At 46.0% G+C, this 72089-nt stretch overlaps 4 protein-coding genes across 5 annotated transcripts; 2 read left to right on the plus strand and 2 right to left on the minus strand.

Moving 5' to 3' along the window:
• Positions 1-9012: 9012 nt before the first annotated feature.
• LOC123404736 lies at positions 9013-37488 on the plus strand. Its single transcript, XM_045098682.1, has 7 exons — positions 9013-9273; positions 10566-10722; positions 16134-16140; positions 28950-29025; positions 29203-29311; positions 29408-29494; positions 37361-37488. Exons 1-7 carry the CDS (start codon positions 9079-9081, stop codon positions 37486-37488), a joined length of 759 nt encoding a protein of 252 aa, XP_044954617.1. The 5' UTR covers positions 9013-9078.
• On the plus strand, positions 35715-36855 carry LOC123404735. The gene is made up of 2 exons (XM_045098681.1): positions 35715-36007; positions 36094-36855. Exons 1-2 carry the CDS (start codon positions 35870-35872, stop codon positions 36676-36678), a joined length of 723 nt encoding a protein of 240 aa, XP_044954616.1. The 5' UTR covers positions 35715-35869; the 3' UTR covers positions 36679-36855.
• Positions 37489-43891: 6403 nt separating the features above from the next.
• Positions 43892-46193, minus strand: LOC123402985 (pectinesterase-like). The gene is made up of 2 exons (XM_045096958.1): positions 45184-46193; positions 43892-44709 (listed from the first exon to the last, which is right to left on the minus strand). The coding sequence occupies exons 1-2, from the start codon at positions 46157-46159 to the stop codon at positions 44036-44038; spliced, it is 1650 nt and encodes a 549-aa protein (XP_044952893.1). The 5' UTR covers positions 46160-46193; the 3' UTR covers positions 43892-44035.
• A 590-nt stretch (positions 46194-46783) lies between these two features.
• On the minus strand, positions 46784-54596 carry LOC123402712 (transcription termination factor MTERF4, chloroplastic). Of its 2 annotated transcripts, none has more exons than XM_045096665.1 (3): positions 52960-54596; positions 52804-52865; positions 46784-47270 (listed from the first exon to the last, which is right to left on the minus strand). In XM_045096665.1, coding segments are annotated over exons 1-2 (1584 nt in total). In that variant the 5' UTR covers positions 54543-54596; the 3' UTR covers positions 46784-47270; positions 52804-52864. The 2 variants fall into 2 exon arrangements, with proteins under 2 accessions (XP_044952600.1, XP_044952601.1); XM_045096666.1 differs by having other exon boundaries at positions 52804-52887; positions 52960-54484.
• Between the last annotated feature and the right edge of the window lie 17493 nt (positions 54597-72089).

Below are 72089 nucleotides of genomic sequence, written 5' to 3' on the forward strand. Positions count from 1 at the left end.
TCATGGCATTCCTCAAGGTTGATTTCCAGGGCGCTGACACTCCACTTGGGTCGCGTCCTCATGCTGCAGCTTCCACTAATAGGGCCTCCGCCAAGGACAGACTGCAACTACTCTATGTGAAGAAGGGTGTGCTCCCCAGGCATCTGGACATCATGCATCGGATCTTCCGCAACACCCTCTTTCCTTGCATTGGCAACTTCGACGAGGTACATGGCTCTCTGGCTGAGATGCTACTGCTCTGTGAGGAGGCTATGACTAAGGAGTCTGCCCCTCTTGATATTTCTGATGTGATGTTCACTGAGCTCTGGAACTGCATCATGATGCGCAAGGTTCCCATCTACGGGTCCTATCTGTTTGCTTATATCCGTCAGAAGTGGCAAGACACCTATCCGCAGGAGGAGTTATACATTCAGGCTGACTACATTGTGCACGATCCTGTCAAGCTTCGCGTCAAGGATAAATGGGCCAACCCATCAAGTTCCTCTCAGCACATGGACACTGACACAGAGACTGCTGCTGACAGAGGAACCGTCTCTCAGTCCCGCTCTTCTGCCATGCCATCTTGGGCCATCAAACTACAGGATAAGATGAAGACTCTCTTCTGTATGCAGGCTAAGGGCCAGTGCCAGACGCACGTGGCTCAGAAGGAGAACCGTCAGAGGCACAAGCGTGTCCTAAGGACTCTTGATGTTGACATATCCAGCGGATCAGAGGACGACATAACTCCAGAGGCTACTTGGATGCGGGCTCAAGGTTACCAGTGGTCTGGCGTTGAGGAGGAAGAGGAGGAGCAGGACGATCCGGAGGGTACGAACGAGTCTGACGATGCTAAGGATGAGGAGTAACCACCTGTGGCGTTAGGTGTGCCCCTTTTTGGTGTCTTGTGCCAAAAGGAGAGAGAGAGTCTAGGATTTGCTTTGAGAGTCGAGCTTTGCTTTGATTTGCTTATCTTTCGTGTTTTACTTCGAACTTGGTTTGCTTCTGATTTGCTATCTGTTGTGAGACATGAACTTGTGAGAGATTTATTTCCATCATATGCTGTGAGTCATATGCTCCTTTTTATCATATATCTCTATCTTTTAGTTCTCATATTATTCTCTGTGCAAATCCGGTATTGTCATCAATCCATCAAAAAGGGGAGATTGTTGGGGCATAGTTTATGCCTAAGTAATTCTGGTGATTGATGACAGTACCGCAAAGGACTAACCGTGTGTGATTAAGATTTCAGATAACACACGTCAACGGCACAAGACGACTCGCCCCCTCGTTCGTGGAAGAGAAGGCCGGCGCTCTCTACGATTCTCTTTATTTGAGTCATAGGAAAGCCGTACTATTAAGAGGGGAACCGTAGTGGAAAGGTTTGGGTGGAATCAATATTTGCACGCGCACACTTCACATACTTTCCCCTTGCCGGCATCTTTGGAGTGGCTCCCGCCTTTGTGTTTCCCTCTTCTGTGCAAATGGTCCCCCAGCGGTAGTACCGCTAGCCCTAGCGGTAGTACCGCTGCAGCCAGCGGTAGTACCGCTGGAGTGCTAGCGGTAGTACCGCTGCAGCCAGCGGTAGTACCGCCCCTGGTCAGCGGTATTACCGCTCCAGGAGCTCAGTACCGCCTGCCTAGCGGTTGTACGTGGACGGACCTTTTTGCGAAGACTTTCTTGGCGGTGGTAGTGTGTATGCACTACTAGGGGCCCCAGCGGTAGTACCGCTGCAGCCAGCGGTAGTACCGCTGGAGAGCCAGCGGTAGTACCGCTAGACTCGGGCTGAGAGTGGGAAAACGGTTGGATTTTTCCTCCACTATATAAAGGGTTCTTCTAGCTGTGGAACCTCATCTCTTGCCCTCCCAAGCTCCATTTTTGCTCCCTAAGCTCAAAATGCCCGATCTCTCTCCCTAGCCAATCAAACTTGTTGATTCTTTAGGGATTGGTTGAGAAGGCCTAGATCCACACTTCCACCAAGAGAAAAGTTGATTCCCCCACCAATCCCTTGCGGATCTTGTTACTCTTGGGTGTTTGAGCATCCTAGACGGTTGAGTTCACCTCGAAGCCACATTCCATTGTGGTGAAGCTTCGTGGTCTTGTTGGGAGCCTCCAAGCTTTGCGTGGAGTTTGCCCCAACCTTGTTTGTAAAGGTTCGGTCGCCGCCTTCAAGGGCACCTATAGTGAAATTACGGTACCTTGCATCGTGCAAGGGCGTGAGGAGAATACGGTGGCCTTAGTGGCTTATTGGGGAGCATTGTGCCTCCACACCGCTCCAACGGAGACGTACTTCCTGTCAAAGGGAAGGAACTTCGGTAACACATCCTCGTCTCCATCGGTTCCACTTGTGGTTATCTCTAACCTTTACTTTGTGTATGCTTATGTTGTCGTCTATCTCTTACTTGTCTTAGTAGCTCTCGTTATTAGCTTCATCAGGGTTCACCCCATTGTTGTAATATTTGTGAACCCATATGTTGTTTACCTTAACTTGCTAAGATTAATTAAAAAGTGGTCGTTGCCTATTCACCCCTCCCCTCTAGTCAATCATATCGATCCTTTCAACCGCCATCTGCTTCTCCAGGCAGGTCTGCTTCCCCGGTCACTCTCCGGCAGCCCAGCTCCGCCCTCTGGCATTCACCACCGCGCGCGGTGCACCATCTTGACCTTTCGTTGATTCATGGTAGTTTATACTTGTACTGTCGTTCTGCAATTTAATATGCTAACCTGTGTGTATGAAGTATGAACTGCATTGAACAAAATTTAATTGAAAAAAATGGTGTGTGTCTATGTATTCTGTACTTAGTCACGAAGGAAGAAGGAAAGCTGATTGCAAATTCAGAATTGTATTGTGTATTATTGAACTCAAATGGATGCATTTGCAATTTCATTTATGTTGTCGAAATAGAAGATGAATATATTTTTTTCACCGGTGCCCACAACAGGGATGTCTACGTCTACCATTTCGAAGCGAGGGAACCAAGCGATGGGGGGATTGTATGCACCAACGAAGTAATAAATTGATTTGGTAATTTATCGTATGTTTAATCTATTTTCTTGGATCATTGAGCATCAAGTTTAAAATTTAGATTTATTGAGAATTAAAATTTACTTTATATGCTTCGGCATCCGGTATTTTTAGAAATGGTTGAAGGTAGTTTTAAGTCTCAAAGGGTTTCATGTTTTGAAAAAAAATAGTTTGCTTCATTTCTGGCTCCGCCACTGAGATCATCTGTGTGTATGAAGTAGGCGTGTGGACGAACTGATAAACTCTCATATACCAACTATTCTTCGTGCGTGAACAAACGTGTGAACGATCGAATAAAATGACCACACACGAATCCAATCCTACGCGACATAAAAAAAACTGACAAAACTTGTCAAAATTCATGCAACAAGAAATGAACGGCAATCGACGGTTTGCAAACACATATATTTATAAATGTTATCTTTTTGGTTTTATACCGGCACGCTACTTTGGTGTTGCTGGACAGGGCGTCCATGTAGGAACTCTGGACGTAGACAGCGGAGGCGGTCATGGCTGCGCAAGAAGAGCACTCGTACTCCTCGTCGTGGTCGTCGTCGTCGATACAGTCGTTGCATGTGACGTGCCATACATCAAATACGGACAACGTTACGAATCAATTAGTCAATCTTGTGGGGTGTATTGAGTGCAGATTTTGTTTTGTCTGTTTGTCGGGTTTACCTGATAAACGGCTTGAGGGCACTCGTCGCAGTGTAGCACTCTCTTCGGCACGTCAGACTCCAGCACCGTCATCACATCTCCCTCCACCATTTTGAGGCAGTTGCACACACCAGCGTCACGTCGACCGGAGTAACTCTCTCTGCAATCTGCTTCGTGTAGTCTTGTCAAACTTGATTAGACCCACGACTGAAGATGCTCCATCGAGTGCTCCTCTGACAATGCAAACAAAACTCTTCACCGTCACCAGCTACCTATCCCATGCAAACTAAAAACTCGGTAGAAAATGTTCAGAGTAATTCTAACCGAACAGGCAGTTTCGACGTTTGGGTTTTATTCGTTTCGGTTGGTTTGGCTGTCCTTTTTTTAAATGAAATCGGTCGTCAGTTCAATGAACGGATCCAAATTTCTCCATAACGGCTGGCCGGCATCAATTTTTAATTCTTATTTTTACTGGTATTTGCAGGTTAACATAACTGGAAGAAAGATAGAGTCCCTGCCAGCGCCACTTTCATTTTGATTGCCGCCAACTTTGCTCATTGTCCCGAGGACGCAGATGACGAGGTGATCCAGAGGTATGCTCGCGTCTACATGTGGTACGTCATCTCTAGGACTATCTTTGCTGACGGCACAGGCAAGAATGCTCCATGGATGTGGCTGAAGGCGTTGACTGTTTTCGACAACAAGTTCAGCTGGGGCTCGGCCGCACTGGCTTACTTGTATCGGCAGGTAATAAATTGTTAGTATTAAGTACTCTCTGTTATCTTTTTCTGCTAAACTGATGCATGTTTGTTGTTACTTATAGTTGGACGATGCTTGTCGCAGGACGACAAAGGACGGTGGAGTTGGTGGTTGTATGCTCCTACTTTCAGTATGGAGCTAGGAACGCCTACCTATTGGACGCCCTAAAAGCTCACAGTGGAATACCTGGGATGACCACGGCAACTCTGTACGGCAACCTACATGGGCTTACAAGTGGGACTTGGTATCGGAGGTGGCAAGCGAAGTTAACCTATTGTACAAGCAATACACCAACGAGATGGATTCGCTTACCCCCGAGCAGGTAAGATTGTTTCAGAGTTGACTTCCAGCTTCTATGTTGTGAGTAAAATGAATTGTGCTTTTCATCTTGTGTTGTAGGTTGAATGGGAGCCATATGGTGTCGGGCAAAACTTTGGTGATGCACACATGTTCGACCTGAATTCACTATGCCTGCAGGAAAGACATCTTTGGCTAATGCGTTGTCCCCTAATATGTAATTGGGCGGTTGAGTTTCATCTCCCGCATCGTGTGATGCGTCAATTTGGATACTTTCAGCCACACCCGTCGGAGTGGGTGGACACGGACATACAGCTTCACAGGTAACAAAAAGTAATTACTGATTAGTTTTATTCTTAGTGTTGAGCGAGCTACTGATGTCTTTTGTTAAAAGCAGGTTGGATAGGAGGAGGCAGCGAAAAATCAAGGATTGGCAGAAGCATCATAAGAGCTATGTCGTTATGTTCGAGCAAAGTGTGCAGGCAGCTTCGAGCATACGACGAACCCAGTACCGCCATCATTGTCCTCTTGCGTTCAGCAACTACTTAAGATGGTTTCAGGAGAGTACTCGTGTCGAGATTTGTCCGCCGGCTTACGAGGAGGACATATTGGAAGAACCCAGTGAGTACGATGCACTTGCCCAAGACCGTTACAACAAGTTGATTCGCGAAGGGTACCAAACTTCCTTCGCCCCTGTCCTGAACTTTGTGGTAAGTGTGCTCCCCTATGTAAATTATGAATTCTAGTGGACCTATTCACTTGCACTTATTTTTTGTCATTGTCTTGTGATCATAGCGCAAAGAGGTGAAGAAACAAGCTGATGAGTCCGAAGATATTCTAGATAACACTGCTGGAGGAAAAAAGGGAGAATCTGCACTTCGTCTATTCATAAAGGTGATGTGTCATTATTATTATTTTGCCCACGAATGCAACATTATAGGTTACCTAATATATGTCATTCATATTTGAATCTAACAGGAACAGGGCCAGAAGTTACGGCGCCTATCCAACATTTTAGGTTGTCGTGACCCTGAATATGTTTCACCTTCGAGATCCGGTTCATCCGAAAGAAATACTCTTGACGATTCAACTTCTTCGGGCGCTCGTATGGATGATGGTGACATTACCTCGGCGGCTAATACCCAAAGAAATACTGTAGAGGATGATGTTGACACTCCTGAGGTATGACATAGCCATACAATTTGCACTTTCAACCTTCAGCTTTGAACCTTCAAATTTGAACTTTCAACCTTCATATGTATTAGGCTGCGGACGACATGACGTTGAAGGCTTTTCAATGCTCCGCTTACATGTTGAAGCCCATGAAGGAATTTAAGCGGTACTCACCGGATGATTATGCGAAAGGAAAGAATCCGGTGGTCGGGGGCTCTCGTTTGTCAAGGATGAGAAGGATGGACGATGAGGTTGAGGATGACGATGACGATGAGTCGGATGACCCGGAGCAATTTGTGGTTGCGAGAAGGAAGAAGCTAGTATCCAAGAGGGGACGAGGCCCCAAGTGATTTGGAGTTGGTGTTGCACTTGTGTTGTGAACTATTTACTTTTGTTGTGAACTATTTCGAGTTGTGAACCATTTAGTTGTTGTTGCACTTGTTGTGAACCATTTAGTTGTTGGCTATGATGATGATGTCAATAATTTTTGCACTTGATGATTCCTTGATATATGATGATTTCACTTGTTGCACTTGATGCTGTCAGAAATGTAGTGTACATATATGATGATGCTGTTGCACTTGATGCTGTCAAAATTGTTGTATTGCTGTCTAAATTCAGATTCCAGCAGGTTTTCACATGTGTGGCGCCTAAGCCTTAGGCGCCACACATGTGCAACGCCCGAGGCTTAGGCGGCACACATGTGGAAAGCTGCTGGAATCTCAAAGCCCACTATTTCCCGCCACATTTCCCTCCTCCTTTCCCGCCAAAATTTCTACGTCTTCTTTCCGGCCACCTTTGGCTCCTCCGTTCCCGCCAAAATTTCCACGTTTCCTTTCCCGCCACCTTTCCCTCCTCCGTTCCCGCCTAAATTTCTTAATCCTTGTTTTCTCCCCATACGGCTCGACCACATGAACCATGCCCGGGTTAGTGTGGGCAATAGCTCCCAACAATGCTTCCTCCCAATCACCATACAACATCTTAAATGCGGTTTGCTTTGCTTTCCATGCCTTACCATATTTCACCTCGTAGTGGAAGAGGGCTTTCACAAGGTCTTGTACGCTTTCTATGCTCATTGTAGGAAGAGAGGAGATGGAGTTGGAAAGCCTATAAGCGATGAACTCGGAGGTTAGTTGTCTATAGCTTTGCGACGATAGGGCACCATCAAACCTCTTGCCTCGACACATGTGAGGCATACAACTGACAATGTTCCATCCTGGCCCTCCTTTCCATGGTCTTGCACGGACAATCCAAGGACAGCCTCTATCCTCACATGCAACCGTGTAACGCAGCTTCATGTTTGAATGAACAACTTTGTGTGGCCTATAATGCGTAACAGAATATTCATCCAACCACATCTTCAGTTCAAAGAATGTTTCGAACTTTGACCCCGGCAAAATAATATTCTTCCCATGTGTGTCCCGATGAGAAGGTGGCCTAACTCCAAACAATATGCCTTCGCCTCCGTCAACCACGGCTTCATCGGCAAGGTTAAGATCATCGAACAATGGTGTCCGGTGATCACGCTTTAATACATTCGTGAAAGCTTCAGCCTCCTTTGCCGTGAACCCTTCTTCATCAACTTCTTCATCGGGACCCTTATCGTCAGACTCAGAGGCATAGCCACGTGAGTATGGAATGGAATGGTCCATTGTCTCTTACAAATTATATTTGTCCAAATCACCAAGATTTTTGTCATGAAGAACATTACCATCATCATCGTGCTCATAATTAGCCTCTACCAATGGTTCATGTTCAATGTTGACCTCTTCGTTAGCCTCATAGACACAAGAAAGAGGTTCAATGTTGGCCTCTTTGTTGATGGTTGCAGGAATAGCTTCAACAATCGAAGAGGCAACCCGGTTCAAATCCAACAAGTTAGGAACATTCGTTTTGATGGCAAATAACTCTAGAGCCTTGTCTAGTGATTCGGCCACCGTATCCTTGTATGCAAGCCAATGTTGCTCGGAGTTGACACGCATGGTCTTCCAACGAATGTGCATTCCGAATCCCACATTATGCCTACCATCAAACTCAACTACCTCACTAGGGTCCATCCAATTCAAATCCTTTCGGACTTGTTCCAACAATTCACCATAGCTAGGACACAAATCGAACACCATGTCAAGCTCATCCGGATCCGGATCAATATTGCCTTTTAAAAAGGCATCCTTGTCCACGTGATGAACATAAACACATGTTCTTTCCATACCTAAACAACAAAACATAGAACCTTTTTTATAAGCAATCATACAATTACAATAACCCTAGCCTAACTTCCAAATAACCCTAACCCCATCATAACCCTAACACAACCAAACATCCCTAACCCTAGCCTAACCATAGCCTAAACCTAGCCTAACCCTAAAACAACCATAATGCACACATCCAAACAACCCTAATCCTAACCCCATCATACCCCTTATCCTAACATACAAACAAATAAAACAATATCATATACATCCCACATTTCATGAAAAACTAGGATTTTCTCAAATTTGTAAAAAAAAGAACACAAAAGATTTTCCTTTGGATGAGAATGAGGGGAGAGGTGGGGATTACCTTAGGGGAGTGATTGGACAACAAATGCCCGGTCCAAACCTTCAGATGTGCTGATGTAGAGAAGGATTTGAGGGAGGGGGCAGTGGCTCGGAGAGGGGCTGAGGGAGGGGAATGAGGGAGGGGGTGGGGAGGGTGGCTGGCCCGTGGCTCTATAAGTCAATGTGTGGCGCCTAAGCGTTAGGCGCCACACATTACAATGTGTGACGTCTGAGGCTTAGGCGTCACATTGCCTAGGGGTGGGCCCCTCCCTACCACGTGGTCGGGGGTGTGGCGCCGAACCTCTAGGCGTCACACAGTACAGTGTGGCGCCTAGGTGTCGGACGCAACACAAAAAAATCAGGCCAATGAATTATTTCTCCCGAGGGGTCAATCCGTGAGTTCTTTCGTCCGAGGGGTCATTTTTATCAATTTTACCGTCGAATTCAGTCATCAAACCCACGGCCCGTCCCCGTCCGGTCGTCCAACACTACTACCAGTACTCTACTAGTAGTACTTAGCTGCCTCGAACCGTTCTCCTCATCACTGTCTCCTTCCCTCGGCCCCCTTGATTAGCTCATCCCTCTCCTCTCCTCGCCACCAAAGCCACAGCTCGAGCGGTGCACAGGCACGGCTCGACGCAGCCGCTTTCCATGAAGAAGACGCGCTCGAGGCCCAACGCGCTCGCGCCTCCGCCCTCTCGGTCTTGCTCTCCGGCCGCCGTGCAGCCGCCGTCAGCGAGCGGAGATGACGTCTCCACCGTCGAGCCTGTCGGGATGCGAACACGCTCCAAATCGAGCCAGCGCCTACCTCCTCCACCGACGCCGCACAAGGAGGTTTGCTGGGCGGTACGTATGTTGGAGACAACTTCATCCAATCTGTTGTTGTTGTAAGGCGCATCAAGAAAGCTTCATACTCCCTCCAATCTTTCCGTAATTCATGTCGCGAGCGCACTACATTTGTAGTCCTTCTACTTGCAAAGCTCCAGAAATAAAGCCTTCCTTCCTTCCTTCCTCCTCCTGCCGCCCGCGTTGCCACGGCCACGGCCAGCCTCCGCAACCAACCGTCTCCAAGAGAAGGTCCTGTGCCGTGGACGAGTCCACCCACGAACAGGGCCTCCGCCGCCCCGCTGGTCCGCTTCGCCCCCGATTCCGCTGCTCACGGCCGTCGGGCTGGTCACTGTGCTAGTCTACTTCAGCCGCCGGCTGGTTGTGGTGGGCGACGCCTCTGCTGCCGACGCTGCTGCTCGTGGGCGACGCCGACACCCTCCAATCGGCTCCCCCGATCCTCCGCCTCTGCCTCTGGCACTCTGCCTCTGGTACCTACAACTGATACAGAGGGAAATTAATCCGTAGCTCCCTTGCTGTGATCGTTTTGATCATCAGCGGAGCTCCAGTAGCAGCTCCCCTGTCGCGGTGGAGCACTGCCCATGCACGTGACAGTGTTGCTGCTCCTAAGAATAGAGTAAAATTCATTTAAAAATTCAGGTTTCAGTTAATCTGTACTCCAAACTGTTAAAATTTACTGTTTTCAGCAATGCAGCATTGAGCCCGAACCTTTTTGGCAGTACAAGCAATGCAGTTTTGGCAGTAAAAATGGGGTGGAATAGAACATGACTAAACTTAATGACATCTTTTAACTGAAATTCACTCAACTGTTACTGAACTAAAACATGAACCTCAACATATGAATTTCATTCAGTTTTGTGTGTGCATGATTTAGTCAAGTTTAACACAAGACAAGTTTGCCTTGACAAACTTCAATTTTAACACCACACAAGTTTGCTATAAACTCAGTGTAAAATGTTACACATAAGACTGGCATATGGAAGAATCGAGCTCTGTTATGACATGCCAATACAGTACAATTCTGAACATTTAGTAATTCTAGAGAGGAGCAAAGAAAATAAAGACGCACAATTTAGAGAGCAAAAAACTGAGCATTTCATGAGAAAAAATGAAGATTTCTGAATAAACATTTGTAATGACAAGATTTACTAGTGTACTCTGAACAAAGAAAATAAGGAGGTTTGCTGGGCGGTATGTATGTTGGAGACAACTTCGTCCAACCTGTTGTTGTAAGGCGCATCGAGAAAGTTTCATATTACTCTGAACAAAGTGTTGTCTATTTCGACTTTCAGATACAGTTAGCTGATACGGGCGAACAAGACAATAAGGAAAGACAAGTTGTGGCTGCCAAGATGAGGACGAGGACAGAAAATAAGGAAAGACAAGTTGTGGCCGCCAAGATGAGGACGAGGACGCAGCCATCCAGGAAAGGAAAGAGAGCTGCATCAGGTCTTATTCTAACTAGCCCCGAAAAGTTTAAATCTTTCCTTTTTTTGACAGCAAATAGACTTTATTCCTCACATAATAGATAGGAAGTGTCTAGTTTTCATTCATCTGTTTTTCAATTTGGTTTAGGTCGTTTTTTTTGTCCACACAGTTCTTGGCATGTGTCTTTGTACTAACTTGAGTGCAGACTGTATAGCCGAAAAAGGGATTGTTTTCATTTCAGTTTCAGGTCGGATTCTCCCTCCCCCTCTTCGACCTTCAAACACATGTCCCCTAACGGGTCACTTGCAAACCCGTTACTAATTCATACCTTGACATTTTGTGTGGACATGGACTGAATGGGAGTGACACTAGCTTTAATAAAAAGTAACAAAATAGGAGCCAAGTAAACATGATGCTGGCTGCAAACCAGACTCTCGCTTAGCTATATGTCCCTTTTAACTTTCCTCTCTTGTTCAAAATTAGCCACAACAATAATATAATGGAGACCAAAAAACTGATGACTGAATGCTCACCCTGGAAATGAACAAAAAAAGATGCACAAATGGTGCACTATGTATCCGTTGGTCAATATAGTAGAGTTTCATACAGCTTTGAACTCAATCTTGCCTTCGTCTTGATATATTTCGGGAGCACAGCAGCCTCAAGCGCTGGTCCATCCTGTACAAAACGGACCAAAACTCCCTCACTGAGATTGTTCAACCTGATGAAGTCCTCCCACCCAACACCACGGCTGCGGGTCCTCCAGTGTTCTTTCCTAATCTCGACGAGGAAATTCCGCCCCTCACATTCCTCAAAAAGCATGCAGTCGTCAGTGGCGCAATTGAATTCGACCCTTGTATGACATGGGATAAACTGCAGAAAAGAGCAAAAATAAATGGAAAAGGAAGAGCAAAATATAGGTTATCCTCATGCTTGCTGGGGCATGAGACATTTGCAGATTTATTTATTTTTTGATAAGGAGGAAGCGAGCCCCCGGCCTCTGCATCAATCGATGCATGCAGCCATATTATTAAAGATAGATAAAATAGTATCTTAGATCCAAATAGCTGAAAAAGCTGAAAATGTAAAAGAAAGCACGAAAAAAGACACATCCGGCGTATGTAAACTTAGACTACGATGCCTATACATCTAGTCTATTATTAGCACGTCATCCAAATCGGTTGAAGATAACCCGTGCGGCCATCTCCCATCGGTTGCACCCAATATCCATAAGATCCCTGTACTCCGCATGACTGAGTAACGACCACGTACGGATCCAAGACGTTGCTCTGCATATAACCTGTAAAAAATTGTTGAAGTTCTTGCCATTAAAGATCATGTCATTCCTGGTATTCCATATTGCCCAAAACAAAGCACATATCCCAACACCGATAAGTTTCGATATTTTAGCGTCAACTCCATTGAGCCACGTTGTAAATATTGAACCAACACATATAGGTGGGCTGATATTAAAAGCTATTTGAATAGTTCTCCATAACAGTTTTGCAAGAGGACATTCTATAAAAAGGTGTTTAATTGTTTCATTTTGCTCACAATAGCAACAGTTAGGCCTTCCTCTCCAACTACGCTTAAGTAAGTTATCTTTGGTTAGTATGACCCCTTTGTGTATAAACCACATAAATATTTTAATTCTCAGGGGCACCTTGATCCTCCAAATAGGTACAGATGTTGGTAAAATTCATGTATTTATCAGATGTGAATACATGGACTTGACCGAGAATACTCCATTCTTAGTTAATATCCACCTAATACTATCTGATTGTTCAGCTAAATGCACCTGCATGATTCTTTCAACCAAATGCAACCATGCATCCCAGCGAGCTCCTACTAAAGCCCTTCTGAACTGTATATTAAGCGGTGTAGATTGTAGTATCGTGGATACATAATCCTCTTTACGTTGTACTATATTATATAACATTGGGTATTGAAGTGCAAGTGGTGTGTCCCCAAGCCAAGTATCTTCCCAAAACCTTGTTGAGGCACCATTACCCACTATAAATTTTACCCTCTGGTAAAACTTCAACTTTATCTTCATTAGCCCTTTCCAAAATGGGGAATCATTTGGTCTAGCTGTAACCTGAGCTAAAGTTTTAGAATTTAGGTATTTGTTTTGAAGTATCTGAATCCACGTTCCTTGCTGGGGCATGAGACATTTGCAGATGAGACTGACAAATAGCTAAACTCAAAAAACGGTTAGACTAAAAAAGAAAATGAATGCAACAAGTAATGACTAAATTAGAAAATGAAATCTAAGTAAAGGCTGAAGTTAATATAATTCTATCAACTAAAAGGTATAAGTTATGTCGGACACAGGGAAAAGCTGAAATCATACACAAACAAAAGAAGAAATGAAATGTTCAATTGAAGAGGACAACTATCATGCTATCATAAAACATTAAGGGGGTTGTTGGTAATACCCACATCATAGCCTCGTAAAAATGAGTGATGAATGAAAAATTGACCAAGAGAACTAAACTGTAGTGATAAATGAATAACTGACCATGACAATGAACTAGACCATAGTGATAAAAAAATCGAAACGGAAGTATAGTGATAGTGCTAGCGATGAATTAAATATATTGAAAACTAAGTTACCACTGAGCTTTCAAAGTCCTCCGGCAACCAAACCCAAAAATTTAAGCCCGATGAGCGACGGCCAGCGCGGTCAGACTTGCAAATTGGGCACGCCATCCCCATTACATATATGGCAAAGAAAAAACTATTTGTTAGCAAAAAGATGACTGAAAAACTAAGAACAGAGACCCATCAGATAACTAATTTAAACTGCAGGAATTATAAACACATATCAAGTCTAAATTTTTTTAAATGAATGCTGAAAATACAAGAATAATAAAAATAACCAAAAATAATAAGCATAATAGAAATCTAACTAATTAGAATAATAAATGACTTAACTTAAAACTGATAGAAAAGAACAAACACTTACCAAATAACTGAAGAGAACTAAAATGAGAAACTTAAGATATTGAACAAACACCGACGAAAAAACTAAACATAACATATAGCTGAAGAGAACTAAAACTGATACTTAGGAATACTGATAACTAAAACCTGAAAATAATCTAGCAAAAAAATGAAAATTAAATCTTAGGACTTACATAAACATAAGGTTGACAACAGAAATAATCATCTACTAAAAGACAAGACTTATAAGAGATATGACTGAAGAAATAATTAGTTTTGATTCTGCTGCTGTCACCTATACGTAGTTAAGCAGCAAACTTGCAGTAAACAAATGCATTCAATATAATGAGGCGGATGAAAATAGAGTAAGACTAATTTATATGTTGTCTCTATAATAAACCCTCAATCAGTAGAAACACAGGGGGAATGTGTTTTGCTTCAAAATGGCCAGGTTTCCAAGTGATGACAGTAAATACTTATACATTGTTGGCATATCTTGTTAATTATCCCTTTTATATCATGAATGTTTATCACTCATTCATAAGTCTAGAATAAAAGAAACTTCCCTTCCCGTAGCATCTTCATGTTCATCTACATCACTGTAAATTAATTATGATTTAACACTATATCTTTTACATTTAGCTCGAAATTAAGCATTCCCAGCCTACCATAATGAACAATATTAGCTTTTTTAACATTTCTTGGTTGTGAGTTCTAAGCTAGATGGCAGTTTTTAGAAAAGGAGGCATCGCCCCGGCCTCTGCATCAAGTGATGCATGAAATCTTTTAATTGAATAAGGTAAAAAGAGTTTGAACCGAGTACATCAATCTGAGACAAACAAATGAAAGATACAAAGCGCCATACGCGCCACAACCGGCTATGGTAATAGAACTAGATGAAGCTAGATGGCAGTGCATGCTGTCAGTAGAAAATATATAAAAAAGGAAGTGACAAACCAGGAATGCTAAAATAGAAACGTGGGTGCCCTCCATCATGCTCAAAGCATAAGGTTTTGAAACTTCAGCATTTTGGTTCTTACCACAACTTCTGAATTTGCATATGATAAAAACAGCTCGAGCAGTGCTCTACATGTGGAAGCTCACCCTGTACTGTAATATATAAAAAAGGAAGTGACAAACCATAATTTGCAATTAATAACATTCGCCATGACGGCTTTCACTGGAATAACATTTATGGTTGTTGCTGCAATGTATTATGTGCTGCTTCCTTCATGTACAATACACTCACTCACCTACACAACATGGTGGGATCAATCTTTCCTTTTTCTCAGTTTAGCACTTTTTCAATTATTTTTTGTTTCAATCTATTTCAGATAATATAAGAAATACAATTTCCTTAATGAATGGTTGAAAATCAAAAAAAGAAAAAATCGTTGAAACTCTACTCTCTTCCACAATCCCATCTAACTCGATCTTGTCGACACATATGGTACATCTTCTCTATGTACTGTTGATTGTAGAAGTTAATCATGTTGCTCATGTAGGATTAGGAAAGAAAGACAAACCGAGTCGTAGTAATATTATGATTCCTAGTCCTAGTCTATTTTCATAGTTCTTTGTGGATGTGTATAAAAGACACCCTAGGGGTGTTGCTTGTAACACCAGAAAAACGAAAAGCAATACAAAGTTTGACAGGCTCGACACGAGCCTGTGGCCATACATCGATTCGTGCCTTCGTGTTCGTTCCGCCGAAATCGTGTCGTGTCGATCGTAGCCGGTTGAAGAAACGTTCTCGTCTTTTGATCTACGGATTAAAAGCCAACAATTGGTATCTAGAGCCTCGACGATCTACGATGACGGACAGCGATGCTGAGTCGGTCAAGTCCGGCAAGGGCGGTGTCAAGGCGAACAACAACGGCGACAAGGTGAAGAAGGGCGGCAAGTTAGCGACCAGTGGTGGGGGAACGGGCTGCGCCAACGTCCAGGCGCATCGCAACATCCCCATCCAGTACCCGATGCTCACCGACGCCAACTATGGCGTGTGGGCGGTGAAGATCAAGATTATTCTCCGAACCCTCCGAGTGTGGCAGGCAATCACGGACGACGACGTCGATGACGAGTCCGACGAAGGTGCCATGGCCGCCATAGCCCAGTCTGTGCCGGATTCCGTGCTGATGACATTGGCGGAGTTCGAGACGGCAAGAGAGGCGTGGAACGCACTCAAGGAGATGAGGATCGGAGAAGATCGCGTCACCAAGGCTCGGGCACAAGTGCTGAAGCGCCAATTTCACAAGTTGCAGATGGAGGAAACTGAATCGGTGAACGACTACGCCATGCGTCTTACTACTTTGATGGGAGAGATCCGCTCGCTTGGTGCAAAGCTCGATGAGACCGAGATTGTGGAGAAATTTTTCAGTTCGGTGACTGATAAATTTACGTACATCATCGGCACGCTCGAGCAGCTTTACGACATCGACGACATGACCATAACGGAGGCGATCGGACGCTTGCGGACATGGGAAGAGAATGCTCGTGCCTGTCGGAAAGGCAAAGGAGGAGGCAGCGACCAACTCATGTACTCGCGCGTAGATTGGGAGGCCCCAAGTAGCAAAGGAAGGCGTGACGGTGGCGAAGGCTCAAGCAACACGAAGGGCGATGGACAAACCGGAAAAGGCAAAGGAAAAGGCAAACCACAAGGTCGTGGTAAGGCGGGCCAATCTAAAGAGCAGAAGCCACGGAACTTGGACTTGTCCGAGGTCAAGTGCTATAACTGCAATAAGATGGGTCACTTTGCGAAGGATTGTCCGAAACCTAACAAGCGGGAGATCAAAGCAAATTTGGCAAAGCAGGAAGATGAAGCTCCAGGTCTTCTGATGCCGAAGTTTGTGATCTCGCTGAAACGGTGGTTGTGAAACCAAGCCGGAAGGTGCTACTTCATGAGAGAAAAGTGACACCAAAGTTATCCGGTGATCAGAATGTGTCGTGGTATCTCGACACGGGTGCCAGTAACCACATGACGGGGTGCAAGGAAAATTCCTCGAGCTGGAATACGATGTTGAAGGCTCGGTCAAGTTCGGTGATGGTTCAGCTGTGGAGATTTGCGGGCAAGGATCTGTTCTATTCGAGGGTCTCACAGGCGAACATCGCATACTCACCGGAGTGTACTACATCCCACGGCTTCACAACAACATCATCTTTATTGGGAAGCTTGACGAGAATGGATGCAAGGTGAATATCGAGAAAGGAGTGATAACGATCTTCGACAACCTCCGAAACGTGCTAGCTCGTGTTAATCGCACACGGAACAGGCTCTATATCCTCAACCTTGATCAATCTCAACCAGAGTGTTGGCTCGCCAAGAGTGATGATGATTCGTGGTTATGGCATGCTAGATTTGGACACGTTAACTTCTACGCCTTGAAGAAGATGTCAAAGATGGAGATGTTATCTCGGATGCCATTTATCGACCGTGTTGATCGAGTATGTGACGGGTGCTTGGTTGGAAAGCAGCACCGCAGGCCGTTCCCTACTCAGTCTACCTATCGTGTAAGTGATGCACTCGAGCTGCTCCATGATGATCTATGTGGCCCTATCACCCCGGCAACTCACGCGGAAAGAAGTATTTCTTCCTTGTGGTAGACGACTACTCGAGATATATGTGGGTCATTCTCCTACGATCTAAAGATAAGGCGTTTGAAGCGTTCAAGAAGCTGAAGGCTGCAACGGAGATGGAACACAATTTGAAGGTTTGCGCTCTACGGACAGATCATAGTGGAGAGTTTATGTCGAACGAGTTCAAAAACTACTGCGAGAAGATTGGCATAAAAAGGTTCCTCACGGCACCTTACACGCCACAGCAGAACGGGGTCGTTGAAAGGCGCAATCGAACCGTTGTTGACATGGAAAGGAGTTTACTCAAGAGCAAGAACTTTCCGGGGATTTTTTGGGGAGAAGTTGTCTCGACGGTGGTCTATCTTCTCAACCGGGCTCCAACGAAGGCGGTGATCGGCAAGACTCCGTATGAAGCAATTTACGGACGTAAGTCGAATGTGTCTCATCTACGGACGTTCGGGTGCGTGGCACATGTGAGGACGGCTGAGCCACATCTCTCAAAGCTTGCCGATCGTAGCACCAAGATGGTGCTCATCGGATACGAGAGGAGTTCTGGCACCAAGGCAAGACTCGTTGCAAAGGGCTACGTACAACGTCAAGGAGTTGACTATGATGAGGTGTTTGCACCGGTTGCTCGAATCGAGACGGTGAGAGTGCTCCTAGCTTTGGCAGCACAAGAGGATTGGAAGGTTCATCATATGGGTGTTAAATCCGCTTTCCTCAACGGCGATCTCACAGAAGAAGTGTACGTGAAACAACCCCTCGGCTACGAGAAGAAAGGTGAAGAAGGGAAAGTTTACAAGCTCAAGAAGGCACTTTACGGGTTGAAGCAAGCGCCAAGAGCTTGGAACTCAAAGTTAGACCGGAGTTTGGTCTCGCTCGGGTTCAAGAGATGTCCCCTCGAGCACGCAGTCTATACAAAGAACTCCAAAGGCTCAAACCTGCTAGTTGGAGTTTATGTCGACGATCTGATTATCACCGGAGATGGCGTACAAGAAATTGAACGTTTCAAGGCGCAAATGAAGAACAAGTTTAGCATGAGCGATCTGGGATTACTCAGCTATTACTTGGGCATCGAAGTGAAGCAAAGCTCCGGAGAGATTTCCCTATGTCAATCGGCTTATGCGGTCAAGTTATTGGAAAAGTGTGGCATGTCAGATTGCTACGAGACACAAGTGTTGGGGAACGTCGCATGGGAAACAAAAATTTTCCTACACGCACGAAGACCTATCATGGTGATGTCCATCTACGAGAGGGGATGAGTGATCTACGTACCCTTGTAGATCGTACAGCAGAAGCGATTAGAGATCGCGGTTGATGTAGTGGAACGTCCTCACGTCCCTCGATCCGCCCCGCGAACAATCCCGCGATCAGTCCCACGATCTAGTACCGAACGGACGGCACCTCCGCGTTCAGCACACGTATAGCTCGACGATGATCTCGGCCTTCTTGATCCAGCAAGAGAGACAGAGAGGTAGAAGAGTTCTCCGGCAGCGTGACGGCGCTCCGGAGGTTGGTGATGATCTTGTCTCAGCAGGGCTCCGCCCGAGCTCCGCAGAAACACGATCTAGAGGAAAAACTATGGAGGTATGTGGTCGGGCAGCCGTGAGAAAGTCGTCTCAAATCTGCCCTAAAAGCCCCATATATATAGGAGGAGGGAGGGGGACCTTGCCTTGGGGTCCAAGGGAACCCCAAGGGGTCGGCCGAGCCAGGGGGGAGGACTCTCCCCCCCCCCCCCCAAACCGAGTCCTACTTGGTTTGGTGGGAGGGAGTCCTTCCCCCTTCCCACTTCCCCTCCTTTTTTTTCTTTCTTTGATTTTTCTTCCTTGGCGCATAGGATTTGGTGGGCTGTCCCACCAGCCCACTAAGGGCTGGTGTGACCCCCCCAAATACCTATGGGCTTCCCCGGAGTGGGTTGCCCCCCTCCGGTGAACCCCCGGAACCCATTCGTCATTCCCGGTACATTCCCGGTAACTCCGAAAACCTTCCGGTAATCAAATGAGGTCATCCTATATATCAATCTTCGTTTCCGGACCATTCCGGAAACCCTCGTGATGTCCGTGATCTCATCCGGGACTCCGAACAACATTCGGTAACCAACCATATAACTCAAATACGCATAAAACAACGTCGAACCTTAAGTGTGCAGACCCTGCGGGTTCGAGAACTATGTAGACATGACCTGAGAGACTCCTCGGTCAATATCCAATAGCGGGACCTGGATGCCCATATTGGATCCTACATATTCTACGAAGATCTTATCGTTTGAACCTCAGTGCCAAGGATTCGTATAATCCCGTATGTCATTCCCTTTGTCCTTCGGTATGTTACTTGCCCGAGATTCGATCGTCAGTATCCGCATACCTATTTCAATCTCGTTTACCAGCAAGTCTCTTTACTCGTTCCGTAATACAAGATCCCGCAACTTACACTAAGTTACATTGCTTGCAAGGCTTGTGTGTGATGTTGTATTACCGAGTGGGCCCCGAGATACCTCTCCGTCACACGGAGTGACAAATTCCAGTCTTGGTCCATACTAACTCAACTAACACCTTCGGAGATACCTGTAGAGCATCTTTATAGTCACCCAGTTACGTTGTGACGTTTGATACACACAAAGCATTCCTCCGGTGTCAGTGAGTTATATGATCTCATGGTCATAGGAATAAATACTTGACACGCAGAAAACAGTAGCAACAAAATGACACGATCAACATGCTACGTCTATTAGTTTGGGTCTAGTCCATCACGTGATTCTCCCAATGACGTGATCCAGTTATCAAGCAACAACACCTTGTTCATAATCAGAAGACACTGACTATCATTGATCAACTGGCTAGCCAACTAGAGGCATGCTAGGGACGGTGTTTTGTCTATGTATCCACACATGTAAATGAGTCTTCATTCAATACAATTATAGCATGGATAATAAACTATTATCTTGATACAGGAATTATAATAATAACTATACATTTATTATTGCCTCTAGGGCATAATTCCAACAGTCTCCCACTTGCACTAGAGTCAATAATCCAGCCCTCACATCACCATGTGAATTACATTGTAACAAATCTAACACCCATACAGTTCTGGTGTCGATCATGTTTTGGCCGTGGAAGAGGCTTAGTCAGCGGGTCTGCTACATTCAGATCCGTGTGCACTTTGCATATATTTACGTCCTCCTTCTCGACGTAGTCGCGGATGAGGTTGAAGCGTCGTTTGATGTGTTTGGTCTTCTTGTGAAACCTTGGTTCCTTTGCTAAGGCAATGGCACCAGTGTTGTCACAGAACAAGGTTATTGGATCCAGTGCACTTGGCACCACTCCAAGATCCGTCATGAACTGCTTCATCCAGACACCCTCCTTAGCCGCCTCCGAGGCAGCCATGTACTCCGCTTCACATGTAGAATCTGCTACGACGCTTTGCTTGGAACTGCACCAGTTTACTGCACCCCCATTAAGAATAAATACGTATCCGGTTTGCGACTTAGAGTCGTCCGGATCTGTGTCAAAGCTTGCATCGACGTAACCTTTTACGGCGAGCTCTTCGTCACCTCCATACACGAGAAACATCTCCTTAGTCCTTTTCAGGTACTTCAGGATATTCTTGACCGCCGTCCAATGATCCACTCCTGGATTACTCTGGAACCTACCTGCCATACTTATGGCCAGGCTAACATCCGGTCTAGTGCACAGCATTGCATACATGATAGAGCCTATGGCTGAAGCATAAGGACGGAGCGCATATGCTTTCTATCTTCATCAGTTGCTGGGCACTGAGTCTTACTCAATCTCGTACCTTGTAACACTGGCAAGAACCCTTTCTTGGACTGTTCCATTTTGAACCTCTTCAAAACTTTATCAAGGTATGTGCTTTGTGAAAGCCCTATCAGGCGTTTTGATCTATCCCTATAGATCTTAATGCCTAGAATGTAAGCAGCTTCTTCTAGGTCCTTCATAGAGAAACTTTTATTCAAGTAACTTTTTATGCTCTCCAAAAGCTCTACGTTGTTTCCAATCCGTAATATGTCATCCACATACAATATTAGAAACGCCACAGAGCTCCCACTCACTTTCTTGTAAATACAAGATTCTCCAACCACTTGTATAAACCCAAATGCTTTGATCACCTCATCAAAGCGTTTGTTACAACTCCGAGATGCTTGCACCAGTCCATAAATGGATCGCTGGAGCTTGCACACCTTGTCAGCATTTTTAGGATCGACAAAACCTTCGGGTTGCATCATATACAACTCTTCCTTAAGGAAACCGTTAAGGAACGCCGTTTTGACATCCATCTGTCAAATTTCATAATCGAAAAATGCAGCTATTGCTAACATGATTCTGACGGACTTAAGCATCGCTACGGGAGAGAAATTCTCATCGTAGTCAATTCCTGGAACTTGTGAAAAACCCTTTGCCACAAGTCGAGCTTTATAAACGGTCACATTACCGTCAGCGTCCGTCTTCTTCTTAAAAATCCATTTGTTCCGAATAGCCTTGCGGCCCTCAGGTAGTATCTCCAAAGTCCACACTTTGTTCTCATACATGGATCCTATCTCGGATTTCATGACTTCTAGCCATTTGTTGGAATCTGGCCCCACCATTGCTTCTTCATAATTTGCAGGTTCATTGTTGTCTAACAACATGATTGATAAGACGGGATTACCGTACCACTCTGGAGCAGCGCGTGATCTCGTCGACCTACGTGGTTCAACAGAAACTTGAACTGGAGTTTCATGATCATCATCATTAACTTCCTCCTCAACCGACGTCGCAATGACAGAGGTTTCCCCCTGCCCTGCGCCACCATCCAGAGGGATGAGAGGTTCGACAACCTCATCAAGTTCTATCTTCCTCCCACTCAATTCTCTCGAGAGAAACTCCTTCTCGAGAAAAGTTCCGTTCTTAGCAACAAACACTTTGCCTTCGGATTTGAGATAGAAGGTGTATCCAACTGTCTCTTTTGGGTAACCTATGAAGACGCATTTTTCCGCTTTGGGTTCCAGCTTTTCAGGCTGAAGCTTTTTTGACATAAGCATCACATCCCCAAACTTTAAGAAACGACAACTTTGGTCTTTTGCCATACCACAGTTCGTATGGTGTCGTCTCAACGGATTTTGATGGTGCCCTATTTAAAGTGAATGCAGCTGTTTCTAATGCATAACCCCAAAAAGATAATGGCAAATCAGTAAGAGACGTCATAGATCGCACCATCTCTAACAAAGTACGATTACGACGTTCGGACACACCATTACGCTGTGGTGTCCCAGGCGGTGTTAACTGCGAAACAATTCCACATTGTCTTAAGTGAGTACCAAACTCGAAACTCAGATACTCACCCCCACGATCAGACCGTAGGAACTTGATCTTCTTGTTACGATGATTTTCCACTTCACTCTGAAATTGCTTGAACTTTTCAAATGTTTCAGACTTGTGCTTTATCAAGTAGACATAACCATATCTACTTAGATCGTCAGTGAAGGTGAGAAAATAACGATATCCGCCGCGTGCCTCCACGTTCATTGGACCACACACATCGGTATGTACGATTTCCAACAAGTCACTTGCACGCTCCATTGTTCCGGAGAACGGAGTCTTAGTCATCTTGCCCATGAGGCATGGTTCGCACGTGTCAAGTGAATCGAAGTCAAGTGACTCCAAAAGTCCATCAGCATGGAGTTTCTTCATGCGCTTTACACCAATATGACCCAAGCGGCAGTGCCACAAAAATATGGTGCTATCATTGTTTACTCTAACTCTTTTGGTCTCAATGTTATGTATATGCGTATCTCTATCAAGATTCAATATGAACAATCCTCTCACATTCGGTGCATGACCATAAAAGATGTTACTCATAGAAATAGAACAACCATTATTATCAGACTTAAAAGAGTAACCGTCTCGCAATAAACAAGATCCAGATATAATGTTCATGCTCAACGCAGGCACTAAATAACAATGATTTAAGTTCATCACTAATCCCGATGGTAGTTGAAGTGACACGGTGCCGACGGCGATTGCATCAACCTTGGAACCGTTTCCTACGCGCATCGTCACTTCGTCTTTCGCCAGCCTCCGTCTATTCCGCAGTTCCTGTTTCGAGTTGCAAATGTGAGCAACAGAACCGGTATCGAATACCCAGGCACTACTACGAGAGCCGGTTAAGTACACATCAATAACATGTATATCAAATATACCTGATTTTTCTTTGCCCGCCTTCTTATCTGCCAGATACTTGGGGCAATTGCGCTTCCAGTGACCCATACCCTTGCAATAGAAGCACTCTGTTTCAGGCTTAGGTCCAGCCTTGGGTTTCTTCGGCGGATTGGCAAAAGGCTTGCCGCTCTTCTTCGAATTGCCCTTCTTGCCTTTGCCGTTTCTCTTGAAACTAGTGGTCTTGCTCACCATCAACACTTGATGCTCTTTACGGAGTTCAGACTCTGCGACTTTCAGCATCGCAAACAAATCGCCGGGAGACTTGTTCATCCCTTGCATGTTGTAGTTCAACACAAAGCCTTTATAGCTTGGCGGCAGTGATTGGAGGATTCTGTCAGTGATAGCTTCTTGTGGGAGTTCAATCCCTAGTTCAGCTAGACGGTTTGAGTACCCAGACATCTTGAGCACATGTTCACTGACAGACGAGCTTTCCTCCATCTTGCAAGCATAGAATTTATCGGAGGTCTCATACCTCTCGATCCGGGCGTTCTTCTGAAAGATAAACTTCAACTCCTGGAACATCTCAAATGCTCCATGACGCTCAAAGCGACGTTGAAGTCCCGGCTCTAAGCCATACAAGACTGCACATTGAACTATTGAGTAGTCCTCCTTACGCGCTAACCAAGCGTTCTTAACATCCTGATCAACCGTAGCGGGTGGTTCATCTCCTAGCGCAGCATTAAGGACATAATCCTTCTTTCCAGCTTGTAAGATTAGCTTAAGATTACGAGCCCAGTCTACAAAGTTGCTTCCATCATCTTTCAACTTAGCTTTCTCTAGGAACATATTAAAATTGAGGATGACACTTGCGTGAGCCATGATCTACAACACAAATATATTCAAAGTGGACTTAGACTATGTTCAAGATAATTAGAGTTCAACTTAATCAAATTATATGCTAAACTCCCACTCAAAAAGTACATCTCTCTAGTCATTTGAGTGGTTCATGATCCACTTACACTATCCCAAGTCCGATCATCACGTGAGTCGAGAGTAGTTTCAGTGGTAAGCATCCCTATGCTAATCATATCAACTATATGATTCATGATCGACCTTTCGGTCTCATGTGTTCCGAGGCCATGTCTGCACATGCTAGGCTCGTCAAGCTTAACCCGAGTGTTCCGCGTGCGCAACTGTTTTGCACCCGTTGTATGTGAACGTTGAGTCTATCACACCCGATCATCACGTGGTGTCTCGAAACGACGAACTGTAGCAACGGTGCACAGTCGGGGAGAACACAATTTCGTCTTGAAATTTTAGTGAGAGATCACCTCATAATGCTACCGCCGTTCTAAGCAAAATAAGGTGCATAAAAGGATTAACATCACATGCAATTCATAAGTGACATGATATGGCCATTATCACGTGCTTCTTGATCTCCATCACCAAAGCACCGGCACGGTCTTCTTGTCACCGGCGCCACACCATGATCTCCATCATCATGATCTCCATCAATGTGTCGCCATCGGGGTTGTCGTGCTACTTATGCTATCACTACTAAAGCTACATCCTAGCAAAATAGTAAACGCATCTGCAAGCACATATGTTAGTATAAAGACAACCCTATGGCTCCTGCCGGTTGCCGTACCATCGACGTGCAAGTCGATATTTCTATTACAACATGATCATCTCATACATCCAATATATCACATCACATCATTGGCCATATCACATCACAATCATACCCTGCAAAAACAAGTTAGACGTCCTCTAATTTTGTTGTTGCATGTTTTACGTGGTGACCAAGGGTATCTAGTAGGATCGCATCTTACTTACGCAAACACCACAACGGAGATATATGAGTTGCTATTTAACCTCATCCAAGGACCTCCTCGGTCAAATCCGATTCAACTTAAGTTGGAGAAACCGTCACTTGCCAGTCATCTTTGAGCAAAGGGGGTTACTCGTAACGATGAAACCAGTCTCTCGTAAGCGTACGAGTAATGTCGGTCCAAGCCGCTTCAATCCAATAATACCGCGGAATCAAGAAAAGACTAAGGAGGGCAGCAAAACGCACATCACCGCCCACAAAAACTTTTGTGTTCTACTCGAGAAGACATCTACGCATGAACCTAGCTCATGATGCCACTGTTGGGGAACGTCGCATGGGAAACAAAAATTTTCCTACGCGCACGAAGACCTATCATGGTGATGTCCATCTACGAGAGGGGATGAGTGATCTACGTACCCTTGTAGATCGTACAGCAGAAGCGATTAGAGATCGCGGTTGATGTAGTGGAACGTCCTCACGTCCCTCGATCCGCCCCGCGAACAATCCCGCGATCAGTCCCACGATCTAGTACCGAACGGACGGCACCTCCGCGTTCAGCACACGTACAGCTCGACGATGATCTCGGCCTTCTTGATCCAGCAAGAGAGACGGAGAGGTAGAAGAGTTCTCCGGCAGCGTGACGGCGCTCCGGAGGTTGGTGATGATCTTGTCTCAGCAGGGCTCCGCCCGAGCTCCGCAGAAACACGATCTAGAGGAAAAACTATGGAGGTATGTGGTCGGGCAGCCGTGAGAAAGTCGTCTCAAATCTGCCCTAAAAGCCCCATATATATAGGAGGAGGGAGGGGGACCTTGCCTTGGGGTCCAAGGGAACCCCAAGGGGTCGGCCGAGCCAGGGGGGAGGACTCTCCCCCCCCCCCCAAACCGAGTCCTACTTGGTTTGGTGGGAGGGAGTCCTTCCCCCTTCCCACTTCCCCTCCTTTTTTTTTCTTTCTTTGATTTTTCTTCCTTGGCGCATAGGATTTGGTGGGCTGTCCCACCAGCCCACTAAGGGCTGGTGTGACCCCCCCAAATACCTATGGGCTTCCCCGGAGTGGGTTGCCCCCCTCCGGTGAACCCCCGGAACCCATTCGTCATTCCCGGTACATTCCCGGTAACTCCGAAAACCTTCCGGTAATCAAATGAGGTCATCCTATATATCAATCTTCGTTTCCGGACCATTCCGGAAACCCTCGTGATGTCCGTGATCTCATCCGGGACTCCGAACAACATTCGGTAACCAACCATATAACTCAAATACGCATAAAACAACGTCGAACCTTAAGTGTGCAGACCCTGCGGGTTCGAGAACTATGTAGACATGACCTGAGAGACTCCTCGGTCAATATCCAATAGCGGGACCTGGATGCCCATATTGGATCCTACATATTCTACGAAGATCTTATCGTTTGAACCTCAGTGCCAAGGATTCGTATAATCCCGTATGTCATTCCCTTTGTCCTTCGGTATGTTACTTGCCCGAGATTCGATCGTGAGTATCCGCATACCTATTTCAATCTCGTTTACCAGCAAGTCTCTTTACTCGTTCCGTAATACAAGATCCCGCAACTTACACTAAGTTACATTGCTTGCAAGGCTTGTGTGTGATGTTGTATTACCGAGTGGGCCCCGAGATACCTCTCCGTCACACGGAGTGACAAATTCCAGTCTTGGTCCATACTAACTCAACTAACACCTTCGGAGATACCTGTAGAGCATCTTTATAGTCACCCAGTTACGTTGTGACGTTTGATACACACAAAGCATTCCTCCGGTGTCAGTGAGTTATATGATCTCATGGTCATAGGAATAAATACTTGACACGCAGAAAACAGTAGCAACAAAATGACACGATCAACATGCTACGTCTATTAGTTTGGGTCTAGTCCATCACGTGATTCTCCCAATGACGTGATCTAGTTATCAAGCAACAACACCTTGTTCATAATCAGAAGACACTGACTATCATTGATCAACTGGCTAGCCAACTAGAGGCATGCTAGGGACAGTGTTTTGTCTATGTATCCACACATGTAAATGAGTCTTCATTCAATACAATTATAGCATGGATAATAAACTATTATCTTGATACAGGAATTATAATAATAACTATACATTTATTATTGCCTCTAGGGCATAATTCCAACAACAAGTTTCAATGGACCAACGTCACAAGTTGAGCAAGCGTAGCTCAAATCCGCTGGTGGACACCACAATGTATCAAAGCCTTGTGGGCAGCCTAAGATATTTGGTGCATACCCGACCTGACTTGGCTTATTCAGTCGGGATCGTGAGTCGTTTCATGGAGAATCCGACAACCGAGCACATAAGCGCGGTCAATCAAATCTTGCGCTATGTGAAAGGCACCATTAATCTTGGTTGCACGTACAGAAAGGGAAAGAAAGGATTGATCCTTCGTGGATATTCAGATAGTGACATGGCAGGTGATGTTGATGACCGAAAGAGCACAACGGGCATGGTTTTCTACCTTGGCCCGAATCCGATTAGCTGGAATTCTCAGAAACAAAAGGTGGTGGCACTGTCTTCATGCGAGGCAGAATACATAGCGGCAAGCACGGCGGCTTGTCAAGCAGTTTGGCTGAGAAGACTCCTAGCTATTCTTGCAAAGCAGGAGGTGCGGAATGTGTCATTGAAGATCGACAACCAAGCTGCAATTTCGTTGTGCAAAAATCCGGTTCATCACGAAAGGAGCAAGCATATAGATACCTGGTTTCACCATATCTGGGAGTGCATTGAAGAAGGGTTGATCGAGGTTCAACATGTGAACACGAAAGACCAACTTGCCGATATTTTCACCAAGTCCCTCGGTCGACAGAAGTTCATCGAGATGAGGAAGAAAGTTGAAGTGCAAGAAGTGAAGTCAAGCAACAAGATTAAGGAGGTGAATGTAGAAGTTAATCATGTTGCTCATGTAGGATTAGGAAAGAAAGGCAAAGCGAGTCCTAGTAGTATCAGGATTCCTAGTCCTAGTCTATTTCCATAGTCCCTTGTGGATGTGTATAAAAGACACCCTAAGGGTGTTGATTGTAACACCAGAAAAACGAAAAGCAATACAAAGTTTGACAGGCTCGACACGAGCCTGTGGCCATACATCGATTCGTGCCTTCGTGTTCGTTCCGCCGAAATCGTGCCGTGTCGATCGTAGCCGGTTGAAGAAACGTTCTCGTCTTTTTATTTACGGATTAAAAGCCAACATTGATGAAAACAACCAGTGAATGCCGATAATCTGTCAGATGTTACATTGACATGGTTTATCCATCGTTATATACTACATGCTATCAAAAATAAATAGAGTTCCTAGTTTTACTTGAAATTTGATCCGTATTCCAGCTCTGCTTCAGTTATAAAGTTGCTCAGATATTCTTATGTCTTAAATACAGTGTCTATCATATTTTGTTATTATATTAAATTAGTCTAGTTAGGGCCGTGGACATAAAGCATGTACATCTTCCTCCCCCACTAGAACTAATATATACATGTAAAAAATCATTGGGTCTTAGATTGCGCTTCTACCTTAGATTATTTCTAATGACTTGCATCTATCCGTGAAATTCAAACCTTAAAAAGTATGCCAAAGTTTTATCCTTCGAAAGTCCGCCTACTTAGATGTCCATTTTTCTGTCAACTTTAGCTACTTTCTAAATTACTTGGTAAAAAGAAATTTCAAGATTTCCTTACATATGTGGAGTCTTCAAGTAAATTTTCTTTGCACACAAGGCAAGAAATGCGTTGGTGATGATCCCTCCTGAAAATTTGGATCGAGAAAGTCAATCTTGCATGCAACCCACACATACCGAGGTACTTTTGTTTCATAAACATTCTTCTGGGCAAGCTTCTAGGCTGCAATTTTCGTTGTTAGTAATATTTACATATCAGTTAAAAAGAAATGGTAATGTCTTACATATTGCTTGCTGCACCTCTTTCCTAGTAGTAAACATCAACTAATTTTTGCGTTGCTGAGTTTTGTGTCTTCAGCTACATGGTACAAGGGGTCAGCGGTGCTCGAACAAAAGTAAGGTGCAAAAGGAAGCTCAAAGGAGAAGCAAAAGGCAAGAACCTAGTGGAAGGGAAAACCTGTGCAGAGGTGTTTTTTCTTCTGCACCTTGCGGTATGACATCTTACGGGAGAATGATGAATTAACTGATGATCTTTTCTATTTTCATACATGCACTTTTGTTAGCACTTGTTCCTGCACCGGTGGGAAAAAGCATGAGAAGAAAGTCAAGGCCTTTGCGGGAGTGGCTTGGTGAAAGGTTTGTGTATTCCGGTAAGTACAGCGGATTTGATGTTTGTTCTCTTGCAGTCTCACTTTTATATTGGATGCTGATAGAAATTTGTGCTCTCTATTGAGGACTAATTGGCTAATAATGGTATTATTGACTCTGTCCTTGCTCTTAGAGTACAGAAAATGCAATTCGGGTTGTAATATTTACATATCAGTTAAAGATATACCAAGACATCCATCAAAGTGATGACATATTGTTGATAAGTGCACATCAATCAAAATCAGACGTATGGTTTCCGACCGATGAACCTCCTCGACCAAGCCAAACATTTTCTTCGCAATTTTCACCTTTCCAGAAGACTTTTTGTTCTTCCTACCCAGCTTTTCTCTTCTTGTCCCATATTGAAGGGGGCAGAGAGCATGGAACAAATAGAAAAATCCGTCCACGCGCATTTGGCAATTGCAACCACCCCAACCAGCTTTTGTTCAACACCTGATCCACCTCGAGTCCGCATCCCATTAACTGCTACAAGAATATACTGCGCAAAAAGAAAACTGCTATATGAATTTACATACACCGCCACCATGAAGAGAAGCAATATTTTAGACCCATTCATGCTTAGTTACATACCTTAGGCATCTATGAGGCCATGGAATCATTTGCCAAGCATAGTATACCCTTTTTAGTCATTTGCTCAAAATATTGCCAACAATATTAGCCCTGGAGCTCTCGCTTCATCTACCTTGTCACCAAAAAAGGGTATGAAGTATATATTACAGTATGTAGAATATTTACTATTTAGAGAAAGGAAAAAAGCAGAACCTTTAGAGGGTCTATGGTATATTTAGGCAAACGAAAAAAACAATGGACAACACTTTTAATACATTTCCTATGGAACAAAGAAACAAAATATGAAGTAAACAATGCTCTGAATCATATGTGTATAGAAGGGGTGAGTGCACATGTACGTACATACAAAAAATTACTAACCAGGTTTCTGCAAAGATAATGTTGATAATAGATAGCAAGGAAACAAACATTCAGGATGTGGCTCGAAAAATTGGATGTTTCACCATATATGCACAATCTGAAGTCAACACAAGAAATTAACATAGAGAAAAACATAACATAACAAATGCAAAGTAAGACTTCATCACAAAGGGAGGAAGGAGTTGACAAGACAAACGCTGCAGTCACAACATTTTGCAAAGATAATTTGCTACCTGCATCTGTCAATGATGAAAATGATAAAATAGGCATACGATACAACTACAGTCTGACACATAGGGGTAAATACTATTTATTCTCTCTGTAGGGCATAGGCAACAACCATGAACGGCAATAGAGTTGATGTACTTCCGTGCTCACGATGAAATTATACCTGCTATTGGCAGCATAAATAGAACTGGCTGAAGTGCATTACTTGTATCAGGATTTAAAACAGAGACCATCAACCTAAATACCGACAGTACAGTAAAGCAACAGCCCTGAACTGTTGGAAAGACTGATTTACAAAATTTTGAAGCTCACCTTCTAGCTAATAGGAATCACCTGAGGATATAATACAGATGCATGAGCTTTGGCATGGTTAAGTATGTCGAGCATAATTCTCCAAAGGTATTTATCCAAATCTGCACTTACATTATCTAGAACTTTGTGTACATGCAAGTGATCGTGTTTGCTTGATTCTAGCCCATGCAAAATTCTGTGAGCAGACTGCCTAAGGCTTTTCAACAGTCGTTCTCCCTATCTCCCATCACCTAATTGGCTCAGGTGATTATATATTATTAAGCTATTGATTAGTCGGGAGAGGCCCGTACCCCCTCGCGTCGCCTCCCCTCGGGCGACGCTAGGGGCCCCCGAAGCCCTAGCCGCCAGAGCGGTCCCCTCCTTCCCCGGCCGCCGCTGCCGCCGGCAAGGGCCGCGGTGGCGGCGGGCCCTGCGCCTTAAAGCCAGGGCGGGTGGTGCCGCGGAGCCCCAGCGAGGTGGAGGGGTCGTCGCGCGCGGGGAAGACGGGGGCGGCGGTCAGGGCGGCGGACCTGATGTGCGGCAGCGTTCGTGGCCCCATGGCCGGCCGTGGTCAGGTTGTATGGCGGCGGAGGCGCTCCATCCGGCGAGGGCAGCGGCTGCGCGCAAGGGCGGTCATCGAGGGTTGCGGATCTGGCGTTTCCTGCCCAGATCCGTCACGGCTTGGACTTCTTCGGCCGGTGGCGCGAGGAGGATCGGTGTGGGGCGGCGAGGCCCCTGCCGGCATGCCGACGGCGGTCTTCGTCTACATGACGTGCCTCCCTCGGTTCCATCCAACCACGAGATCGGGGGGTCGCGACTTCCGATGAAAACCGCGCCGACCTCGGTCATGGTGGACGATGGCGGCATCTAGGACGTCGTTACCAGCCCATGGCATCGTTGTTGCAGGTCGTGGCACCACACTCGTGATGCTTCGAGGGAAACCTTAGATCTGGATCTACCGGTCGGACGATGATGGCATCTTCGATGTCATTTCCCTCCTGAGGGCATCGTTTTGGGGTACGTGCTGGGTGGACGGGACAAGAGGAGGAGCGGTGTTTGGTCTACCGTGAGCCATACGGTGTAGCCCGGTGGCATGGCGCTGCGGTGGTTCGTCGACAGGCACGTGTAGGCGGATACGTGCAGGATGGTGGCGATGTCTGGCACCGTGGTGGCGTCGACGGCAGACCTCGCAAGGATGATGCGTTTGTTCTAGCTCTGGAGAGGGTACGGTGGTAGATGGTGGAGGCGGCCTCTGCGCCGGACCAGTTTGGGATCCAGTCTCAGTGGTGGCTGGGCTGGAGCATCAGACTATAGATGTTAGGATTTTGTGCAATATCTGTTTGGTATTTGGCCCGGATATTCAGCACACCTTCATCAAGGAATAGGAGTAGCAACTTGTGTTGTCTAGATGGTGGCTTCAGGCTGACTGATGTATTACTTTGTATGGTCTATGTGAATAATTAATAAAATGACAGTATGCATCGGCTAGATGCAGAGGCCGGGGGTATATCCTCCTTTTCTAAAAAAAAGCTATTGATTAGTCTATATCTCTAAAAAAGATGATCAAATAAGTAATGCTGGGGATGACATCATATCAACTATTGCAGAACCCAAGTCGGGGCTTCCGGCTTTAGATGTTAGGCTTAGCTGAGAGGTTTGGGTATTTGGTTCAGCTTGCACCCCTTCATCATATGGACAGGAGTAGCGGCAAATATTGCCAAGATGGCGGATTCAGGCATATTGTTGTATTACTTTGTAAGGTCCTCGGAAATAATCAATAAAATGGTCGCATGCATCTCACAGATGCAGAGACCGGGGGTCATTCTCCTTTTCAAAAAAAAAATCTCCCATCAGCTAATTGGTTCGGGTGATTATATATTATTAAGTTGTTGATTAGTCTATATCTCTAAAAAAGATGATCAAATAAGTAATACTGGGGATGACATCATATCAACTATTGCAGAACCCAAGTTGATCCATTAATAAGCAAATAACATAAGCAGTATTGGGGATGAAATATATGTGCACGCTCCTCCTGGGGGATGGAATCACAAAAGCAAAGCGTGGAGGCAGAACACAGCAGCATCGACACGGATGGCATGGGGCGCTGTGCCAGTGTGATTGCGCAACCGCTGGCTGCACGTATCCTGGAAGCCTAGAACTGAGACGGGACGGCTTCGTCACGCAAATATGTATAGTTCAGAGCTTGCAATGCTCGTCAGAATAAACACGGGATACACCTTGTGTCCCGAAGACTCGGCTGCTGTCCGTGAGCGCACAAGGGACACAACCAGTGGGAGACACATGTTGGCGTACACACCATTAAGCAATCGAATTTGCAAAAGGGAGAATCTTACAAAACCATATAATCTGGAGCCTGAATGAAGACCAAACCCAACACCAGGGGGATTCAAAGTAGACGTTCCTAGATAAAATAATTCATGTAACAACTTTCATAGAGATGCATCACAGGAATTTCTTCTTCTCTTTATTTCATCCCCTAAAACAAAGCAGTACAAACAAAGTACTGAATTTCCGAAATGAACCACACCAGTAGCTTGTTCTTCTCTCTATCTCTTCTCCTAAATCGATTTGGATAAAGAAAGAATAACTGGATAATATCCAGATAGAAACATTCCTTTCTTATCTAAGCCACATATGCATAATGCAGAACCAATCTGTTTTAGAGGGTGGTAATGGAGAAAGCTCACCGGCTGATATCACCAAAAGGAGGACCTCATATGGTGTATGGGGCTTACATATAATATATCAAGATCAAAGTCTTGTTTCTCACCGCTGCTGGCTAGATTATGTATCTAAGTAGCGGCTGCCACTGCATGGCCACCAGACGCCTACCGCTGCTGGCTAGATTATGTATCTAAGTAGCGGCTGCCACTGCATGGCCACCAGACGCCTACCGCTGCAGCACCGTTCCCTTGCACCTAGCACCTAGCAGCAGTATACATATCTACATATCATGAAGCAAGTACCTACTAGCCCCACTTGCAATCAGTAAGGCAAGTAACAACATGAACAAAACCGGTAGCAGCATGAAGAAAGTCGCAGCAGTAGGGTGATGATTTCCTCTCTGATCTTATCTCTTTATATATGCAATAGCAGTATAAGACAGAGCAGCAAAATTAACAACATTATATCAACCTTGATGCACTCGTCGGCCAGGCCAGCTAGCACCCATCCCACGCCCTCCTCCGCACGCAGCCATGCCCAACGTCCATGCCTTCTACCTGACTGTCTTCTTCCTCTGCCCCCAAGAACTCCCGCTCTGCGTTCTGCCCAGTTCAAGCTCCATTGTGCGCGCCTGACGATAGGAAATAGGAGGAGAAGGGGGAGCTCCTTTACACCCCCCTAGAGTGTTCAGGCGCACGCACACCATCGATCCAATGGCTCCGCCTCACGCGGCTGGCATGTGGGACGCAACGAAGTAGAGTGCAACACATCTCAGACTCAATCCCAACCTTAGATTCAAGATCGCATGGTTCATATGGCCCCAAGGCAGACACACCATCATCACCAACTCCCTCTTTTAGAGCATCTCTAGTGGAACGTGTATATGGAGGTGGATGGTAAATATACACGTTGTAAAGAGAAAAACGCTTCCCAGTGGAACGTGTATATGGGCGTGGAAGTTATACACGTCCATCCACGAGGCTACTCCTCGTGGAAATAAACACGAGCCAGCCACGCTCGTGCATGGAAACGAGCTGCTCCAGCGATCCTCCCGCCTCCGTCCAGAGGCCATCGAAGCTCGCCGGCGACCACTCCCCTCTGGTAAGCTCTCTCCCTCCTCCTATTTTCCATTCCCGTCGGTAGAGAGGAGGCGCGGGACGTCGGGCGGCCGCCGCACCGCTGGCCAGATCTGGCGGCGGCGGCGCGCGCCATGGAGAGGGGAGGGCGGGGAGAGAGGGGCGGGGGTAGGGCGGCCGCGCTGCGTGCGCGGGGCTGCGTGCGCGGCGCATGCGGGCGGCGGCGGAGGCGCTGCGTGTGTGCGGGTGGGCGCTGCGTGCGCGGGGCGGCGTGCGGGCGGCGTGCGGGCGGCGGCGGAGGCGCTGCGTGCGGGCGGCGGCGGCAGCGCTGCGTGCGGGCGCTGCGTGCGTGCGGGCGGCGGCGGCGCTGCGTGCGGGCGGCGGCAGCGTGCGTGCGGGCGGCGGCGGCGGCGCTGCGTGCGTGCGGGCGGCGTGCGGGCGGGCGCTGCGGGCGCGGGGCGGCGTGCGGGCGACGGCGGAGGCGCTGCGTGCGTGCGGGCAGCGGCGGCGCTGCGTGCGGGCGTCAATTTTGTCTATTGCTTGCAGAAAAATGGCAATCAGTGGCATTTGTGCGCTGCTAGCCATACAATCAGTGGCAGCCATACAAACTGCAGAAAAATGGCACTAAAATTGCTGTCAATTTTGTCTATTGCTTGCAGAAAAATGTCTAAAATTTGATGTCTAAAATAGCTGTCTAAAATTGCTGTCAATTTTGTCTATTGCTTGCAGAAAAATGTCTAAATTTTGATGTCTAAAATAGCTGTCTAAAATTGCTGTCAATTTTGTCTATTGCTTGCAGAAAAATGTCTAAAATTTGATGTCTAAAATAGCTGTCTAAAATTGCTGTCAATTTTGTCTATTGATTGCAGATGAATGATGACCAAACCTTCTTGGACATCATTGATTTTGGTTACACAGAAACACAACTAAAAAGTTCAATTGGAGAGCAACCAACCCCATCAACTCAGCATCAAGCAACACCAATAACAGAGAAAGCAAAATCCAACAAAGGAAAAAATTGGTCTAGTGAGGAGGACAAGATTTTGATAGCAGCATGGGGAAATACAAGTTTGGATAGTCGGGACAGATCAAAACAGAGATGCTTATTGGGCTAGAATTTCAGAGTACTACAACTCACACAAGATGTCATCATGGCCGGAGCGTAATGCTAATGCAATCAATTGCCGTTACACATTGATTAACAAAGAGACCGCTAGATTTTGTGGTTGCCTTCAGCAGATTTTAAATAGGGAAGAAAGCGGAAGGACTATAGAAGAAAAGGTATGTGTCTATCTTGTACTTCTATATGTGTTGTGCAATATTTTATATGTGATGTGTAGATTTTCACAATACATTTGTATGTGCAGACAAACGATGCACACATTATGTTCAAGGAAATGGATCTTAAAAAGAAGAAGACTTTCACATTGATGCATTGCTATGTCGAGCTTTCGAAGTATCCAAAGTGGCAGACAAAAGAACTTGAAACTTCTCGTAAGAAACAAAAGAAGACCGTTGGTGCAAGTCCGGGCACATCCACCAATGATCTAGTTGATGCATCCTCGGTACGCACTGATGCTACCTCAATACACAGGGATGCTCTTGAACATGAGGAAAGACCTGATGGTGTGAAGAAGGACAAATTGCGGAAAGGTAAAGCTGATGACAGTGCTTGCAAGTTGTCATTAGAAACTGTGTGGGCAGCAAAGCAAGAGAAGGATGACATCAAAGAGGCGGCAAAAAATGCTCGCTATGCACAACAATTTGAATTGCGAAAAGAGGAGATTGCACTGAAAAAGAAGGAGGATGCACGAAACGAGAGGGAGGATGCACGGAGACAGTTTGAATTAGATGAGAGGGTCATGCTCATAGACACTAGTGGTATGACTGATATGCAAAAGCAGTTCTACCAAGCTAAGCAGAATGAGATCCTTGCTCGTCGCCTAGAGTAAGAACTATTTGATGCTTTATCCTAGTTGTTGTAAGAACTATTTGATGCTTTATCCTAGTTGTAAGAACTATTTGATGCTTTATTCTAGTTGTTGTAAGAACTATTTGATGCTTTATCCTATTTTATTGATAGCACTGCATTACAAAGACATTTGGAAATATAGCCGTTTGAAAATATAGCCGTTGGAATATACACGTCCTGATTTCCACATCCTGTATACACGTTCCACTGAAAAACTAAGAGGTGTAAAATTTAACAAGGTGTATATGGACGTGTATATAAAGATATACACGTCTAACAAGGTGTATAGGAGTAGAGTAGAGATGTTGATAGAAATTTGTGCTTTCTAACGAGGTCTAATTGGCTAATAATGGTATCATTGACTCTGTCCTTGCTCTTAGAGTACAAAAAATGCAATTCGAGTTGTTTGGTTCGCAAGGAAAGTGGTGGAAGCACCTAAGAATAGGAATTTTTTTTCTTTAGCAGCATGAGTCGTTCATTTCGTTCGAACAAATAGAGCAAAGGAAAACCGGAGGCATAAAAGTTTCTCTGATCTCACAGCCAAAAGGAAAAACGTTCTGCTTGGACCTCATATTAGAATTCTTACACACAAAGAAAGAAGCATCCTAATTATACTTTCTTTTCATGTAGTTTGACTTTATTTAACCTTGGGTCTTGTGCAGATTTCCTGTCAGGCGCAATAGGCATTAAATCATATTCTCGTGGTGAAGACGGCAAGGTTGCACTGAGAGTGGAATCCTTCCTGCCCACAGAATATTCAGATCGTGTAGCTAGGCTTGGAATGTACTGAGGTTCTTGGACATGTTTCGGTCGTGACTCTTCAATCTATCCTTTTGTGGCATTTGTGATCTTTATCTTAGCCATGCAATAACTAATGCGTTCTGTTTGGATGTAGTTGACATTGCATTGGCTTCAATGCCAAATATCCATGACAGTGATATTGAGCCTCGATGCTTATTTTATTATTTGGATGTTCATGTATTTCGTACTTTGCATTCATAGGTAGCAAGAATGCCAACTCTTGTTTGGATGGTCAAGTATTGAATTGCACATGTATATGAACACATCAGCACATCCAAACACGGATGGATGATAGCCTGGAGCGGCAACAACACACGCAGAGCAGCGCAGGTGTATGCAGCAACGCACACAGCCGTGCATGCTGAGCACATAGCAACGTACCCAGTCTCGCACGTATAACCAATTTGAAAACTTTTTATAGAAGCATATAACCTTCCTTTTGACATGTATAACCAATTATTTGTACTACCTTCAGTTGTTGAATCTGTCGGTTGTGTCTTTGAAATTGAATTGATACGGGAGGGATCAGAAGTTTAGAACCAATGTGTCTTTGAAATTGAATTGATACGGGAGGGATTAGAAGTTTAGAACCAAGGGTAGGCAGGGAGCAAACTCTTTAATCCCAGTCTATTTTGAAACTTGAGAGAATTTAACCGGTATTCGCTGAATTAGGTAGGCCTGTTAGCCCAGTCGAGAGGATTTAGCCGGTATTCGCTGAATTAGGGGCCTGTTAGCGCATTCGAGAGGATTTAGCCGATATTCACTGAATTAGGCCGGCCTGTTAGCGCAGTAGCTCCCGCTTCTCTAGTTTCTCATTGTTTTTTTTTGTTTTGTTTTTTTCCTTTGTTATGCTTTGTTTTTTCACAGGTACCTGGCTTGTCTTTCTTCGTTTTGGTTTTCTTTTGTTTCTTTGTTTATTTTCTCTATGTTATCTATTTTCGCATTTGTTCTCAGTATCCAATGTAAATTTTTAGCATACACGTGAAATATTTTTTTAGGCACTTTCAACATTTTTCACATACATTATTTACATTTTTTAAATGTATGTAACCAGAACTTTTTTGAATAAAGGTAATATTTTTTGATACATGTTTTACATTTTCTTGATGATAAAACGTTTTATAGAACTATACGAACATGTTTTTTTTTACTTTGCTACACATTTTTTTAATTGTCTATACATTTTTTCGAACACATGTCACACATATTCTTTTAAGGGTTTGGCACATTTTTTTAGATCACCCAAACATCTTTTTTACATTGTATACGCTTCTTTTTGAAAATGTCACAAGAACATTTTTTGAAACTCGTGATCATTCTTCAAATGTACATTTTTTGAGTGGACCAAACATTTGACTGAATCATATGAATATTATTTTATATTTCAAACAATTTTTTGAAATGCCATGTACAGTTTCAAAACTCGTGATAGTTCTTAGATGTCACAAACATTCTTTTACACATTTGTTCAGGTTTCGAATTTTTTTTTCTATTTTTAGAAATTTGAGAAGGTGTTCGCACTTTAAAAATATATTCAGGTTTCTAAAAAAGTATGTTTCAAAAAGTGTTAGCTTTTTCAATTAATTCTTTTTGAAATAGTTTTTTGTTACGTATTAGGAATATTCGAAATGTGCTCACACTTTATAAAATGGTCGAACATTTCCATAAAAGTTTATGTTTTCATTATTTGTTCGCCCCTAAAAAATGTTTTCAAAGTTCGACGCTTCGGTTTCTGATTAAATAGCCTGAGCCTCTGATTATGATAGTCATCGTGGTACGTTCTAGTGGCTATCGGGATGAGTTTAATTTTGAAAGGTCCCAAATTTGACTACGCGGGAGTCATTATTGTTTTCTAATTTTTAGGTGGCGCTTTGAGAAAGAGAAATGTTTTTAGGTCATTCCTCTAGGAAAAAAAATAGGTGGCGCTTTGAGAAAGAGGAATACTTTTTAGGTCACGCCTCTAAAAAAAAGAAACTCGCTTGGTACCTGTTGGGCTGGCCCAATTGAGTCTACAGCTAACAATCCGGAATTTGACATGCCACGTCAGCAATCCCTATTTGAAAACTCTTTCAAGGTTTAAAATAGATTGGGATTAAAGAGTTTGATATGCTGGTTTCCAGAATTTGAAGTTTGGGTTTGATTTAGCTTTCGTCTATAAGTTTAAGGTTTCTTTCGGACTTTTTTCATGTCTAGGTCACCCAAACATCGGCATTCGGGCCAACCCAATGCCAATTACAAATTCCAGCGTCCGATATCTACATTCAAACGGGTTGTTCACATTGATGAGTTCCCGTCACCACTCTCCTCTCCGCACCGTCGCCAACGGCGCCAGGGCAAAATCGAGCAGCTCGGCGGCGGCAGCCTTCTTCTCGCGCGTCAGCTGCTCAAGATCGCGACACTGGTTTTTATCTTGATCTCCTCGACGGTAAAGGCGGACAACGACGACTGGAGTATGGCGATGGGTCTGTAGCCGCAACGACAGGTGGCGTTGGCGGTCATGTTGCAACTGCTCAACCTCCGGTTTGGCTTTGGATCGCGTTGGCGCTCCTGGTTTTGACCTGCATCACACGAGCGCCCGGGCGGCGGCGAACCTATGCTCGTCGGTGGTGGTTATCTCCTTCGTCCAAGGTGGTCGTTCTAAGGTTGGATGGTGAGTGGTTATCTCCTTCGTCCAAGGTGGTGGTTATCTCCTTCGTCCAAAGTGGTCGTTCTAAGGTTATCTCCTTCGAGATCCATCATCTAGACCCGGTTGTGAGTCATGGTGACATAGTTGCCGGTAAAAACCGAGCCAATGACGGATGATGGCAAAGTTTTGCACTGTTACCTTGATGAAGACATCATCGTGTAACTATCGTCGACCCACTCATGCTGCTCGGGGGAAAACCTTAGGATCTGGTCTTCCAGATCGAAGGATGGAGACACTGCGGTGTCCTTTCTCTCTTGGGAGCATCGTTTGTGTCGCAGTGCTAGAAGACAGAGGAAGGAGGTGGAGCTGCTTCGTCTTACACGAAGCTTTGGCGGAGATGTCAAGTCATGCCTGGTCAATAGGTGCTACGCTGTGTCATGCCTTTTTGACACGTGCTACGCACGACAGATCTTCGAGAGACTTCAAGTTGGGTCGGCTGGTGGTACTTGGCGGCATGGCGCTGCGGTGTACCGACGACGACCATGACGTGCTAGGGAGGTGGTGTCACTTGGCATCGAGGTGGTGTAGATGACAAACGGACTGGATGATGTGGATCTTTTTTCTGAAGGTGGGTCAGCGGTTCGATGATGATGGCAACTTCTAAAACGTGTGCATGTGGTGTATGCTTTGGATTTGCTGGACCGGCTATAGATTTCGATACATCATGCGGATGATTCAACGACGACCTCGGTTTTCGATACGGGGAGTGAGAGCACTCCATATTATCGAGTTTGTAGGTATTAGTGGTGGTTTCGGTTGGTTTGATGTATGTTTTTTCATACCTTTGTTGAATAGTTAGTAAACATGGTTGTATGCATCAATTGATGCACAAGCCAGGGGTTTTAACCTCCTTTTCAAAAAAATAGTGCATGTGGGATGAGCCAGATATCTCTCCATTGATTGTTTCAAGCTAGCCTGTGAGATTTAAAATTTGAAGTCCTTGCATGACAGTCACATGTTAACACTGCTTAGAAGTTAGAATGACAGGCCACACTTTCACTATTATTTCTTAATCGTTCACACTCGTGCATATTTTTTTTAGGCTATCACATCGGTGGATGTGATCTTTGGAGCAAAAGAGGAAAAATAAAAGGTCATGTCTTCAACAAGGGCCAAGGTTCACGCCTTGGCTACGAAAGAAGGCTACTTCTGGTGGCATTTTCTTTTCAAAAGAAAGAATTTTCAATCTCCCACCTGACCTTCTATTTTGTTTCCCACAAAAAATTTCAGAGATAGCAAAGGGTGATTGGACCTCCTGTTATGTGTTATGTTGTCAATTGCCAATCAAATCATCTAAGGACCGAGGTCACCGATTTCATCCAGCTTTGGTTCTTCACAATTTTTAGGATGGCAAGCTGATATTCTCCCACCCAAACAGAGTAAGTTGGACCAAAAACACACTTTTCGGGAATTTGAGCACATAACTCAGACTCTAGAAATAATAAATGGAGAACCCCGCAATTAGTGGTTTAACTAGAATGATGATTCGAGTTGAGGTGGACGCATCTCCAAATTGATGAAATATATAATATTGTTTGGTCATATATGTGGAATTTTTGAACTAGCCAGGAAAATTTGGAAACTTCTTATAAATCAAATTAATTGTTCTTGGATAATTCACGTCAATTTCCAAGCCATTTCGAAGATCCAAATGTTTTCCCAGATTCGAATTGCATTTTTTATATAAAATTACAGAAATTGAGACCGGCTAGTGGTTAGTTGACTGGAAACAAAATTTAGGTCACTTGACCTACCACAAATTTGTCTCTCGCAATTTCCCTTTTTTAAGGTTGATCCATCTAAAGAGAGCATCGGTTGGCGGCTAAATTTCGTGTTTTGACCCTTTTACGGAAGTTGATCGAATGCGTCATGGTGACGTCCAGACATGGATAACTTTCCTACCGTCATGGACCTTGGCGGTAGGAAAAGGGCCAGATCCCGAAAATTTTACAAACCAGGGTCAGATCTCGATCAACTTCCGTAAAAGGGTCAAAACACAAATTTTTGCCTCGGCTCGCTATACAAGCTGGCCAAGGCACAATCGACCGGTTCTCCTCTATGTGGGTATGCTATACTGCACATGCGTCTCCTATAGGAAACTAGAGCTTTTAACTTCATGTCTTCGAGATATTATTTCAAACATAAATTACTAAAATACCCTCTCACGAAGATATTAGATGTTGCAAATAATTAGGGTATTTCACATTTTATTATTGATATTCTAAGTATTGTTAGAATATCAATTTTTTTAACAACCATGGTAAAAATTACAGTGAGTTGATAATCTAATAACCAAAAGAAGAAAAATGGCCACACGCATGACATTCAAATATGTGTGCTGGTGACACCTTAAAGAATAATATCATAAAAATAAAAATAAAAATAAATTAAGGTTTTCCCAAAGAGAATGAATTAGTGGCTTTTCTATTACACTTTAAAAAATAAAATTTAAAATTTAAAACAATTACCTGCGAAATTTGCAGGGAGTACATTGCTATCAATATTTTAAAATATGCAACAACCACATATACTGGTGGAATTTCGCCAATTTTTTTCCTAAGAAGTACTCAATTAGTGACAATGGAATTAACTTTCTTCGAAAAAAGAAATAACAGAAAATTGCACACAATTTACACATAAATTGTGTTATTTATAATGAGCAAATAATAGTGGACTTTCAGAAAAAAGGAATTTCCTAAGAAGGAATAAATTAGTGACATGTGTATTACCTTTAAAAAGAAAGAAAGAAAAAAACTAAAATAAAATAAAATAATGAAGTTTTCTAAGGAAGAATGAATTAGTGGTATTGGTATTGCCCTTTAAGAAGAAGAAAATAGTTGTTTTAAAGAAATAAATTGCATACAATTTACACATAAATTACACTTTTATAATATGAAAGAATAATCATATAAAAGTCGGATCTTAGAAAAAATGAAGTTGCCTAAGAAGAAATAAATTTAGTGGCCCTTAGGGAAGAAATAAAATGAAACAAAATAATAATAATGGAGTTTTCTAGTGAAGATTGAATTACTGGAATTGGTATTATCCTTTAAGAAAAATAATAATAATCAGTAATAAAATTTGCACACAATTCACACATGAATTATAATTTTCTTTAATATGCAAGAAGAAGCATAACATAGTGAAATTTCGTAATAATGAAATTTCCTAAGAAGAAAATAATTTACTTGCTTTTGTTCTACCCCTAAAGTAGAAGTAAAATATAATAAAATAATAATAATTTAGTTTTCTATGAAGGAATGAATTTGTGGCATTGGAATTGCATTTCTAGAAGAATGAAAAAATGAAGTTTTTTTGTTACGCATTAACTAGCCCTAGAGTTCGGGCTATGTGTTAAAATCCTCTAAAAACATGGTTTTTTTATTATTATACCAGACTCTGAAGGTGTATTTTGTTGCAATTTCCTAGCCCATGAATGATCATTCTCGGCAGTGTCGGTTCCAAAGTGACGAACTCATGAATCGATCCTGTAAGTGTTTGTTAGGAGTTGAGGCATCTGAGGGTAATTCTACAAGCATAATGAAGCTGAACGTACCCTCGGTTCTTGTTCGATTCTTCTTATGATAGATGTACCTTGATTTTTTGTTTGTAGCAAGAGGTTATAAATGTGCTCTTTCTGTGAATAACAAGCCTCGTTTAGATTTAAGTATGGGACATGCACAGCAACAGCTTGGCAGCTCATAGATTAGCAGGTAGCTAGCCTAGCTAGCATAGCAGCTCACCAGCTTCCACCTTATTGTTACCAATCCAGTCCTTACATGTGATCCGGTTCCATATTTCAAGTTAATCAATCAACAGAGCAGTGGCAACATGACACCATCTTAATCAGTCATAGCCCCGAAGTGTAGCTCACTCCGGTGTCACCCAACCATGAGTCTCCCAAGATAAAATCCCGCACCGTGAACCGCGTGGCGTCCACGGTGGACATTGACGTGGCCCACTTCACCCGCCCGCCTGTCCCGGCGCCAGGCCCGGTGTTCCCGTACTCCCCGTAGTAGAGCGTGCTGAGGGCGAACTGGCCCGACCACTCCAGCCACCCGGCCGGGGCGATCCAACGGTCGAGAGAGCTCCCCATCACGACGGTCCGCGAGTAGGCCTTCCACGGGCGGCCAAGATACACCTCGGTGCCGCCTAGGTCCGACGCGGCGGCGATCCGGCACTTGTGGATGGAGATGCCGGTGTTCTGGTTCGGGTCGGTCCGGCCCTGGGCCGTGATCGTGTCCTTCTGGCCGGACGGCCGGCGCTTCCTGGGCCGGATGTCGCAGTTCTGGATGACCACCGCCGAGTTGCCGAAGATGAAGTCCACCGTGCCGGAGATGCCGTCCTCGGTGTAGAACTGGCGGTTGGAGTGCGTGTGGAGGGTGTCCTGGTACGCCTCGATGTCGCACTGGTACACGACGGAGAGGTCGCCGCCGACCCTCAGCGCCACCGCCTGGCCCTTGCCCGGCCCGGCGTCGTTGATGATGGTCAGGCCCTTGGCTATGAAGCCCGAACCCATTGCAGCTGCCATGCATGCATGCACACACGACCACATTGAACGCGTTAGCGAGTACTGGAAAAGATGCATGTGAAGCATCCCCTCTTCTACTGATGGTGCAGCATACATATTGCGATGAGATCGATGATATAAATAAAGTGGTGAGAAGTGTATGGATCTAGTGACCAAATCGAAGTATTGGCATGGGCATATTTGGGACTTTGGGTTGCTTGAGCCTTTACATTTGGAGGGGTACATGCAACTGTAGTGGCCAGCTGCTCCATTTTTGGGATTTAGCTTTTGCATGGGGTGCTGCTGTCATGGTAGGGTAGGTAATAATTTCTTCTTCAAGAACCTAGCTAGGACAAGGAAAAAAGTTGCAACCAAATTGAAGAAGATGGGAAAAAGATGGAGTAATATATGTCGCTTTTGTAGCAGTTGTCCTTGATTTGAGTTGACGATGCGGCGTGCATGCATGGGCTTTAATTTGGTATACGTACCGACGGTGGCGGAGGCGTAGGTGGTGTAGCCGTCGGCGGCGCTCCTGTGGCCGACGATGACCGTCTTCCCCTTGCCGTCGCCCATCAGCATCACGTTCCTCTGCCTGCTCGAGATCCGCACGCTCTCCTCGTACCGCCCGGCCTTCACGTAGATCACCTTCCTCCCTGCTCCGACGCCCGCCTTGGAGGAGCCTACCGGCGGCACTGCCGCCGCGGTCACGGCTGCGATCGCGTCGCCGATGGTCCCGTGCGTCCCGCTGCCGTCCAGCGCCACCACGGCGTCCGGCGTCACGCCGCCCGCGGCGGACTCCAGGATCAGCTTCATGTCGTGGTCGGGGACCCAGGACGGGAACGCACGGTCGGGCGCGGCGGATGGTGGCGGCGACGCGCTCCCGCCCTTGAGCTTGGCGTGCAGCGCCAGCGCGGTGCCGATGAACTCCGCGAGGGCGCCGACCCGCCTGAGCACGCCCTCCCGCCCCGCGGATGCCGGCACGGCGTCGAGGCTGTCGCCGCAGGTGTCCTGGTTCGTGAGCGCGGCGCTGAGCCACGTCTCGGCGTCGTGCGCGGAGCCGGCGGCGAGCGCGTCGCCGAGCTGGGCGTGGCTGGCGTCGAGCAGCTCGGCGCAGTCGTCCATGCCGGAGGGCGGCAGCACGCCACCGCGCCGGCGCGCGGAGGAAGACGCCGAGAGGTTGCGCGCCAGCGCGCGGGCCGACGCGGCCCTGGCCATGGCGAACTGCACGGATGCCGCGAAGGGGTCCTTGGCAGCCCGCGACGCCGACGAGGACAGCGCCGTGCGGCACGCGCCCGGGTACGGCGTCGACGAGCAGATGGCGGTGACGTTCGCGCCCGACGCCTCCTGTTGCTCTCCGGCGGCAGGAGCTGCTGCTAGTGTTAGTGTGGCTAGAGCGAGCACCATGGCAACGGCTTCTTGCCTCCGTTGTCGGCGCCGGCTTGCCCTGCCGCCATGCATCTCCATTGTCCCGGCAGTAGAGCGCTGCTTTGACAGGTGCATGTGCAAGGGGTTTTATAGCGAAACTTTTGCGTGTTGCAAGTTGCAATTCTGCGAGCTACAAAAGACTTTTTTTTTAAGAGGATCATCATAATTGATGCAACATTGCATGGTTGGATTGTGGGCAGCTTTGGTAGCGGACCAAGCAGATGGCGATCGATCTGGAGCGAGAAACGATGCTGGTCACTGCCACAGTGGATAGAGGAAATGTGCCACACACACACACACAGAGTGGTCCGATCAAATATGTGTTCGTATGTTGGTGTCCTCTAGGCATTCACCAACATTCTTCCGTGCAGGGAAAACTTTTGTTGCGTTGGTACTCAAGAGGATTAGAGGATAAGAGATCTGCCTTAAATGAGGTCGAGATTTTGCTGTGATTACGACTCTAATCCGATGAGATGACTTTGGTTGGGTGATCTCGCCGCTAATATGGTGACTTGATTAAGTAGCAGAGCTGCCAGTCAACGAATTAAGTCGATCGCTCAAGCCCAGACAGAAAATGCCTGAGGAGACACGCCGGTGTTGCAGACTGCACAAGAAACGCTCAGATTGCTCCGTCATCACAGCTTGGCTCCCCATGCGCCTTTGTTTCAGATTCAAATAAGATTTGCCATGAAGTCCCCATCAAAGCTATGTTATGCTGAGTATTTGAGTTAACAGTACATAGTAATACTAAGTGTTAGTACAAAAATCTGAACCCTATTGTGTGAGCACACCCTGTCCTAGATAGAGTACCAAAAATCAACATCAACTACTGCAACAATGAACTAGCATTTCTTTCCAGTGGGACAACATTTTCATCAGTGATACATCATGTCTGTTCGCTAGAGGAATTCATCCATCACCCGCTCAAAATTATGTACACATGTCCCGCTTTCATCCTTCACGGAGAGGGATCTGAGGATGTACCCGAGACTCGAGTACCACTGGCACGGTCAAGGTCATCACTTAGACAGGCACCCCGGCCACCTCAGCTAGAGGCTGGTGGCAAGAGAGGCCTCCATCCAGCATTGCCAGGATGCTTGGACGGTTAGCCAATTTCGTTCCAAACGAAGACGACCAACAATATATAAGCCTGGAGTGATGAACAAAATAAAAGAGCTAGATTAAATTGAAGTCTCCAGAAGTAAATCATAAGTTACAACGTTATTACTATTTTGACTATTTTGTACTGAGCAGAACATAAAATTATAAGATCTACCATGTCCTCAAAAGGGCATCAAGTGTGTTGACACGGACATCTCCGCCTCGTCCAGGTAATTTCTCAAGGAGCATATACCAAAGTGTAATGCTACATCTACAGACTACATAATACATACAATATATTATACTCCCTCCGTTCCTAAATATAAGTCTTTTTAGAGATTTTACTAAGAGACTACATACAAAGCAAAATGATTGAATCTACACTCTAAAGTATGTCTATATACATCCGTATGTAGTTCTCTAGTGGAATATCTTAAAAGACTTATACTCCCTCCGTCCCAAAATTCTTGTCTTGGATTTGTTTGGATTTGTTTGGATTTGTTAGATATGAATGTATCTAGTCAAGTTTTAGTATTTAGATACATCCATTTCTAGACAAAGTTAAGACAAGAATTTTGGGACGGAGGGAGTATTTAGGAACGGAGGGAGTAGCTGCTAAGCAGGGGCTCCTCCCATGCATTCTCAGTTCTAGGCGAGGCCTCTTACTAGGCCGATACGTGCAGGCTTAATTTTCCTTGTTTTTTTGATTTTTTTACTGCTACAAAGGATTTACCGCTGAATGCCCAAGCACTGGAAATATCTGGACGCGAGGCCCGTATCCACAGCTCAGCCTCCTTCCTTCTTCACGCAGATAGGGAGAGGGGGCTAACGAGAGAGAGAGAGAGGAGGGAGAGCAAAAGGGACCGTGTCGCCGATCCCTCGCCACCGCGCCACGTCCACCCGCAGATCCCTCGCCGTCCCGCCACCGTCTGTCGCCGCCGTCCTCCGCGGGCCGTCATCGACGCACCTCCCATGGCCACAGTTTGATCCGGTCGCTGGTCGCTCCATCCTCACCACGGCCTTTCCTCTCCTCTCCATCCCCATCTTGCCCTATCCTCTATCACCCCTTTCATCCTCCTCTTAGATAGGGTAGATCGTCTTGATCTCCTCTACGGTCGTCGAAGCAACTCCCGGACAAACCCTAGCCACCACTGTCTCCAACGTGACGGCGGATGCCGGCGAACAACATTGAAGGTCGTGGAACGAGGCGACGCTGCTGTTGGTGCTGAACCGAGGTTGACGACGCACAACACACGACCGCGGTGCAGGTTGAGCCAACACCCATCTCACAATGCGCCTCTTCTCTTCAATTTTCACTAAATTCGATAAATGCATGGCTAAATATATTATTATTGTGTATTGACAACGTCTAGGATTTTGCAATTAATCATGTTGTAGTTGAATAAAATAGTTTTTATCAGAACTGACAATGTTATATGGACTTGCATCTTCTTATTCTTTAAGACTAGATCCATTGAAAAGTGAAGAAAGAAAGACACAAGAGATGTGAAGCATCTGCATCCCTTATGAGTATGCAATACGGTGAACAATGATTAATTGCTCAGTATTGGAGCTATCCTGCTAATTGTTTGAGGTTTGGAAGGAAACGTGCTGCAGCTAGAAATATTGGTTTCACATAAAATTTGTTGGCCGACAGCATTGCAGCTTGCCATTGATTAGTACACAGCCACGCTATCTATTTACTGCTCTTAATGATTTTACCCTGAAAAAGAAAAGCCTCATATATAATGTTGATATTGTATTTGTAGTTCATTCCCTATTTATATTGTTTGGCAAACATACATGTCAATTGTTAAGGATTACTCGATCATGTTCCTGCAATATGGGTAGAAGAGACATATTCCTGGTGGATATTGCATCTTGGTTCTATTTTGTAGATCTGAATTAAATGTACAGTCATATTGTTTTGACCATAAAAAGTCATATTTTATTCTCTTCTACTGGTTTACACTTTCTTTGTATTATGTATGGCCAGTTTACATTCATTGTGATGATTTACACAGTCTTTTCATGCATTTTTTATCTTTTCAACAAGGGGATGTGAGGAGCTTTATGATTAGAAAATACTCATAGAGACCATTGGTACTTATCTGAATTAATTTGATTGAAGCAAATCAACCCAGTTGTTCCTCTTTTTTTTATAATAATAAATGTAGGCAATTGTTTTCCAATATGCTAACTGTGAGGGCTCTCTACACTCCAGTTAAAATGCTGCACATGGTTCTTATAGATCTCTTCCAGTTAGATCTGTTTGGTTGTGTGTTGTTTCTGTTTCTATCACATTCCTTTCCCTGGAGGTTCTTTTCTATAATGAATCGTTTCTGGTTACAATAGCATATATATCATGTCTTTGGTTGTATAGCACTAGCAAACTTGAAAGAGGCAATTGGTTTCATATGTTTATCCACTAAACACATAAGTATTACATGGGTTGGCCTCTTTCCCTCTGTCAGAAAGAACTCTACTTATTTCACCTGTTATGCATCTTATACTTTTAATTATGTGATAACTGACAACTTATTACTTTATGTGTGCTTTGACGACCAGTACTGCAGTGCTCTCGAGTTATTCAACAAAATTTCAAAGGTAAGCTCCTTATCACGCTTCTTGCTTTAATTTCTCCAGTTATCTGTCAGTTATGTTGATAAGGATTTCTTAATTCGAGTCTGAATCCAATTTTTCCATTGCAAGATTAAGCCACATTTCTTGCTTAATGTTGTCCACTATATATTCAGGAAAATAAGGATCTATGTATGTATTACTTGGTAGTGGTTTGCTCTACTTATCTAGGTTTTCTTGTGCTACCTGCAGTTTTTATTTTGTGTGACAATGATTAACTTCGGCCCATAACTAAATTATCTCTGTTTAATTATGCTCATAGGTCACAGTTTCATTCCAATCAACATTCATTCTTTAGCACCTTCAGACCAACAGGACAAGAAGATTGATCTGAAACAAGATAGCACGGTTGGAGACTTACAAGGATGCCTACATTGCTCTCTGCTTTCACTGTTAGAAAAATTGTGCGAAACATGTAGTAGCAAGCGACTAATAGAAGAACATGTTGTAGCAAGCTAAAAATACTACTGAAGAGGTAGTAGTAACCTAAGAAAAAAAAAACTTAAAAACAAGTCGTAGCAACCACCACAGTACATACCAAGCAGTAGCAAGCACTACAGTACAAAACTGCAGAAAAAATATTATTGAACATGGCTTTATCCCCGGGAGAGGGAAGTAAAATGAGAAACCATCTAAATGATAAAAAATACTACTGAACATGGCTTTCTCCCTGGGAGAGGGAAGTAAAAAGAGAAATCATCTAAATGATCAGAGACTTCGGTGAGGGTGCAGGACTGACGTCATTATTATTAGTTCAGCCACATGCCTAAGCACTCTAGCCTGGGTCTGTATGTGCCAATCATGAGGAGCCTCATATAGCTATAATTTTACTGTGAGGTTGGCAATTGCATATTCAGTATCAATCGAGTATATTTAAGCACTTACAATAATGGAAGATTAGTTACTGAATACTAGCATGTTAGGTTTATACTAGCAAGCCCCTAGCTTTGTTTGTTTGTTCTTCGTAGGTGAGACCCCTGATTTTGCTTATCGTTGTCAAGATATTTGCCAAGGGAAGTGCGTGTCATGGCTTTCCAAGGTTTTCCTCACCTTTGTTTTTGCTAGAAAATTTGAGGTGAAACTAAAATGTCTGTTTCTATCCTTCCCATGCTTTAGAGCATTTTGTATGCTTGACATATCAATCAGACTTTGAATGAGACCCATATTTGTGTGTGTTGCTGGCCAACTATAGAAACTGAAACTAGGGACATAATTCACTTAATAAGTAACAACTTCCGGTCGAAGTTTAACAGTCTCAGCTACGTCATTCCAGATTGATGTTAAAGTTCTGAAGTGTATGACCCTTTGTCTATTATTCATGTCCCCTTTACCTCCGAGACCTATATTCATGACGTATGTTGTCTCCAATAGATGGCATCAGTCCCAACCAGAGTAAACTAGGTATGCATGGTGTTATGACATAACAAGCAGAACAGAGAGAGCTTACATGCTAATGTTCAGAAATTATATGCAGCAGCAGCTTTGCTATAAGAACATAAGCCAATAATGAAAAAATGAAGTCTGAAGAAATCCTTATCATTTAGAACAAATTACTACAACACATAGCCTGTGGGCATAATATGTCAGTACAGTTCGTTGGTAAATGATTTCTCCATGGCAATTGGGGTTACCTTAGCATTTCATGATATTTTTATTAGGTGTTCTTATGGTTCCTGCTAATTGTCCAATTCTTTCTCTTTGCATTCTCAAATGACAAAGTGCATATTTTTTTGCAGCTTGATGATCATCCTTGTCAGACAAGTTGGCTTCTCATAAGATTACCATTAATCTTTTGTCTCTATAAATCAAAAGAATGCAACGTATTCGGAGTCCAAAAGAGGCATTGAGCAGTTACAGTTGTAACCGCAAGATCGTGCCTGCTGGAAGTCCTATTTCAATTTTTGGTTATCCAGTAGCTTGCTCACTAAGCTCTGGCTATTTGAGCTGGCATTTCCATAATATGCATAATTAGATAAGAATATTAATGGTTGTCCTTGTGATTCCCATGAGGGGCTATTCTTGAAAAGACTGAGTTCAACACAGTCAAGTGTACTTCTCAGTTGGAATAGAAAATTCATGAATCCTGGTTATTCTTTACGTAGAAATAATCCATTTGCTTCCAATGATATTCCACATTAACTTATATGCAAAGAGATATAGAAAGAACGTGTAAGAAATTGTTGCTAAATGCTCGTCCCATATACTTATGCGTATTTTAGAAAAGGTAAACAATAACGGCGATGGGTTTGAGTAGCTTCAGTTAATACTCTTAAATTTTGTTGGATGTACCATGCATAATTTTAAATTACTTCCCTTTTCAGTTGGATGTGCTTTTTTTTCATGTAAGAAATTTGAATATCGCCTGCAACCAGCTCAACCTCTGTATCACTACCACCTCTTCTCTTACTCTAATATTTAAAACAATACATATGTATGCACATGCTCAACCACGGCGCGGCGGCTTCTGCCTGCTAGCATTAGTATATTACGGATATAGTTTACGGGCTGAGGTGGGGGCATGAGGTTAAATTCAGGGTTTGGTTTTCTAGGAGCTACATTTTGAGGGACCATGGAAAACAGGGCACGTCAATTTGTATGCAAGGTCTGTAACAAATCCTTCCGTAAGTCTAGGATTATTGTACCAAAAACTACTTACTGTTACCTACACATTTCTGACCACAGTTCAATAAATAGTAACACTTCAGTTATTACTTCCTCCCTGCAACAGTGCTTCTCTGCTTCTAGCTTAGCACAATAGCATGAAACTGCTTAAGAATTTTGTGTGGCTGTTTATGCTTGGAAAATTAGACAAGTTGAATGTTCTACATCACTGATTTGAAATCCTGGTATCAGCAAATATATCATTTCTCGCTCCTTTGAAAAATACCAGGGCGAGAAAAGATACCGCCCGTCATGTAAAATACTTGCAAACTAGAACTCACTTGCTTATATGATGATGTCCGAAACGCATGTGGAAGACCTTATGGATTAGCTTCCACCAAATCTGACACAAAGGTAACAATGTTCTGTAATTGTCAATACTTAATAGACTGATGGAATGATACAACACGTAAGCAAGAACAAGAAGCAGTACTCACTAGAGCATAACCGTCCGCCTATATAGGACCTCATCGTCACTATCCTCATTATCATCATCAGACACTATCTGGTTACCAGGCATCTGAAGCTTCCCACCCATTGTAAACGAAGGTCCTGGTGCATCCCCTTCAATGAAATCCCCTCGCATCCTTTCCTCAAACCTCTGGTCGCTGCAGTTCAGAAACCAATCCAAGCTACATCTAATCCCCTTGCTTGCCACTCTCATGTACCTAGGCTTGATCCTTGACTCCAAGCTGTATGTAAAATACTCTGGGTACTCCAGAAGTTCACTTATTGGCCGCTTCAGCTCGCTCTTGAAGAAGTAAAAACTGTTCTTCATGAGCTCATTCCGCAGCAAAAGAATCTGTGGGCACCGGATCAACATGCGCCCAATATCATCATCGGTGATTCCCCGTCCGCGAAGGAACTCCACAGGCTTAAGTATCACATTCTGATGCAAGCTCACAAGCTGTGGCAACTTCTCAACAGCGCGAGCGAACCCATCAGGGTCAATTTTGAGCTTCAAGTTGAAGAAGTACTGCTGTGCCGCTAGCTTCACCTTCAGAGGCAACCCAAGGATGGATGGGTACTGCGCAATCATGAGTGGCAGCACCTCCTTCCGAATGCCGAAGCTGAGTAATGCCTCGACATTTGGTTTGACCGTCTCCTCAAGATCATATCCAAGAATGTATGGCCGCTTCTCAATAATCCTCGCGAGAATCCTCATCGGCAGCCCCAGAGATGTGATGTAATCGCAGAAGGGCTTGATCGTGGTGCCAACACGCATGCTAAGGAAGAAGGGATAGTGCGTCACCATGGGGCCAATGTCACGCGGCGCGACGCCGAGGATGCCGACGAGGTAGGCGACGGAGGTGCTGATGGTGCCGTCGGGCTTGAGGCCGAGGACGTCGGGGTAGCGCTCGAGGACGCGGGGGATGTCCTGGCGGTCGACGTCGAGGCCGCGGAGCGCCTTGACGATGGGGGCGAGGTCGACGGCGACGGAGGCGTGGAGGCAGGCCGGGTAGGCGCGGACGAAGGCGGCGAGGCGGGCGCGCGTGACCCCGAGCTTCTCGAGGTAGGAGAGGACGGGGATGACGTTCTTGCGGAGGGAGCAGGCGAGGAGGAACGGGTAGGCGGAGAGGTCGTCGGTGGAGAGGCCGAGGCGGAGGAGGAAGTCGAGGCGCTCCTGCAGCACGTCGAGGGAGGAGGGGAGCTCGACGGCCTCGAGCTCGCCCGCGGGGTCGGTGACGCCGGCCGAGCGGAGGAAGTCGAGGGCGAGCACGCGGGACACGAGCCGCTCCCTGCGGCCCTGGATCACGCCCCACGTCACCGACGGCATCTGGTACTCCGGCGGCGTGGACGACGACGGCTTGGAGGCGAGCGGCGCGAGGAGGAGGAGGCGGGCGGGGAGCGAGCCGTCCCCCGCGGCCGCGGGGCCGAGGCGGCGGAGGGCCGCGCGGGCGAGCGGGAGCATGGCTGCGGCGGCGCGCCGGGGAGAGAGTGGCGGCTGTGGGGTTTGCGGTGCTTTCCTCTCATGGGCCGCGCCGGAATGGGGGTATAGTTCTTCTGTTGTGGGCCGCATACAGCCGCGTATGGGCTCGCTGTTATTCCATTCCGCTGGGCTGGTGCAGGCCGCAGCAGCAGCGCTTTCTTTTTCCTCCAGAGCCTCTTATAATGGGCCTCGACTTATAATGCATGATTTCTTGTGCATCATCATGTGTTTGGGCCATCTCCCGTTTGGACACTGCTCGTGTTTTTTGTTTTTTTTGATAACAGAATATGAGTACGGTTGTGAGTGTGATCGATCGGTTTGTTGGTTCGTCTCTGTAGTCTATCTCTCTGTCGCGATCATGCAGAATCACAAGGCACATTTGATTCCTCACCCTTTTCAGGGAACGACTCTTTTGCATTTTGGCCTCTGCTTTCTGGCCGAGAGAGGTCGCCGTCGCCGCCGACGTGCCATGCATTTTGTGTACGCACGTTTGCTACGAGCTGGATCGATGGGTACGTATACGTTGAACTATCTGAAGTGAACTTACCATCGATGGAGAGAGCGAGCGAGAGTCGCCGGCAACCGGCGCACGGCCTCGTTCGTCGGATCGATCCGGCCGGTTGCGTGTGGCATCTATAGCAGGTAGCCTATACTAAGCTAAGTCGTCCCTTTCCTCTTGACCTTTGTGCACCTATGCACGCCTCCTGGGCGGCGACGATAGATAAGCCATTGTCAATATCTGTCTTGTCAAATTCCTTTATAGGCAGCGGTACTTTGATGATATCCTTTTAGTGAATACTACTGGTATAGACATGTTGCCAAGTCATGAAGCCGATCCTGTGCCACGGTGTCCACATTGGTTTTTTTTCCCTTAGGTTGATCGTAATGGGAGTGCCATAGCTAATATCATGCATGACAACTAAGCAGTTTTAATGAGGTGGCATAGAATTAAATGAAGAAAGAGAGGGTTGAGTATCATATCATGATACCGTATCATATTAAATGTTGTGCTACTATGTGTCATGCATGTCAATAAATGACATATCCTATGATACTAACATGTGATACTATGCATTACGGGTGTAGTATCATGCACTAGTATCATATGCCTGATACTAGTACTATGATACTAACCATTACAACTAGCCTTAGGCCCTCCAATATGTAACAGATGCCGAATTACTAAAAAAGGTGTCGCGTGAGTTATGACTTCCAATGATATAAAATATAAAATATAATTGTGGCCAAAGTTTTCATGACACCAATGATATAAAATATCATTGGAAGTTATAACTCATATGTTTATCGTGGGAAGAAAATTAGTTTATCGTTGGATTCTATCTTTTTCATGACACAAATGATATAAAATATCGCTGGAAATTATAACTCATATGTTTATCGTGGGAAGAAAATTAGTTTATCGTTGGATTCTACCTTTTTCATGACACCAATGATATAAAATATCGTTGGAAGTTAAATGCGCGATGCCAAATAGAGAAGGAAGCATTTAGGAGATGTAACTAAATGCACGATAAAATATGAGCTATATGTGTGTTTAAATATAAAAGTTTAAGCATCGAATAGAGATGAAAAGACAATGTTTTTCATGACACCAATTTTAAGTAATATATCACGTCATTGTCTTTTCCCCTTAGGCCCTCCACTATGTTTAACCAGATTTGTAGAACTTAAAGATTGTTGAAGCTACCACGGGCGCCTTGCTATCGATCAAAACATCCTCTTTCATTAAAAAATAATACACATTAATGAGACATCAAAGCATCAAACCTAAGGCTACTCTGCGGGCTGGGGTACCATAGTCTTTCTAACCATCTGATTCTCAATCAATATATTTGATGCACTCCCCTTTTGATGGTTCCAAACTTCCTTTTTATTATTCCAAATTGTATCGTTAGGTCGTACTCCCTCCATTTTCTTATACAAGGCCACATCATTTTTGTCAAACTTTGACTTGTAACTTTAATGAACAAAATATAAATTATATACCATCAGAAATATATCACTGGATATCCTCTATTACTAAATAGTTATAACTCACTACATAATTTTTCTAGCCATGCAACCATGACACATAAGCAAATATGCATGCAAGACATAAATAACATCTTTTGTATTACTCTACACATGCAATGGTGCCACATAATCAATTCACCCACTAAATAATTTTCCTAGCCATGCAACCATGACACATAAGCAAGTATGCATGCAAGACATAAATAACATTTTTTGTATTACTCTACACATGCAATGGTGTCACATAATCAATTCATGCATATTAGTCATGAGTAGTTTTTTACATTAGAGTTTATCCTTCATATTGTGTTAGAAATTACATTTTAACTATAATTTTCACTCTATTTTTATGTGCTTTGTATTTTATTGTTTCTAAGCTTACATTGGCTTTTCATTACTTTTAGAATTTTTATAACAACTATTTATCCATATTTTAGCAATGTTCCTGCAGCAACGTGCGGGGCATCATCTAGTTACTTTAAAAGGTGCATCCAGTGCAATACTTATTATGGTCAAAGTTAGACATGTAAAAATATAAAGTAGCCTTGTATAAGGAAATGAGGGGAGTACTAAAGTTAAGCTACATATGATGTGGCCAAGAAGCCCAGTATAGTTGGGAGAATTCAACTACTTTTCAGGAAAAAAAAATACCTTTCGAGTTAAGATATTGTGTTTGATGCCTGTCCATTTTATATAATAAAACATGAAATCAAGCTTTTCCTAAGGAGATACTATCATGTGAAATTCTTTTCTCGGTAATTTATAAAGTAAGCTTCATGCAACGATGGCCAATGATGCAAGCCAGTGGTAGTTAGCAATCATGAAGGATATGATGGTGTGCGACCTAGAGGGTCTTAATCAAGCTTTCCATGTGTCACATATGCCATTTTAAAAACAAAAAGAGGGTTTTCCTCAGCCTCTACATCAGTGATGCATGCTGTCATATTATTAAACAAAAGGTTTAAAAGTCTTCGATTCGATACAAGCTCATTAATAAGATAGAATGAAATGATGAAAAAAGTGTCACTACCGGCAAAATACAGATTAAGATGACTAAACACCTAGCTTATTGTTGGATCGTCATCCAAATCAGTTGTAAGTATTTCATGCTATCGTCTTCCACCGGTTACACTTGTACCCAATAGCAATAAGCTCCTTGACTACCGCAGTTATGAGTAATTATCATGTACTGATCGAGACATTAGCTTTGTATATGACCTACACAAAATTAATAAGAATTTGTCTGTTAAATATCATGTCATTTCTACAGTTCCACGCAACTCAAAGTAATGCATAAACTCCTACGCGAATATACCCCGCAATAATTGGCTCAACTCCACTTATAGCCATGTCAAATAACGTGTTATACTATTCGGATGATAGACATGAAAGGCAACATGAATCATATGTCATAAAAGCTTGGCGAGAGGACATTTGAGAAAGAGGTGTTGTATAGTTTCAGTCTTGATCACAAAAGCAACGCCGTTTACTACCCTCTCACCTCCATTTTGCCAAGTTATTCTTAGTTAGAATCATTTCTTTGTGTACAAACCACATGAAGATTTTGATTCTTAAAGGTATTTTAGCCTTCCAAATATGAATTGATTTGGAGATTGGGCCATAATCTATTAAGTCTAAATACATAGATTTCACGAAGAATACCCATTGGCGGATAATTTCCAGTGAATCATATCAGGTTCATCATAGAGGTGAATGTCCATCAGCCTCCGCACTTGATGCAACCAGTTGTTCCATCGGCCCCCCATTGGAGACCTCCTGAACTGTATATCTATAGAAACAGACTGTAATATTGTTTTAATATAAACATCCTAACGTTGTATAATATTATAGAGAAGAATGATATTGTATGGCTAGTGGTCCCTAACCATGTATCTTTCGAGCCCCCTAGTAAGATATGCCAATGATCAATGAAAGCAAATGCAAAATTGTTCCATCAAAGAGAACAAACCATGATAAATCCAAAATCGCTCGTATCAAACATGATTTCATAATCTGATGGCCACAACTGTGACGGTAAAAAATGGATTCGCAAAAGGTCAATAAAAAGGAAAATGGATTGTCCAAGGCTTAAAAAGTAGAGGATAAAGTTAAGCGAGCATGATCACGACGTGTTGAAGGGTTTAGGATGAATACCAATCCGATTTTGAGAAAAAGAATCCTCAAGTAAGAAAGATTTCTCAAAAAAAAAGAAAATCTCAAAAAAGTAAAGTTGTAATGCGATTCGATTGAGCCTAGAATAAGTGTGTCGAGCCTAAAAAGCACACAATCGGTTGAACACAAAAAACCCTCGTCATCGACTGTGTCCCCGCCGCACATACTCCACGACCCGTGCATTGTTTCTCTGGTGGTCATCACTCCTAGTGTCTCCTCTGTTATGATGCACCTCCATGATAACATTGAAACTCTCAACCCCACAGCTCATCATTGTTGCCATTGCCATCCATCCTCATGTTAAACCCCCCCATGGAATGTATTCAAATCTCTAGCTATCTGCATCCAAATCATGTCGTTCCTCTGCCGACCACCTCCAGCTCTCTCTATTGATCGGTATATTTGCTACCCCCATCCAACCCTCACATCCCTTCTCCCCGGAACCACATTCGCACACCAACGCAAGCGCTCCATTCCTCGCGCTAGGGATCAAACTGAATACTTGCTCGAACACATGAGCTAGTCAAGTGATCGCTTGCGCAGAGGGTCTTAATCAAGCTCGGAGAGTCTGTTAGAGAAGACGATGACCATAAAAAAAGTGAATGTGAAATTGTTCCCAGAAGGGAACATAACATGGTATATTCAAAATCAATAATTTTAAACATGATCTAGTACTTCCACTGGCCACAACTCTCACATTAAAGGTCCGCAAAACATGATAAAAAAAGAAAATGATGTTGTTGAGACTTTACCAAATGCAGAGCGTAGAGGTTTTTTTTTACCTGGGGTAGAGTTTTTTTAACACTATTGTCGTGGGTATAAGTCTGACAGTAGATGTGTAGGGTACGAAAGGATGGGCAGAGCCTTAGCTACGGCGAGGTTGTATGAGTTCAGGCCCCTCTGCGGTGGAGGTAATAGCCCTACGTCTCAGTGCTCAGGGAGCTTGTTGTCGAGTGGAATATAGAATACAGTGGATTGCTAACCCCTGCACCAGTGGGGGGAGGGTGGCTTATATAGAGTGCGCTGCCCTCCACAACGGTCCGGTGTACAGGGGTGGAGTAGTGGCGATTAAATGCCTACGTTACAGGTAACGTACATCTTAAATGCTAATAAAGGCACATGGAAACGTATGACCGTTTCCCTCCAGGGGGGTTACGATGCACAGAGTGGAATCCAGTCGGTTAGTTTGATATACTCCGAATGCTAGTCTCCGACTGGATGGTCGAGGACCTGTTACCGACTGGACGATGGGAACTCCTTAGTTCAGTCGGAACTGACTAAGGGCCTTGTCCCTTATGAGGCGTAGGCCTTGGGTAGGACCTACAGGGCAGGCCTATGACCCTACCCTAGGACTATAACCCCATCATTAGTCCCCGAATGGATTGGGGTTGGAACGACGAAGCAATGCTTGAAGTTTGGATCCGACTGATACAGATGTCCCTTTGGCGTTGCTTGCCTCGATCCATTTTATCTTTTCTGACCAATGATCCGAATGGAAGTAGTTGCGAAACAAACTGTCGGAAACCGAGTGCTTCCGTGGCATCTTCTGACGTGACAAGTCAACTGACAGAGGCGGATTTCCCGGGATCCTCAAATTTCGGTTACTGCGCGCTCAGCGGGAATGACGCCATCGCGCTCGAGTAGCGCCTGACGCCTCGATTCTCGCGCCTTCATCCTCTCCACTGATATCGCCGCGGTCGGTCGGTGGATAAGATTTCGGGGCCACTTGCCAGTGACCCAGTCGGAACCTTACTTAAATCCCAGCAGCGAGGGTTTTTTCGTTACGCTCGCCGGACACCTCACTTTTGCTCCGCTTCCTTCGCCATCTTCTGCGCCTTCTAAGCTTCTTCCTTATCCTTCTCCCTCGCGCATCCACAGCCTCCGCCATGACCAAGGGGCAGACTAGTAAGCTAGAGGCACGGAAGAAGAGGGGGAAGGCGGCGGCTCCTGCGCGGAGGCAGCGAACGCTACCGGCGGGGTGGATCCAGGGGGACTTCCTCCCCTCCACGGTGACGGAGGAGGACTTGCTGGAGCTGGTGGAGCACGGGATGATCGCGCACAAGTCATGGAGGTTGCCGGAGGAGGGTGAGACCGAGCCGGCGCCCCGGAAGGGGGAGCGCGTCCTGCTGCTCAGCCACGTGCATCGAGGTTTCTCCCTGCCCCCGCATCCTTTCTTCAAAGGCATAATGAACCACTTTGGGGCGCAGCTCCACCACTTTCCCCCGAATGCCATCGCCCATCTCTCTGCTTTCGTAGTCTTGTGCGAGTGTTTCATCGGTTGTCCTCCCCATTGGGGGCTTTTCAAACATATCTTCTCTGCTAGGTCCCAAACTATCAAACGACTTAATCAGTCGGATGATAAGACTCACCTTCTCCAGCTCTGTGGGGGTTTAGGCTTCCAAAAGAAGAGCAAAAGTAGTTATCCCGCTCTTCAGCTGAGTGAATCGGTTAGGAACTGGCAGTCGACATGGTTCTACTGCCAGGACGTCGCTTGCCCGAATGCCACGACAGGGCTACCTCCTTTTAGCTTAGATTGACCAGCTCCGCCTAAGCAGCTCGCGCTCACAAAAGCGGAGAAGATCCGTATCCAGCCCCTGGTCGACGCACTCGTAGATGTCATCAGAAAGGGAGTCACCGGCATAGATTTGCTGGAGGTTTTCCTCGGCCGGCGCATCCAACCACTGCAGGCCCGAGACCACGCCATGTGGCATTACACGGGACCCGAAGACTCCACTCGGACCAACGTTGAGTGCGTGACTGGGGAGACAGTGGCGTCGTGGGTGCTCCAGATCACACGCGCCTGCGAGAACCCCAGAGGGTCCCGGCGAGTGAAGGCTTTCCGCGCGGACAACCCTCCTCCGAACGAGGTGAGTACAATTTGTCAAGCGCACATAACTGTCTTAGATTTATCGCTGTCTTGAATCACCGTCTGACGTATGATGTCACCGACTGTATTTTATGCAGAAGTGGACCAACTGGTTCTCCCCTGTCTCGAACGGGAACCCAGCCGAGGAGGAGGAAGAGGGCAACCAGGAGGGCAGCGTGGACAGCGTCGAGTACGTCTCCGATAGTGGGGAGACGGAGGAGGAGTCTGGTGAAGAAGAGGAGGAAGACGAAGAGCAGGACTCGCCACCCCCGCCGCCAGAGCATCGAACCAAGCGCCGACATGAACCTGCAGCTCCCTCGGCCCTTCCAGCATCCTCGAGTGCTCCGCCAACTGCTCCCATGGTCCCGAGTGCTCGGTGCGCCAAGAGGACCAGGGACGCTGCTGCTGAACCTGCGGGTCAGCCTTCCAAGGTGGCCAAACCGAGCGGATCTAAACCTCGGAAGGCTTTGCCGCGAATGAGGGTCATCGTTCCCGTCACCTCAACGTAAGTGCATTGTTCTTCTAACTTCTTCTGATATTCGATTAAACTCCTGTTTGATGGTCGAATGAATTTCACTCGACAGGGTTGCCATCTCTGCCACCTCTCCGGCGCGTCAGGGGGATGATCCCATGGACACGGACAATGTTGTCTCGTCCCAGCCAGGTGCGTCATAGCGATTCCGAGAGTTTACATTATCGCATCACGAATTATGTCTTCCGTCTTGCCCTTTTTTTGTGATCTCACGCCGTTCGGTCGGGTTTCTCTCAGGGGCGATTTATGTGGATGAGGCCGACCAGGGAAGGTCTGAGAAAGCCGCGGTGCCTGTCCTTGAGGCTGCTCCGCTAGTTACTGCTCTCGCCGCGGACGTGCCGCCGACTGAGGCGATGCCGTCGACTGAAACGGCGCTGGTTGCTGCTGAATAAACTGGAGCGGGCCTTGGGATGCCAAAGGAGCCTTCAACGATTCCAGGCCCGTCGAACGTCGAGTACAACGTCCAGCACCTCCCGGAAGACCAGGTGGGAGCAGCCAAGGGGGCCATGGTGCAGGCGGAGCTAATGGCGGGAGAAGCCAAGAAGGCGTACGACTCCATCGCGTCCCTGTACCAGCGAAGCTTGGAACTGCGGGATGATATCTGAGTAAGTGGGCTAGTAAGTATTTACTTTTCTCTTGTAACCCACTGGGTGTGTTCGGATATCGTATGATTTTTGCAATGGGTTCACTCTTAGTGAACCCAGTGGGTGTAGTCCCCGAGACTTCTGTCGAGTGCTTGCACCGGCAGTTGTCTTTATACACATTGTGTGTGACTTGATCAGATCACAAATTAATCTGTTCAAATGCTGACAGCTGGGGCACTCGGAGTGTACCTACTGGATGAGCCCCCGAGAGTAATTTTACTCAGGTCGGGTACTAGTAGCCTCACAGGCTTAGGTGTTGTCATGTAGCTCAATAGGGCGAACCTGTTTGAGTTTCATGCCAGTGGGGTCACTCTCAGTGAACCCACTGGGTGTAGTCCCCGAGACCGTTGTCGACTGCTTGTGTCGGCAGGGTTCTGAAGAACTTAGACTTTTTATTGTTGGATTTGACTGATCGTCTCTTGGCGCTGGCTGGCAGAAAACTTGCGAGATAGGGACGGCATACGAGACTCTCAGGGCTGGAAAGGTTCAGTTTGCTGGTGAGCTGGATGCGGCACTGGTTGCCATGGCTGGTATGAAGGATGTTCTGGCGGAACGAGAGAAGTCTTTGGAGCAGGCCCGTGAAGCGAACAAGGCATTGACTGCTGAAGTGGAGAAAATGAAGGCGTAGAGGTCCGGGTTGATGGGACAAATGGATGTGCTGAACAAGCGGTGTATAGCGCAGGAAAAATATGTCAGTGACTGGGCCCGGCAGATGATAACGTGTCTGGGTGGTAAGTCCTATTTTTCCGAGTGCCTGTGGTATGAGATTTTCACTCGGCGCTTATTATTTTCTCGTCCTGTGTTTGCAGATTTTTGCATGGACGTTGAGGCTGAAGCAGCTGACGTGGAGCGGTCGATGCGTGAGAACATTCCACTCGGGGAGGACGCCAATCGAGATCTGCTCCGAGCGCACATTCGCCTGGGCAAAGTTGGGCCTTTCATCGGTCGACTGAGAGAAGTCGTCGGCCGGATTGACAAGGAGCTTTGGCCTGAGGACGAGTCTCGGCATGAGATGGAAGGCTTGATGACTCGGTTGGAGGAGGTCCCAAACCGAGTGCAGTCATGGAAGAAGTATGCGGCTCGCTGTGGCGCGGACGTTGCTCTGTCTCTTGTCCGAGTGCATTGCAAGGAGGTGCGGGAAGAGAAGCTGAAAGCGTTGCAGGTCGCCAACACGAAGAAACTTCGGTTCGAAGACTTCATGGAAACCTTCCTTGAGAGCGCCACTCGCATCGCCGACGGGATCGATCTGGACACATTCGTAGAGCCTGCCAGTCCCGGCGCTAGTCCTGACGTTGTTTGAGAAAACTTTATCCTCGGTATGCCGAGTGTTGATTTGTAAGAAACTTTGGCCACTGTTGTTGGCCGTCACATTCTTGGTTCGGTGTGGGTAAGCTTGATCCACACCGAGCCAACTATCTTTGTGTGAACTTTGAATTTGAATCGAATCTTTTGCTCTTCTTTTGCCAAAGAGTTGCTGAGACGATTTTGGCTCGTGTTTTTGTTTGGCGTTTCTTGGTGAAGCCAAAGGCAAACATGCGGAACATGTCAGTTGTCTTGACATCTGCATGAGCCTCACTGTGGGTCTGTAGAATCTCCGAGTGGATCTGTATGATCACCGAGTGGATCGGTAGGACACACTCGAGGGTCAAAGAGTCCTTGGGCGATACGGGATCGCAGCTAGGTTGTCGAGTGCGACTATGAGGTCGCACTCGGGGCGAGTTGTTACTCATGTAGTTGTTAGTTGTTTTGACATCCACATGAGCGTCAATGAGGTTCTGCTACTCATGTAATTGTCAGTTGTTTTGACATCCACATGAGCCTCAGTGAGGTTCTGTTGAGTCCCTGAGTATATCTGTAGGACACAGTCGAAGACATCTGAGTACTTAGGCGCTTCGTTATCGCGGCTAAGTCTTCGAGTGCGACTGTGAAGCCATACTCGGAGCGAGTTGTTACTCATGTAGTTGTCAGTTGTTTTGACATCCACATGAGCCTCAATGAGGTTCTTCTACTCATGTAATTGTCAGTGGTCTTGACATCCACATGAGTCTCAATGAGGTTCTGTTGAGTCCCCGAGTGTATCTGTAGGATACAGTCGAAGGCATCTGAGTACTTAGGCGATTCGTTATCGCGGCTAAGTCTCCGAGTGTGACGTTAAGTGCACACTCGGAGAAAGTTAATACTTAGGCGATTCTGGATCGCAGCTAAGTCCCCGAGTGTGACGTTAAGTGCACACTCGAAGAAAGTTAATACTTAGGCGATTCTTGGATCGCGGCTAAGTCCCCGAGTGTGACGTTTAGTGCACACTCGGAGAAAGTTAATACTTAGGCGATTCTGGATCGCAGCTAAGTTCCCGAGTGTGAAGTTAAGAGCACACTCGAAGAAAGTTAATACTTAGGCGATTCTGGATCGCAGCTAAGTCCTCGAGTGCGACGTTAAGTGCACACTCGAAGAAAGTTAATACTTAGGCGATTCTAGATCGCAGCTAAGTCCCCGAGTGTGACGTTAAGTGCACACTCGAAGAAAGTTAATACTTAGGCGATTCTGGATCTCAGCTAAGTCCCTGAGTGTGACGTTAAGTGCACACTCGGAGAAAGTTAATACTTAGGCGATTCTGGATCGCAGCTAAGTCCCCGAGTGTGACGTTAAGTGCACACTCGGAGAAAGTTAATACTTAGGCGATTCTGGATCGCAGATAAGGTTTTTTTTTTTAGACCGGAGTCTGCGACCGCGGAATAACTTTGAATCTGCAAAAACTCAATCTGCTTTATATTATTTCACCAATACTTGTTCTTTACATTGCTTCAGTCGACGGTCACGTGTAGAAGCGCTTCAGGAGATCTCCATTCCATGCTCGCGGCTCATCTGTCTCCTTGTCGACGTTGTAGAGTCTGTATGCTCCGTTGTTCAGCACCTTGAAGATGATGAAGGGTCCTTCCCAGGCAGGAGCCAACTTGTGAGGTCTTTGCTGATCCACTCGGAGCACCAGGTCGCCTGCTTGGAACGTACGACTCCTGATGTGTTGCGCGTGAAAACGCCGCAGATCTTGTTGATAAATGGTTGAGTGAGTCAGTGCCATCTCGCGCTCCTCCTCTAGAAGGTCCACTCCGTCTTGCCTTGCTTGTTCTGCTTCAACTTCGGAGAAGAGTTCGACTCGTGAAGCATTGTGAAGCAAGTCACTCAGAAGGACTGCTTCTGCTCCGTAAACGAGGAAGAACGGTGATCGCCCTGTAGATCTATTTGGGGTTGTGCGGAGACCCCAAAGCACCGAAGGCAGCTCGGTGACCCATCCACCAGCAGCATGTCCCACCTCTCGCAGGAGTCGAGGCTTCAAACCTTGCAGAATAAGTCCATTCGCCCGCTCTGCCTGCCCGTTTGTTTGGGGATGCGCCACAGATGCAAAATCCACTCGGATACCCTGGCCTGTACAGAAACCTTTGAATCTGTCCAAGTCAAAGTTTGTTCCGTTGTCAGTGATTATGCTGTGAGGCACTCCGAATCTGGAGATGATGTCCCTGACAAACTTGATAGCCGTTAGAGCGTCGAGCTTCTTGATGGGCTTGGCTTCGATCCACTTTGTGAACTTGTTGACTGCCACCAACAGATGTGTGTATCCCCCCTGGCCTGTCCTGAATGGACCGACTGTATCTAATCCCCATACGGCCAAACAAGAGGGATTGTCTTTAACGCAGATGTTGGCTTGTGAGACTTGTTGGAGTAGAACTGACAGCCTTCGCATCGATCGACCATATCTTTAGCCATTTCGTTTGCCTGCAGCCAGAAGAAGCCAGCTCTGAATGCTTTGGCGACAATTGCTCTTGAAGAGGCGTGATGACCACAGGTTCCCGAGTGAATTTCTTCCAGGATCAACTGTCCTTCCTTAGGGGAGATGCATCGTTGAAGGACGCCTGAAATGCTTTCCTTGTACAACTGGCCATCAATGACAGTGAAGGACTTTGACCTGCGGACGATCTGTCTGGCTTGGACTTTGTCTTCTGGTAATTCTTGCCTCAGGATGTATGCGATGAATGGCACAGTCCACTCGGGGATGATAGCAAGAACTTCCATGATCAAATCAACCACAACAGGGACTTCGACTTCAGTCGGATCTGTGGAGCTCTTTGGTTGTACTGGTTCCTCTATGAAGGGATCTTCTTTAACTGAGGGAAGGTGGAGGTGCTCGAGGCAGACGTCACTCGGGACTGGTCTCCGAGTGGATCCGAGTTTTGCCAACTCATCAGCTGCTTGGTTTTTCAGTCGCGGAACGTGATGGAGTTCCAAACCTTCAAACTTTTTCTCGAGCTTCCTCACCGCATTGCAGTATGTAGTCATGGTGGGGTTCCTGACGTCCCACTCCTTCATCACTTGATTAACCACCAAATTCGAATCGCCATAGACCATCAGGCGACGGACGCCGAGTGAGGTGGCCATGCGCAATCCGTAGAGGAGAGCTTCATACTCTGCCTCGTTGTTGGAGGAATCAAAGTGTATCTGCAGCACATACTTGAGTTTGTCGCCCTTTGGCGATATGATCACAACGCCAGCGCCGGAGCCATTCAACATCTTGGACCCATCGAAGAACATTGTCCAATGAGCCGAGTAGATGTGGGTCGGTTGCTATTGTTCTACCCATTCTGCTATGAAGTAAGCCAGAGCTTGAGACTTAATAGCTTTCTTGGCCTCGAACTTGATATCGCAGTACAACATCTCCATTGCCCACTTCACCACTCGGCCCGATGCGTCCCGATTGTGGAGGATTTCAGACAACGGGGCATCAGAAACGACAGACACTGAGTGGTCTTGGAAATAATGGGCCACCTTATTCGCAGTCATGTAAATCCCGTAGATAAGTTTTTGGTAGTGGGGATACCTCTGCTTGGAAGGAGTCAGGACTTTGCAGACGTCATACACTGGCCGCTGAACTTTGTATGCTTTGCCTTCTTCTTCTCGTTCGACTGTAAGAACAGTGCCGACGACTTGATTTGTAGCCGCAATATACAGAAGAAGGGGCTCTTTACTGAGCGGAGCAGTAAGAACCGGCTGGGTGGAAAGTAGGACCTTGAGGTCGTCGAATGCGACTTGGGCTTCATCTGTCCACTCGAAAGTATCTGATTTCTTCATGAGTCGGTACAGAGGAAGTCCTTTCTCGCCGAGTCGAGTGATAAACCTACTCAAAGCCGCTAGGCAACCTGTGAGCCGTTGAACATCGTGTATTCTGACCGGCCTCTCCATTTGGACGAGGGTCCCGATCTTTTCGGGGTTGACATCGATCCCTCGTTCGGAAACGAAAAAACTGAGTAACTTTCCGCTGGGAACGCTGAATGAACACTTGGCGGGGTTGAGCTTGATATCGTACCTACGAAGGTTGGCGAATGTTTCTGCCAAGTCAGTCAGCAGGTCGGAACCTTTGCGTGACTTGACTACGATATCATCTATATACGCCTCCACATTCTGACCGATCTGGTCAAGGAGGCATTTTTGGATCATGCGCATGAAGGTAGCTCCTGCATTCTTCAAACCGAATGGCATAGTGATGTAGCAGAAGCACCCGAATGGGGTGATGAAGGCTGTTTTTAACTCATCGGGGCCATACAGACGGATCTGATGATAGCCCGAGTAGGCATCAAGAAATGACAAACGCTCGCAACCCGCAGTCGAATCGACAATTTGATCGATGCGGGGGAGCGGAAAATGGTCTTTCGGGCAGACCTTATTGAGATGCTTGAAGTCGATGCACATCCGGAGCGACTTGTCTTTCTTCGGCACCATGACAACATTGGCGAGCCACTCGGAGTGGTGTACCTCGCGAATGAAGTTGGCTGCCAAAAGCTTGGCCACTTCTTCTCTGATTGCCTTCCTTTTGTGCGTGGCGGACCGACGCAAGCGTTCTCGGACGGGCCGAGCTGTGGGATCCACATGCAGTCGGTGCTCAGCCAACTCCCTGGGTACACCTGGCATGTCAGAGGGCTTCCATGCGAAGATGTCCCAGTTCTCACGGAGGAATTGGGTGAGCTCGGCTTCCTATTTAGGATCGGGGGTGGTGGAGATGTTCGTCGGGGCAGCAGTGTCGTCCGTCGGGTGGATGGTGACCTTCTTCGTCTCACCCGCCGACTGGAATGCAGACTCCGAAGCTGGCTTCTTCGCACGCATCAAATCAGCGGGGTCGACTGTTTTCTTGTACTCGTCAAGCTCGAGGACGGCCATCTGCTGGTCGGCGATTCTTGATCCCTGTTGCAAACACTCTTCGGCCCGCTGACGATTGCCTGTGATGGTGATCACACCTTTCGGGCCTGGCATCTTCAGCTTCAGGTATACATAACATGGACGGGCCATGAAACGCGCATACGCCGGGCGGCCCAGAATTGCGTGATAAGCGCTCTGGAAGTCCACCACCTCGAACGTCAGCTTTTCCTTGCGGAAGTTCTTGTCGGAGCCGAAAACTACGTCCAACGCGATCTGGCCGAGTGACTTGGCCTTCCGTCCAGGGACGACTCCATGGAACTGCATACTGCTCTCGCTGAGTTTGGACATCGGAATGCCCATCCCCTTGAGAGTGTCGGCGTACATGATGTTCAAGCCACTGCCACCGTCCATGAGGACTTTGTGCAGTCGGACTCCTTCCACCACCGGGTCGACGACCAGAGCCTGTCTCCCTGGGGTAGGTACGTGTGCCGGATGATCCGACTGGTCAAAGGTGATCGCAGTCTGAGACCATTTGAGGAACTTGGGGTTGGTAGGGGTGGCCATGTTCACCTCCCTGTTCACCAACTTCAGTCGACTCTTGCTCTCAACGTCAGCAAAAATCATCAGTGTTGCATGGACTTGGGGGAACGGATCCTCCTTATCCTCCTCATCCTGTTCATTGTCCTTTTCACTCGGTTGCCCTTCGCCGAACCCCTGGATCAGGTGGCGACACTGTCGAGTGGTATGCTTCGGGTATATGGGGTTGCCCTCTTCATCCATCTTCGTATGAATCGGACATGGCTGGTCCAGGATGTGGTTGTTGAACTGCTTCTTCCTAGGGGTGAACTGACCCTTCCCTTTGCCCTGGAACTTGGCATTGGTTACAGCTACAGCTTCTGCTTGCGGAGTGGTCGGAGCTTTCTGCTTTTGCTTCCGAGTGTTATTCCCATCTCCATCGGCGACTATTTTGTGCTTGCCACTTCGGATGCGGTCCTCTTCTTCGCCATTTGCATAGCGTGCCGCTATCTCCATCACCTTGCTCATGGAGATGTCACTTGTTCGACCGAACTTCAGGTACAGATCCGTGTACCGCACGCCTGCCTTGAAAGCGCAGACTGCTTGATGCTTTGTGAAGTTCTCCACCGTGTGGTAGAGGGTTGTCCAACGCTGAATGAAATCACGCAGGGGCTCATTCTGCTTCTGGACGCAATGCTAGAGCTCCACGAGACCAGCAGGGTGCTTGCACGCCCCTTCGAAGGTCCTGATGAACACTCGGGCCAGGTCCGCCCGGCTGTAGATGCTTGAGGGGGCCAACTGGTTCAGCCATGCTCGCGCCGAACCGTCGAGCATCAGAGGGAGGTGTTTCATGGCGACATGGTCGTCTCCTCCTCCGATTTGGACTGCCACTCGGTAATCATCCAGCCACGTTTCTGGCTTGGACTCTCCTGTAAATTTGCTGATTCTCATCGCCAATCGGAAGTTGGGAGGGATGTCAGCTGAACGGATGGCTCGACTGAAACACTCGGGACCAGAGACGATGGTCCTGCTTCCACTAGGACGGTCAATATCGTAACCATCGCGGTGTGCTCAGTCCCTGTCGACCCTTCGCTGGGCGATATGCCCCTCGCGTCGGGCCTCGGGTCGTAAGTGTCACCGACTGAACGCCGATCATCATGATATCGGGGCCCGTAGGGCCCACCCCGCGGAGGGGTGCGTGAACGGCGACGATCTTCTTGATTCATGGAACGGCTGCCTCCCCTGTGTCGCTGATGAGAACCAGGGATATGAACTGACCGATGCGTATTCGCATGAACAGAACTATTGTGGATCTTGTTGTGCGACTGGGAGACCGCCGAATTTTGCTGCTGTGCCGTGTGCAACAGGGCACGGATTTTCTCGATCCCTCTGCCAGCCTCTGAGTCAGTCGGCTGAAGGGAATCGGCTATCTTGGCGGCCGCAGCTAAGTTGAGGATGGGTGTGCGGAACAACTCCACGTTGCTCCGCCGAGTGTGCCGACTCGCGGAACGGCGAGGCGGACGGCGTGCGCCGGATGTTTCGCCGATCTCGTGCTCGTTCCGGCCAGCTTGACGGGGACCTTCATGGGAGTTGGCCATGTGTACTTCTGTTGCAGGCCCGCGACCCGCGTACTCGGAAGGAAACTCAGTCGGAACCGAGTCCGAGCGCTGGGACGGCGGGGCAACCACAACCGACTCTAGGACCGCCACTTGCGAAAATGCGTTCTGGCACGCCTGGGCGTGTTGCACCCAACGCTGGAGCCGCGGACGGCGGGACCTCTTGTTGCGGCGCGTAACGGCGGTGTAGGTCTGCAACGGAGCCGACTACTAGAGAAGAAGAATGCCGCGGGCGCCGGCGCGGAAGTGCGTAGCCCCGCGGCGGGGAAGCGCCTCGATATCGAGAGGAGCGTCCCGAAGCCATGCCGAATCGTCGATGATGAAGGAGAGAGCGCCGAAGAGGATCTCGTGACCCGTGCTCGAATCTCCACCGAAAGACATGACGAAACGATGTAGTCGCAAACTCGCCGGAAGTCGCTTAGACGCCTGCCCCACGGTGGGCGCCAACTGTCGTGGGTATAAGTCTGACAGTAGATGTGTAGGGTACGAAAGGATGGGCAGAGCCTTAGCTACAGCGAGGTTGTATGAGTTCAGACCCCTCTGCGGTGGAGGTAATAGCCCTACGTCTCAGTGCTCAGGGAGCTTGTTGTCGAGTGGAATATAGAATACAGTGGATTGCTAACCCCTGCACCAGTGGGGGGAGCGTGACTTATATAGAGTGCGCTGCCCTCCACAACGGTCCGGTGTACAGGGGTGGAGTAGTGGCGATTAAATGCCTACGTTACAGGTAACGTACGTCTTAAATGCTAATAAAGACACATGAAAACGTATGACCGTTTCCCTCCAGGGGGGTTACGATGCACAGAGTGGAATCCAGTCGGTTAGTTTGATATACTCCGAATGCTAGTCTCCGACTAGATGGTCGAGGACCTGTTACCGACTGGACGATGGGAACTCCTTAGTTCAGTCGGAACTGACTAAGGGTCTTGTCCCTTATGATGGGTAGTCCTTGGGTAGGACCTACAGGGCAGGCCTACGACCCTACCCTAGGACTATAACCCCATCAACTATGCAGTCGGAGAAAATGCGAGCACCCGTGCCACATTTAGGACTTAAACCTTGTTTGGCTGAGTTTCA

Source organism: Hordeum vulgare, chromosome 6H (assembly GCF_904849725.1).
Source record: "Hordeum vulgare subsp. vulgare chromosome 6H, MorexV3_pseudomolecules_assembly, whole genome shotgun sequence".
NCBI lineage: Eukaryota > Viridiplantae > Streptophyta > Magnoliopsida > Poales > Poaceae > Hordeum > Hordeum vulgare.

Coding starts and splice junctions, on each gene's coding strand:
- LOC123402985 (XM_045096958.1), bottom strand. CDS start 46,159: ATGGAGATGCATGGCGGCAGGGCAAGCCGGCGCCGACAACGGAGGCAA. Junction 44,710..45,183: donor CTACGCCTCCGCCACCGTCG/GTACGTATACCA, acceptor CATGCATGGCAG/CTGCAATGGGTTCGGGCTTC.
- LOC123402712 (XM_045096665.1), bottom strand. CDS start 54,542: ATGCGGCCCACAACAGAAGAACTATACCCCCATTCCGGCGCGGCCCAT.
- LOC123404735 (XM_045098681.1), top strand. CDS start 35,870: ATGTCATCATGGCCGGAGCGTAATGCTAATGCAATCAATTGCCGTTAC. Junction 36,008..36,093: donor GAAGGACTATAGAAGAAAAG/GTATGTGTCTAT, acceptor TTGTATGTGCAG/ACAAACGATGCACACATTAT.
- LOC123404736 (XM_045098682.1), top strand. CDS start 9,079: ATGAAGAAGACGCGCTCGAGGCCCAACGCGCTCGCGCCTCCGCCCTCT. Junction 9,274..10,565: donor ACAAGGAGGTTTGCTGGGCG/GTACGTATGTTG, acceptor TTCGACTTTCAG/ATACAGTTAGCTGATACGGG. Junction 29,026..29,202: donor TGCAACCCACACATACCGAG/GTACTTTTGTTT, acceptor TTGTGTCTTCAG/CTACATGGTACAAGGGGTCA.